Raw genomic sequence first — 71445 nt, forward strand, 5'->3', positions numbered from 1 at the left:
CGAGCATACACAGACCTCGTTTATGATTTTAAAATTTCATCCATGCCTCACCATCCTTTTAAATCAATTTTTCATGATACCTCCATGACTGAACTCCTTTTAAATCGACCATCGTTCTTTGCGCCCTTCTCTTACAAAGTTAGAGAGGAAGCGTCAGAGCTTGCTGTCTCCTTTTTAGATACCATCCAAAGTTCTGTAGCAGATTTCATAGCACCATGGCATCTCCGCCCTGTCTCATGCGACACATCATTCACACATGTAGATAAAAACCGAGCTCCCACATGTGCAATTCTGCAGCACTTCTTGTGTTTGCAGCAGAACTATCAATTTTCTGAATTTTATACGGACGCCTCTAAAACTGCCACCTCTGTGTCCTGTGCGGCGCATGGGCCCGGCCTTAATGTCACTAGAACTCTTAATAGTAATACCAGTATCTTTACGGCAGAGGCTTATGGTGTACTTCTTGTTGTTAATCATATCCTTCAAAATCACATCCCACAATCCATTACATATACAGACTCCCTCAGTGTCGTGCGGGCATTGTCGGCAACAAAGTCTTCAAGAAATCACGTTGTAAATCTAATAGTCAAGGGTATTATGTCTGTGTATGTCCACAAATTTGAACTAGTCCTTTGCTGGGTCCCTGGCCACTGTGGTATAGCCGGGAATGAAGCAGCGGATCGAATGGCTGCTGCTGCTACACTCTTGAATACACTAGACGTAACCACATTACCCTATACCGACGTGAAACCACGCATCAGACAACTGCGCAAAACATGGCAAACACACTGGAGCGAACAAACCGACAACAAGTTACACGTAATAAAACCACACTTGGGACCATACACCACCGACACACGCAATAGATACACTGAAGTCGCCTTGGCTAGATTACGGATAAGGCACACTCATGCAACACACTCGCACCTTCTCACTGGGTCTCCAAGACCTCTGTGCAGCAGGTGCGGAGAGGCCCTATCCGTGATGCACATCCTCATACAATGTAAGGCACTCGACACTACACGACGCAAACACTTCCCTCAACTACACACACGACATATTCCACCACACCCGTCATACTTCTTAGGAGACGAAGCCCGGTTTTCAATCAAACGCGTTTTCGAGTTTCTCACCGACGTAAAATTTTTACATCTCATTTCTTGTCATGCATGTTGACCACCTGGCCCTTTATACCAATCATCTTCATTACGTTGTGTTTTACTGTGTTTATTTTTACTAAAATGTTCTTTTACTTCCATGGCACTTTCATGTAATCACTTTTGTTTGGCGCTCTTTGCCCTTAGTCGGCCTTGCGCCATTAAACTCTAAACATCATCATAGTTTTACAACCTGTGGATGGAAAATGCAGAAAGTGCCTGCATACCATATCATTCTGAAAAATGTTGAGCTGCTGAAAGCCTGTAACAAATTTATTATCATAGTCCCTTTGCTGAAACATTGATGCAACCGTCATGGAAGGGCAGACAATGAGAAAAAATTACATGCCCAAAATGGCATCAATTCCTGCAGCATGGGGCGGTGGCCTTTGCACGGCAGGTTTGTGTAGTCCTTTGGCCTTTTGGCCATTTATCGAGCACGTAAGGAGGGCTTGGGGTGTAGATATTGCGGTCAAGAGCCCCCGGGCAATGCCAGGGGGGGTTTTGGCCCGTCTCAATTCTGCACAAGCCTGCTGTTCAACAAAGATGTGTGAACCAGCATGTAGTTCTACAACCTGTGGACCGAAAATGCAGAAAGTGCCTACATACCATATCATTCTGAAAAAATGTTGAGCTGCTGAAAGCCTGTAACAAATTTATTATCATAGTCCCTTTCCTGAAACCTTGATGCAACCTTCATTGAAGGGCACACAATGAGAAAAAATTACATGCCCAAAATGGCATCAATTCCTGCAGCATGGGGTGGTGACCTTTGCACGGCTAGTTTGTGTAGTCCTTTGGCCTTTTGGCCATTTATCGAGCACGTCAGGAGGGCTTAGCAGGTAGATATTGCACTCAGGAGCCCCCGGGCTATGGCAGGGGGGGGGGGGGGGTTTGGCCCCTGCCTCAGTGCTGCACAGCGCCTGCTGTTCAACAAAGATGTTTGAACCAGTATGTAGTTGTACAACCTGTACACACAAAATTCAGAAAGTGCAAAAAACATTAGACCATGAAAATATTAAAGTGCATAAAATTGGAACATATTTTTAAATCTGCAAGAAAGCAAGCGTGCACAGCTACAGTTGAAAAAAATTGTTTAAGAGAAAAACATGAAACGTATCAGCTAACAGCCAGTGGTCTTCGCAAACAAAATATTTGACCTGTTTTTAAAATACAGGCCCCATAGGCAAATAAAGGTGGTTCAAGGCCCCCATCAAACAGCTGTGGAGCACGTCAAGAATAACGAGCGGAAATGACCAAAAATTTCTTAATAGAAGAATTTGGCAAGAGTGCATGCTTGCGCCTAAGACATGCGCGGTTTTCGCATACTCAAAATGGAGTTGGTGCTCCTAACCCTTCATTAGCGTATAATTGATTAAGACTTTTCAAAAGATTTTACTCATGCGAGTAGGACCTAATTTCATGAAGCCAGATTCTCACCAATCGTGATTCTCATGAAGGCAGCAAACAGATGAATCTTTTCATGTTTGTTTTGGAAAACAAGCAAAACTGCCTACGTAAAGAGCACAACAATATGGTTTCCAGTTGAGCAAAATGAAACACTATTTTCATAATTTTTTAGACTGCTACTTCTGGAATTGCTTAAAAATTGCTTAAAAATAGGTTTATCCCGCCGGTATGGTACCTGCGTTACCTACATAAAGGGGACATTTGAATATAGTCGGAGTTCAAGGTGCTACGCCAGGGCTATGAGGAATTCCATAGTGGAGAGCTATCGATTAATTAGACCGCCTGATGACCTGCAACAGCCAACGAAATCCTGACACGAGCGTTTTCAGTTTTCGCTACCATCAGAAAAATGGCAGCAGTGACTGGGATCCAACCCCCGTCCTTGGAGTTTCAGTTTCATTTCTGCACTGTGCAATAAATATCGCTACTGCAAAGTTACAAAAATGTGAGGAAATTCCCCGCAGCACCTTTGTCGCACTTTTTATGGAAAAATTGTCCCCCTCGTAATTTTACCTCGAGCTGCACATTGAAAAAACACGCAGCCATCGGATATTTTTATTAAGGAAAGCATTCCAAACAGGTCCATAAAGCCACCGGCTGTTTGCTGACCAGTTTTGTTCTCGTGTGTACGTTTCAAAGGTCCAGTGGTGGTTCCAAGCGGTCTGATGAAATTCTGAACAGTATCGGCATCATTCTCCTTCTTTCTACCAGAGTTTACATTGCACTGCAATCTGTAGGTTATTTTTTTACTGAACAATTTTTGTTGTGTGCAATGTCCTGGGTGAAAGCAGCCTTGATTGCAGCAGGTTGCACCTCATTGCTACAACTAGGGCTCCAGCTAGGAGTCAGAATGCAAGTTCTGGGAGATGAGCCATTATAAACTGACATTTAACATTGTTAAGCGTTCGCCGCAGTGTAGTTTTCAACTACTGCTGGCAAATTTTTTGACCACACGTCAGGAAAACCTGTACTGGATCTGATCACCCAGAAGTCAATTTACAAGATTTTTACACTGCTTGGGGAGGATCTGTTTCCACCACAAGGTAAAAACCACCAAGCGTCTGCAAGAGGACCGTCTAATATCGGGCTGTCAGGAATTGACAACCTGCTTCACTGCATGGCACAGGCCCTATGAGTGCTAACAATGTTTTTGTTTTCTCTAGCAGGTGTTATTAAAATTTTACATGCCAAATTTGTGCACTGACTTTTGTTTACAACCACCATTTTTTTACAGACTGCATTTCCATAAATGTCAAATAATTTCTTGTTTGCAAATTCTTTTCAAAAAAGTAATAATAGAAACACATTAAAGACTAACATCATAAAAATACTTTTAATATCTTCAAAGTACCTTCAAGGCAAGACAAAGGGTCACTATACAAGCCCTAGCTTCGCTGAGCCCGCAAGAGGGCGGGTGAGCAAAGGTGGAAGGGGAAGAAATACAAAAAGGTCTGAACCATATAGTGACCAGGGAAACGCGCGATTCCAAAACAATCAACTTTACCTTTTATAATTGTTTTATTAACTTTGTTCTTCTTAGAGCTGTGCACAGGCTTCTTTATTTATCAAATAAAGGCTCCACCACTTGGAATTTACGGGTTTGATTCTACATCCTTGAAAATTCGTCTCAACATGCCCTAGGCCACTCTGAAAACCTTGAACGAAAGAGCTTACATTTCGGTCACTCCACGTGTACTGTAGCTGGGTGGCTGGCCCAGTCGCCAGAGAAGCCAGTTCACTGCTGGACCGAGAACTTGAGGGGCATGGCCTCGGCTTCTCGCTTGGCTGGACTGGTGGGTTGGCTGGTCTGGTTACAAAAATTCCATGCCCCCTGTTCGAAAGAGGCCGTTGAGAGCCATGGCCTTTACTGTTCTCTTCATTAGTGTTGTCTCGGTTGGTGATGGGATGCGGCCGAGCAGATCCCGAGCTGTGTGCCTGGGTTGTGGCTTGTGAAGCACTTGATGATGCAGGCACCACCCTCCTTGCAGCAGCAGCAGGCTGGTCGCGCAATTCTGCATCCGAATCAGACCATTTTTTCCCGACACCCTTCCCACAGCTTGTGCAGCTAAGTTTCACAATCTCCTCCGCGCTCTTTAAAAGACATCAAGTTCTGAATAAAACAACAAACAGACACAGTAAACATGTTGATAAAGACTATCATTGGGCCAACATAGTAAGCTCAATAATATAGACAAACAAACTTAAGGTAATGGATTATTAAACACAGACCTAATCAAATAATTCTGGCTAGTGTAGTGTGAGGTTTGACGCTCATGTTGAGAACAACGACGACGCCGTGGCAGGAACGTAACCAAAGAGTGTTCGTGGCGTCAGTGCGGCCTGCAGGAATTGCCCTGAGTGTGGTTGCGCCGAGAAGAAAGTGGCAAGCCACACGAGGGGTTTACGTGGGCCATCCGGAAGTGGCTACAACGGAAGAGCTAGGGAGGCCAGGGAGAACAGAAGAGAACGCTAGGAGGAGTGGACGGAGCAGGTTTGAGGAGCGCAACGTCCGGGTGGAAGACTCGAAGCTCGTTGGGTTTTCGGGACCCAACTGTTTGGTCATGTGACCACTACCGACGTAGTCAATGGCATTCTCGGGAGAAGCTGGCCCCAAAGTTGACGCTGAGCAGGGAGCTCGGCAACAAAAATTGAGGGTAGAGCAGCGGGTTTGCGGCTCACGTTCCTGGCATAGTAGTACGAGGCGCGTGCCAAGGACGTAAGTATTTGAAGGAAGAAAGGCGAGAAAAAAAGCTTGTGCTATGTTCGATCCTGAATACAACGAGAGGGGCGTTTTATAGGCGCAAATCAAGGGACAAAATTGACGTTGTGTTCGTGCAAATACATGAAAAAACATTGCTTTCTTTCAGTTCTAATAAACTTCTCTGTTTTTAAAGGAGCCAATGGCATCTCCCGTACAGAGAGGTTTCTAGATAATGTGCGCAACACATACCAAATCGCAAACAAGCCAATCTACATAGCTGCAGTTTGTCCTTTTGAGACTAACAAGGCACTTTCGCAGTTGGGCCTCTGACAAAAATGTGAACCAATAACTTGTGTTGGCCAATTAGTAACATTATTAGCAAGTCTGCTACACAACATGCGGAGCATTTACATGTTTCTGTACTTTATATAGCAATGGCGTTTTATAAATTTAACCAGGCCTTCCATTCCGAAATATTTCTGTCAATATTTCACATCTAGTAAAAAGCTTTCAACAGGGCGTAATTTACGTGGTGCCTGCAAAAGGCACTACAGAGGCTCACAACTCGATACGAAGCAATATCTCAAAACGCCTACAAAGAAGCCACGTAACTGAAATGCTTCACTCTTACTTTCTTGTCACCCAAATGAACTAGCCATCCTTTGGTGCTCTTTGCCCTCAGTCGGCCTTGCACCATAAAAATACAAAAATCATCATTATCTGTCATGAGGTCATGCTGCAGGGCTAAGCTTTGTTTTCAGCCACACAAAGAAAAGACCCTGTTCAATGAGGGTGCAGGCTGTTCAGATGGTTGGTGCATGTTTGCAGACGTGCTACCTTCCCTGCAACAGTTCACATTACAACCAAATAAGCATGATAGAAACTGCAGAATCTGCCACGTACCTTAGCCCATAACAGTGATAATACGCCATGCATGCAGATTGTTTACATACCTGCGAAAAAAATTTTTCGGCACAAAGTTTTCTGCAGCTTCTTATTGATGGACCACACCTGCTGCAGCTCGCTGCTGCAACAGCTCTTCTGGAGCTGCTTACTGGATGCCCTCAGCTCGCTGTTCTCAGCCTCCAATTCCAAAATCCTCGTTTTTAAGTCTGCCACAGTGCTTTCGTCCATTGCAGGAGTCTGAAAAAGGATGCTAGCTTCCGCTGTTTTTTTGTTGCTTTCTCTGCTTTTCTGTTTGTCTTTGCTGCAATGAGAGGTGAAGACAGGATAACAAATGTCACACTTGTTCCGCATCTCTTCGACCAAAAGGACTCGCCCTATTTAGAGCCACAAACATACTTCAGTGTCATTTGAAACACAAATTTAAGGGTGGTTATCAGGTCTACTTTTGCACAAATATTGGTTGGCTTCCAAAAATAAGTGTCCCTAAAAGTGGTTGCTAATTTATTGCCTTAGAGTTTACATGCGTTCTTATGGTCGATACGACCATTCACGATTGACATTACTATAGTGACTAACAGAAACAAGGCCTTCACAGACAATTCACTATTTCGAAGCTCTAACGTGAGGAGTTACTGAACGCCTTGTTAACTATTGGTTGTTGACGGAAAGTTGGACCAGGTTGATCAGTGGTATTATCCACGGTTACAACTCTAGAACAGCACCACCTCATGTAGTGTATCACTCCGCCAAAACGCCGGACCCGTGACGTCAGTGCGCGCGCGTTTTGAAAGGGGTTTGCTATGAATGCATGATATCGTCTGCCTTGTCTCACGCAGTTTGTTTGTGGTCACTGGAGTCGTTTATAAGCATATTAAGTCCAAAAAATCACGGGAACGGCTCACATCATATTCAAAATATTCCCAGTAACGCCCTACTTGTGCCGCGCAGAGAAACATCTGGCTACGGTGATAAGGCACAGCGGCAACTTCCGGTCCCGTTCTTAAGTTGTCACCGAGTATAGAGATCAGACAGCTCCTGTTCAGGTGCTAAGAGAATTTCGTCATGGCGCTGGTGTTGTAGCTTTTATCTGACCCTTTGCAAGCCCGTGCTATGCCGACATGTTGTGTAGAGGACGGGGAACTGTTACTGGCTGATTTCGCTGACGTCCCGTCACGAGCTGAGGAGAAAAGGCTTGGTGAAATTGTAACTGCATTATTTTACCTATTTGTCGATATCGTGCAACGAAGTGGCTATGCGTAGCTTGTTTATCGAAGTTCAACAGTTATGAATACCCACACAGCACCATTTTTTTGAAAATCTTTTCACGACCTCTTTAACTTCACATGACGTAGATTACATCAGGATTATTTTTGGAAGAATAATCTCACGCATGAAACTGCTTAGGCTCTCTATGTTGGTGTCCATGAATGCCTCATCTCTTACAATTCTCAGGATGGGTCCTTCTCCCTTTGGGAGGTGGGAATAAAAAAGCAGGTCGAAATTCCCATTAAGTTCAAATGGAGCTGTGCTTGAACCTGGTAGTAATACGCAATACGCATCTGTCAACTTCAAGGTCTCTTCTTTGGTAAAACAAAAGTCTGACATTTGCTTTCCCACCTTTAGGAGGTCTTTTGGCTCGCACTGTTCCAAAACATGTGAGCACTTCACTTCTACCAAGGCAGGCTCATGGCAGTCACAGTAAAACACTGCATCTGGGCTACACACAAAAAAGGGATCGTCCGGGTGAATCATCAGACAACAATTTTGCATTGGTGTGCGATGCGCTGAGATACCCTAACAAACTCCTTTTTGCCTTTAGCTCGGTCCTGATACCGTACTGCACGGAAGGGGTATTCAGTGGCCGTGGCTTCAGCATTTTGTTCACCAGTGTGGCACACTTGACCTGCTTAGACCGATATACATCTTTAAAAATGGACGCCGTATTATGGCCTTTCTTTTTCCTAAACCATGCGGGACTCCCTTGCTGGCCCCGCGTTGCAACATCTATGTGGTTTGCTTCATGGTCTGTCACTGACAAGTTACTGATAAGAAACTCCGATAGCTCTTGAACATTTTGGCTCACACAGCCTCGGGAGTTCAGCTCCTTCAGGTTGAATTCGCAGAGTGTCTGCTCCAGGGTCAATGTGAATTCCCGAGTTTTCTGCTGTGGTTGCTGAGGGTCTTCTGGCCTTGCCCGGCATCCGGTCAACGTGAACACTCTTGCAGTTGGTATCACCTGAACAAAGTAATTGCCCTTTAAACATCACCCTATTGCTTAGAAGGAAACGGTTTTTTAGGACTCTGCTCTGGACATTTTGCAAGTTTTAGCAAATTTCGTGACTAATTTCAACCGCTTGGAGTTTTCTTCATGCGCACCAAAACATTTAGGACACGGTTAGCCACAATAAACCTTCCCTGGATTGTGAGCAAACACTTCTGAATCTACCCAAGTCGGTGTCAGACTAGATCATACAAAATGCCTTCTTCAGGCAGTATTCGAACGTGAGTCGCTCACATTTGTGCTTAAAATGTGGCCTCCCACGCTTCTAGTTTAAATCGTTGCCGCATGATAAGCTCAGACAGTTTAAAGAAAGTTCAGAGACAAATCACTTCTACCCGGGTGTTATGGTGATTTGCATTTGAATCCGTCTGCAGACAGTTCTTCGTATTGTTTATACGCATAATGACTCCGGTTTTAGGTTCGCTCTTTGTGAAAGCGATGAGAACTTAGTATGATGCTTATGAATGAGCACTGATCGCTAGCAAGGTAGCACTTTCCTCACAATTTCGAGTTTTCCTAGAAACTCCTCAACGTTTGGCGTCGCATTCAGCTTTGGCAGTTCCTGCTCTCGGGAACACGCATTTTCCTGTGTATCACACCTGTGGCGCACATACACGATGCCCTTAGACACTTTCGGGACTACCTGCAAATAAATAAGTGCGGATATGACAGAACATTGAAAAAACTACTCATGTTTGCTTTTTCAGAGCCTAACGGGCATAATGATGTGTACCTTTTCAGGGTAGGCTTCACCCTTTTGCACGGGAAATCTGTCGGTGCTTCCTCCTCCAAGGCCTCTTGGGTCCAGAAGTTGATTGCGAAGCAAAGAGCAGCAGCGTGGCTACAAACTCGTCCAAGCCTGTAGACGTATAATTTACAAGGCACACTCGAATGGAAAAATATGTGCTTCAGCTGCTCTGCCTCTAGCATAAGCATGCAGCAGGCCATGGTTAATGCCTCCATGTCAGAGTTAGTGGCAACCAATCCAATAATGCGTTCAGTGTTCCTACATATGAAACATTCTTCCTGTGCTAAGAAAATAAAATGTTTGAATGAATCAATACATGAGACATTCCTTGTCATATCGCAATACTCAAGCCCCCTGACTGCATAAAAATTGTTGGTTGTTTTTTATAAGTTGGCTATGGTGTGCCGTAAGTGACCTTCACCTACTAATTAGAAGGCACTAATCTTAGGATTAAAATCATGCCAAGCTTTACTGAACCTTGAAATTGTTTGCCATATTTCAGTAGCGCTACTACAATTTTAGGTTTCACGTCAAATACTGGCGGCTCAAAATAGTGTTGGGCCATTCTATAGTGTTTTTCAACACACAACTGCAAAGTGCTCAGGTAATGCATGCAGTCTTACCCACCCATGCTGGTGCACTGGGCATCTAGGATTCACCAGATTGCCTCACGCCTATCCAGTAGGTGTACGGCTTTCCCATTCGCTAGGACGGGCTCACTTCCCCTTTCATGACAGATATGCCGCTCTCAAGTTGTGCAACCTTCATGGCACTAACTTTTCTTGCAAAACAGAAACCATGGTTCAAGCCAGAGCTGTATTTTTGCTAACCAAAGACGACTGGAATTATGGATTAAAGAGAGTGTGGCCACTCGGCGGCATGACATGAACTGGCACCTCATGCTGTTCCTTCTGGGCGACACCGTTTCGTATGAATGGCACATGCTTCGCTCACTTCACATAGAATCAGACACTTCTCAGACGGCTAGGTTTTGAGTACACAGATTATTTAGGGCAGTAGTGTAGGAAGGATTTTTTCCGCAGTGTAGGAGAGTAAGCATCTAGGTTGGCAGGAGGAGGCAAGGACAAGGAAACAATAATTTAGGCTCTGGCTAGAGGTAGGGGGAGCTTGCAAGCTCTATTAATCATCAGCTGTAGTTAATCTGTGTAAGTGGTGTAGGACTGACTGATATGGCTGTTAGTTACATTGGCAAACATTGGGACATATTTCTTTTCTGTAAACTTTTCCCCTATTAGAAGTGATATGACATCTGTACAGTATATTGTACAACCGGTGTCTCCTGTCACTATGTGAATGTATAGAGCATGTATAATGTCATCAACAACTTTTACGTCAGTTTTTTATGATACATCAATATCTCAACTTCTTGCAAATCGCCCATCAGTCTCTGCTCCCTTCGCTTTCAGAGTAAGAGAAGAAGCGTCACAACTTGATGTCATGTTCTCAGACACCATCAAAACCTCCGCTACTGAACTTCTAGTACCGTGGCAGCTTCGCCCGATATCATGTGATGTATCTTTTACAAGTGTCGAGAAAAACAGAGTGCCTAGAAGCGCGATCGTGCAACATTTCTTGTCCCTTCAGCACAAATACAAGTGTGCTGAATTTTACACAGATGCTTCTAAAACTGCCACAACTGTTTCCTGTGCTGCGCATGGTGGTGGTACCTTTAATGTCTGTAGAACTATGAATAGAAATACAAGTATCTTTACGGCAGAGGCCTATGGCATACTTCTTGTAGTTAAACATATTGTTCTAAGTCGAATTCCGAAATCTGTAATTTATACTGATTCTTTAAGTGTTGTGCGTGCATTATCCTCACAGAAGTCTAAAAACCATGTGGTCAGTGCTCTCATTAGTACTATTATGTCTGTGCATGCGTTAAACCTTGAGGTGACCGTGTGCTGGGTGCCAGGGCACTCTGGAATTCCAGGTAATGAGACCGCAGACGGAATGGCGGCCGCTGCTGCCCTTACAACAACAGTTGACATAACAACAATACCCTACACCGACCTCAAATCACACATCAGACAACACCTTCGCACAACATGGCAAGCGCACTGGAATCAACAGACTGACAACAAACTACACATTATAAAGCCACTCTTGGGAGCATACACCACTGATACTCACAACAGACACAACGAAGTTACCCTGGCTCGATTACGGATAGGCCACACGCATGCAACACACTCCCACCTGCTCACGGGATCTCCAAGACCCCTGTGTAGCAGGTGCGGGGAGGGCCTATCCGTGGTCCACATACTAATAACATGCAAGGCACTTCACACAACACGACACAAACACTTCAGAGAACTCTACAGACAACATATCCCACTACACCCATCGCTGTTTCTAGGTGACGATGCCAGTGTTTCTATGAAACGTGTGTTTGATTATTTGTCAGATGTTAAGTTTTTAAACCTTATCTCATATCACGCATAATCAAATCTGGCCCTATACACCAGCCATCACCATTACCTTTAATTGATTTTACAATGTCCGATTTACATGTTTTTATACCTACCTTTTTATGGTAATCACTTCGCTTCATTATATAACTTCTTTTCTGGCGCTCTTTGCCCTCGCTGGCCTTGCGCCATGAAACACCAACCATCATCGTGATATAAGCGCATTGATTGAAGATGAACCATACCTGGAAAGAATAACACACAAAAAGGTACAAACACAAATGTTTCTATTTTTGAAATATTTGCCTGCTTCTTTGTCTTTGCTACGTTCTCTTCGTGTTTCCTACTTTCATGGTGTGATTCATTATCAACAACTTATATTCAATTTTACTTGTCTCTGAAAAGTTGTCAACTTCCCATTTTCCCTACACAGGCGCACATTACACTTTTTTAAACTACGTATGGGGTACGGTTAGCATGCTGATTCTGTACTCTGCCTCACAAGTTGTGTGCAGCAAAGGTGTGGGAGCAAGTAGTGGCTCTCAGATCGCTTTTCTTTCACCAGCACTTGAAAATGGTAAATAAAGCTGAAAGTCATGCTTTTGTGCACGTACATTGGACCATGCTGCACACAAATCCTGCAATAAGTATTATCGTTGAGCAACATGTAGTACTTACCAGATTTAACATACTGAAAAGCCTTAGCAGACTTAAAAGCCCTCACGGTGTCGCCATCCCAGCACAGCTTGTCTACGAAGTACGCACAGATGTGCTCGTAGGTGATTGGTGGCCACAGTTCTTCCCCTTCCTCATAAATCTGGTTGCGACTTTCTTTTAAGTCGAAACCAGAACTGGATTCTCTGGAATACGAAACAAACAAAATGATATAGCAAACGAGGTTTGTCGCTTTCACTCTATAAAATGTTATTTATAAGGACATCCAACAAAATCTTGGCAAACATTCTAATCACATTAACCTTATCCTCACTCTACAATGGTACAAATAAACACAAGCAGACACACGTATCTCGTGGAAACGAAGTGGTCGTTTGTAGCATGCGTTTATGAGCGTTCTGTTATTCCCTACCATTATAAGGGCATTCGGTGTGATCGTGGTAAGCACGGGGACACGCTTAGTCCGAGTGATCGCATATGCTGGAGTCAGAGCCACTGGATTCGGCAATCGCACGCTGCTCGCACACCCTTGAGAGGGCTGGCGTCGTGATGTTAGTCTTACAATTACTATACTACACGCTCACCGTTGCGACGGGCGCGATGGCAAACGAGTATTGCGGGTATTTCAAGATGCCCAATTTTGTTCTCGACCGTCCGATTACGACACGCATATCCCTACGCCCTCTTTGCCCCGCGAGATGGTCATGACGACGAGCGAGAAGTACAGTCATTTCACGACCCCCGATTTGACGGTGAGCGACCATGTCAGCGAGTAGTACGGCGATAATATGACGCCTAAAATTGTTGTCAACCTTACGAGTACGGCAAGCATATCACGACGCCCTTTTCACGCTTTGAGACGGCCGCGACGGCGGGCGAGTACTACGGTGAGTTTATGACACCACGTTTCACGACGCCAGTTACGCCAGTGCTTTGGAGCGGGATAAATATCCCTGTCACTTGGCAGATCTAATGACATTTATAGCAAATGTCATTCGCTCGTAAAGACATTCGGTTCGGCGGCGAGGGTCTACTCGGCGAAACAAATGTCATTTGGTACTCATAGCGGTGACGATTGCCGAGCTCGCAAAACCGCTAAATTATATTTCAGTTGCATCAAAAATGTTTGTATACGTAATATTTTTTCTTCAAACATAACAGAAGACTATTATTTTATTTAAAAAGAAGAAAATCGCCGGTTTATGTGACATTGGTAGACATCACAAGCCTAGACCAGTCCGCAAGAAATCCGTATCAGGGTAGCAGTGAAAATGGCGGAGCTTCACTGAGGCCCCGTTGTTCAAGTGCGCAATGAAGAATTTAATCGTGTTCAGCAGCGCTGATGTGCTTGTGAGCAAAGCGACGAATTTAGTCACGACGATTTAAAGCTCTAACCCGACAAAGATTAACACAGGGGAGAGGCGTCGAACTGCGCCTCCAAACAAACGCGGTTGCAGTGTCAGCTGCTTTGGTGGGGCTCTCGGCTATTCAGCGAGAGCGATGTGCTTATGCCGTGACCGCCTTTCCTCAAGGTGTCGGTGCGCTGGACGGCTGCCACTTTGCCATCTCACCACCGAAGGAAAACGCAGTGGACTACTACAATTCAAAGGGTGGTAAGTTTTTTCGAGTGTTCTCCAAGTGGTGTGGGTATGACCGATGTCAACGCTGAAAACTCCTATTTGACACCTAACATTACCAAAAAGTCAGCATAGTTCATTTCACGAACTGTGAGCAATACAGTATTTCAGAAGGTGTGTGCTCTGCTGCACTGAGATTGTTAAATGAACAGTTGGTAATGCATGAGGGCTGTAGTAGCTGACAAAAAGGTTCTGCGTGAGCATTTCTCACGTATATTGGGGCAGTTTGTTATCCCATGACCAATCAGTTGATACCGCTCCTTCTGTTTCCCGCCTTGTACGCTTGTACTTGTCAAAGACAATATACAGTGTCAACATGACACCGCAAGGTCTGTGCACTCATGGGCATTTATTACCTTTTCTTTTTCTATACAGATATAGTATGATACTGCTTGCACTCGTCGACCACCGGTACCGGTTCCTCTACATCAACATTGGCAGCCCTGGGAGGTGCCACGACGCCCATGTCAACGGACGTTCCAAGCTTTGCAAAGTGGTGCAAAGTGCACACTTCAAGTCGCCCACAGCCACTATTGAGGGTGCAGTTGTGGGCCCACTGATTCTGTGTGACCAGGCGTTCCCGCTGACCCAAAACTTGGTGAAGCCTTATCCATATACAGGAAGCGGAACAAGTGAGGCAGCGTTCAACTACAACCTGTCCAAGACACGGCGTGTAGTAGAGAACGCTTTAGGCCGGTTGAAAGCCCGCTTCCTATACACAATGAAGCGGATGGAGTGTAAGCTGCCCAACGTGAGACGTGCCATCAGGGCATCATGTACACTGCACAACAACTGTGAAGGTTTAGGGGACACTGTGGACACCCAGTGGGAGCAAGACCGCAGGGCATTCGATGCTCTGTATGAGCAGCCGGTGCGCACGACCCGTGCGTCTACTCCAGGAGGTCAAGAAGCCAGAGCGGCACTGGGACAGTACTTTCTTAAGCTGGCAGCATAAACATGACCGTAGCTCCTTCAAGTATGTGCCTGACAAACATAAACATGGGTGCACACTCGTGTCGTAGAACACTTGTCTGCAAGGATATGCTTCTCCGTCAGAGGCAGTGTGCTTGTGCTGATGTAGGATTTCTGCACTGCTGAACTTTTTCTTTTTTTGCATCTACTTTTCCCTAATGATAGAATAAAAATGTGAAAAAGCACATGTGTTGTGAGTGTAGTGTAAAATATGCACACTGATCACTTTATGCAAGAAACGTTTTGCTGCATATGGGAGGGGTTAGTGGAAGAATGTGACAAGGTAATCATTTAATAAGTGCCATCGGGCATGTTTGGCAAGCTTTGCATTCTTATTTGTGCAGATATTGCACAAGGGCGGCTGTCAATGCCTTTTCCGACTATGGATTCCTTAAGCATTTCATGTTCAGCCTTTCGGAAGTCAATCTCATGCCGTCTGTGATAACGGAGTTCCAAGCGCAGTTGTCGCTGATCATCTACGAGCTGGGACGGCAGCGTCCGCTGAGTCGCCTCCTTTCTTCTTGGCGGCTACCTTGCTTCACTGGCATCTGGTAGAGCCTGGAGAAGCTGTGGGGCTGCAGGTGCTGAGCCTTCAGGGCAGGCAGCTGGAGAACCATGCGCAGGCAACAGTACATGTGGTCCGGCGTCTACGGCGCTCGCATCCTCGGCAAGATCCTCGTCCTCATCTGCCGATGCATAGCTGCACTGCATTCTGTCTATGATCTAAAGAAGCAAATCCCAGAGGGAAAAACACATGAAACTTCAGTTTGTAAGCACAAAGTGAAGTATTTTGCGCATCTAAATGTTCAGGCAGGTCAGTAATGTATGACATTTGAAATTGCCCCCAGAAATGTAAAAACTTCTATATATTTTATTTAGGCTACTGCTAAATTTTTAGTTGTACATTGAACTGCGTTGTTGCTAGGTTGTGTTTCTAGCAATAAATAGGAACAAATTTCGTGACCCATTCTGGTGACTGGAACAATTTTCTTGTCGCAGCCGTTATGTAAATTTTGCATGGAAATCAACTGCCACATTGCACACAGGGACTTTCTTATGAAAGCAAAATTGGAAGCTCGAAACGTACTCACCTCCTGTACAGTCTCGTTGCCGCAGTCACTTTCTGCTGTGAGGCTTGTGTCGTTCGTCGCTAGCGGATGCAGGAACTTGTGAATGGGCTCGTAAAATATCCATTTTATCTTGGGAGAGCCGGTGCTTAATGTGCGGTTAACGCGCCTGAAAAAAAAGAAAAACGCGGGGATAAAAACCTTTTTTCAGGAAAAAATGGTGTCGCGCTTGTAATGAGTAAAATTTTGCTGCGACGTATTTGGGGAAAACTGCAATTACTATCAGCATACATAAGCGCGTTCACATAAAATTTTACAGAGGGTGCCACACTTTCAAGCAAAAATCACCGCCACCCGTAGCTCTCTGCATTTCGAAATATTGTATTGTTAGTCACAACGCATGGCATGCGTTTGAAACGACTATTTTAGTGATAAAAGTTCGGTATTAAGACCACGGGGTTGCACATGTTTAATTACTGCTGACGATACTTGGCACAAAAGGGCAAGCTGCAAAACAGCTACTACTGGCAAATAGAAACATCACTCTTGTTTACCAAATAAAAACAGCCCTAAAGAGAAAAAATGCTGCTTACCTGTAAGTGTTTCCAAAATTCCCAATTTTTCCTTTTACAGCTTTCGATGGCTTTTTGATGCCGTAAAATTCCAACTTTGCCGTTATGGCAATATACACTTTGCGATTATGTGTCGTACGCCGCAAATCACCCAAATGGTCTTCCCACACACGAATGAGTGTGGACCTCGTCGTCGGTCCACGAAGTCCGCTGTCTTCTGCCCGTAGCCGAACCTCAGGACGAACTTGCTGCCATGGTCGCAGCAATAACACAAACACGTGTTGGCGACCACGGTTTGAAAAGCGCGTCCTTTGGGGACGAGTTTTGTTATGTAAAAATTTGAATGTATGTATTTATTTTAAAAACAATTAAAGAAGAAATAATAAGAAAACAGTTTTTACAAACCAAGATTTATTAATGAATTCTCTTGTCTAGGGATGCGCCACTGCTGTCGAGGCTACTCCTTCGGCAGCCAACTGAGGTGTAACTGAGGTCTCGCACCTCAGTTAGCCGGTAAATGTCATTTGCCTTGAATGTCATTAGGTATTCTCGTGTAGCGCCGAATTAATGACATTTAAAGTGAATGACATTTGGTGTAAATGTCATTAGATCTGCCGTGTGACAGGGGTATAAAGCGCGTGAAGGCACCGATCGAGTGTTGCAGCTAAACGAGTCCCAGAACTTTCATTTCGGCACTGATTTCAGTCCGTGATAAGGTATAAATATTTACACGTAAATAACGCTGCCTCAAACGAAAACTTAGCTAAAAGAACTGAGCCTAGAACGCTTACCTGACGGATGAGATAGGCACCAGCAAACACTCCCGCACCCCTCGTCCCGCGCTCTCTCGATATAGATGTTTCCGCGTACAGGCTCGTTTACAATGACCGTAATAGTAACCTCAGATGTATGCAAACTCATAACTCACCCAGCAGCAGATAATGACGCAGAACCAATCCCCCTGTTGAGTCTCAAAGATCGGGCTCGACAGCTACAGACCCAGTCGCAGCCGCCATGGTTCTGCTAGCGACTAACCGGAAGTGAAAGTACCCATGCTACCTTGCGGCAGCTGCAAAACGCCCGTCACCCATTTCTTCAAACACTGAGGCAAACCAAAAAACAACGACAAGCCAGCCCTCACCAACATAAACATCGGGGTATGCTTGCTGCCGTAATATTGCTGCACTGCGGGGTCTCAAACTAGGCGCCCTGCAGGTATGCTTCTGTCGGCACAAACAAATGCTTCGTGGATTTATACCTCGATTAAAACAGTCATAAAATATTCGCGATGTAATGCAAGCCGTCGCGACTATTGTCCTCCGCATCGCTTCGCTTGAGCGACGCCGCCATGTTGTTTAGCCTGAAACCTCCTGATAGCCCTGATTGGCCCGTAGGAGGTCGGTAGGAACCAATCAGGGCGTCGGATGATGGCTGGCGAAATGCGTCATCCTCGCGGACTGGCAAAAAGTTGGTTGGCCAACTTCTGGCGGAAAGCAATTTTCTGCCGGAAGGAGCCGCGTTCCGGCCGCCGGAATGATTTTGGCTGGATGCCCGAGGTCGCCTGATAGAGAAATGTCTTACATCTTCAGCAGCATGCCTTTTAAACAATAAGCAGCCTACATACCATACTATAGGACACAACACATACTCATATCTTGACTTGGCGATTGGCTCCACAGTTCTCTTTCCTCTTCTGGAGTGGGGTGTGGGCACTGACCCTTATAGCAGTGACCACTTCCCCACCTCACTAACATATATAGGTAAAGGCCCACGCAGTCCATCTTCCCAAAACAGGTTCAATGAAGCAAGAGCTAACGGAACACATTTACAGAGACATCCAAACTACACCACAAATCCATTTGACACCTACACGTTGAAGAAGCTACCCAACTCCTCACGGCGCACATCCTCGACGCCGCTGAAAAGTCCATTCCCACCGCCTCTGGTGCCCCGCGCAACCAGAGGAGGCCGTGGTGGAATGAGGCCTGTAGGCGAGCGCGAGAGGCGCAGAACAGTGCGTGGGGTATCCTACGTCGGTACTCCACGTCGGGTAACCTCATTTTGTTGAAACGGGCCAAGGCGTTCGGAAAACGTGTGCGCCGTGAGGCAAAACGAGAGAGTTGGCGTACATTCATAACATCAATAAACTCCTACACAGACACACGGAAAGTATGGACACGAATACGCAAACTCAAGGGACAACAAACACACAGCCTGCCTCTGGTCAGCACTACAGGGGACACACTCGAAGACCAGGCTGACACACTTGCACAACACTTCCAACACGTTTCTAGTTCAGCACACTACACAAACACTTTCATGAAACACAAACAAATGGCCGAAAAGAAGCCTATAGTAGATAACAATAGGTCAACATCTTCTTTTAACTCAGAGTTCTCACTGTATGAGCTGAGGGCTGCTTTGAGCACGTGTAAACCCTCAGCTCCAGGCCCAGACAACATCACATACACAATGATACACCTGCACGCAGACACTCTTCTAACACTCTTACACCTATATAACAAGATTTGGCTTTCGGGGCACATTCCAGACGCTTGGAAGGAGGCCATAGTTGTAGCTTTCCTGAAGGAGGGAAAGGACCCGTCGTCCCCCTCAAGTTACCGTCCTGTTGCCCTGACGAGCTGCCTGTGCAAGCTCTTCGAGAAGATGATAAATCGCAGGCTCGTGTACTTCCTTGAGTACAACGGTCTTCTCGAGAGCTGCCAGGCAGGCTTCAGGGCAGGGCGATCCACGAATGATCAACTCGTAGCTCTTGAATCGTATATTAAGGATGCCTTCGTGTATAAACAGTTTTGCGTAACTTTGTTTTTCGACCTCGAGAAGGCCTACGACACCGCTTCGCGCTAAGGGATCCTCAGTGCCCTGAAGTCTTTCGGTGTTTCGGGCAATATGCTCAACACACTGGCTAGTTATATGTCCCAAAGAACGTTTCGCGTGAGAGTTCGTAACGCACTGTCAAGGATTCATGTGCAAGAAAACGGCGTGCCGCAAGGTGGAGTTCTAAGCTGTACTCTTTTTATAATTAAAATGAACTCTCTTGGGAAGGCATTGCCACCTACCATTTCTTAGTATATGTATGTAGACGACATACAGATATCTTTTAAATCTTGTAATATGTCAATCTGTGAACGTCAGGTCCAGCTTGGTGTTAAAAAAATTGCCAGATGGGCAGACAAGAATGGTTTTAAACTCAATCCAGGAAAAAGTGTGGGATCAAAAAAGCGTGGGATCCATCTGGACCCAGATATTACTCTGAATGGCGTTTCAATTCCTGTTAAAAAGGAGCACAAATTTTTAGGCATAATATTCGATAACAAGCTAACATTTGTTCCACACTTGAAACATCTTAAGCAAAAATGCCTAAAAACTATGAATATTCTCAAAGTTCTCTCCCACCAGTCGTATGGTGCAGACAGGCAACTCCTTATGGGGGTTTATAGCACCTTAGTGGGATCCCGCTTGGACTACGGCAGTGTTGCATATGGGTGCGCAACAAAAACGGCACTGAAAATGCTGGACCCGGTGCTGCATTTAGGGCTACGCCTCGCATGCGGTGGTTTTCGCACTAGCCCTGTCCAGAGTCTCTATGTAGAATGCAATAAATGGTCCCTAGATCACCAGAGGGTGTACATGGACGTTTTATATGCCTCAAAAATCATGTCTATGACTAATCATCCTTTTACTCCGACCATTAATGATGCATCCTCACAGCAATTCTTTTTAAATCGTCCATCATTCTCCATGCCGTTTCCTCTAAGAGTGCGAGAAGAAGCCTCTGAGCTAGAAGTCTCGTTTTCAGGCATTCACAAGACGCCCGTCATTGATTCAATTCCACCATGGTATCTCCGCCCTGTGTCATGTGACCTCTTGTCTTTTATGCAGTTTAGCACGAACAGGTCACCAAGGATTGCTATTCTGCAGCATTTCTTGTTTGTGCAGCATAAGTACCACTGTGAAGAGTTTTACAGTGATGCGTCCAAGACTGCAACTGCTGTAGCTTGTGCTGCGCATGGGCCAAACTTTAACGTCAGTAAAACAATGAACCTTTGCTGCAGCATATTCACAGCGGAAGCATAAGGTATTTTAATGGTAATAAATCACATAGTCCAACATGAAATCCTAAAATCCATCGTGTACACTAGCTCTCTAAGCGTTGTACAAGCACTTGCATCAGGAAAGCATTCTAAAAACTTTGTCATCAATCATGTTTTTAAGGCTATCATGTATGCATATGCATCAAACCTTCAAATAACTTTCTGTTGGGTTCCAGTGCACTCTGGAATTGCCGGCAACGAAACCGCAGATCGAATGGCCACTGCAGCTACACTCTTGAATACAATGGACATAGCAACAGTGCCATACAGAGACATGACGCCACACATCAGACACCAACTTCGCAACAGATGGCAAACACACTGGAGCGAACAAACAGATAACACAGATAACAAGTTACACGTTATAAAACCACGCTTGGGACCATACACAACTGACACACACAACAGATACACAGAAGTTGCCCTTGCTAGGCTACGGATAGGGCGCACACATGTCACACACTCGTATCTCCTCACGAGGTCTTCAAGACCCCAGTGTGGCAGGGGTGGAGAGGCCTTATCAGTAGTTCACATACTCATTCAATGCAAAGCACTTCACACAACACGACGCAAACACTTCCCACAGCTATACAGACTACACGTCCCTCTACACCCAGCGTTGTTCCTCTCTGACGATCCCATGTTTTCTATCAAGTGCGTTTTTAAATATTTAGAAGAAGTTCAATTTTTAGACCTCATTTCGTACCACGCGTGATCACTCCCTGGCCCTATACACCAGCCATGCTCATATTCGTTTTGTGGTTTTACTTTTGTTTTTGCTGACTTTTCGTAGTGTTTAAGGTTTCACCCCTCATATATGACTATTGTTTTGGCGCTCTTTGCCATAGTTGGCCTTGCGCCATAAACATCCAACCATCATCATCAAGTCGCACACTTCTTACAATTCTCCTTTTTCAATTTATGAGCGGAAGCAGCCCTGAACACATTAAGCCTTCAGCGCCAGGTGCAGACAAAATCACATACACCATGATACAACACCTACACTCAGACACCCTTGAAACACTTCTACATCTATACAATAACGTATGGCTGTCGGGGCACATTACTCGCTCTTGAAGGGAGGCCATAGTAGTGGCTTTCCTGAAAGAAGGGAAGGACCCTTCCTCTCCTGCCAGTTACCAGCCCATTGCTTTGACAGGCTGTCTGTGCAAGCTCCTTGAGAAGATGATAAACCGTAGGCTCGTGTACTTTCTTGAGTACAATGGTCTTCTCGAGAGCTGCCAGGCAGGCTTCCGGGCAGGGTATCCAAAAATGATCAATTAGATGCACTGGAATCTTACATTAAGGATGACTTTATACACAAAGAGTATTGCATGACTGTGTTTTTTGATATCGACAAAGCTTATGATACGGCATGGCGTTATGGCATTCTTGCAGACCTAAAATCCTATGGTGTAACAGGTAACGTGCTGAATACTTTTTCCAGTTTCCTGTCTGAACGAATATTTCGTGTCAGAGTCGGTTCAGCACTTTCAAACGTTCACGTGCAAGAGAATGGCGTGCCTCAAGGTGGCGTATTGAGCTGCACCTTATTTATAGTTAAGATGAACTCTCTCCAACAGGCACTGCCGCCAACCATATGCTGCTTGATGTATGTAAATGACGTTCAAATATCCTTCAAATCATGTAACATATCCATTTGTGAACGTCAGGTCCAGCTTTGCGTAAACAAACTTTTCTGCTGGGCAGATGAAAATGAATTTAAACTTAATCCTTCGAAAAGTAACTGCGTTGTATTCTCAAAAACGCGGGGCATTCTGCCCGATTCCGAAGTAAAACTCTTTGGGGACTCAATTCCATTAAAGAGAACACAAGTTTTTGGGTGGGGTGTTTGACGAGAAACTCACATTCACCCCTCACAAAAAACGACCCAAACAAAAGTGCCTCAAAACAATGAATAATCTGAAAGTCTTATCTCAACAATCATGCGGTGCAGACAAACAACTTTTGCTTCGACTTTATGCCGCGTTCGTGGGGTCACGGTTGGACTACGGAGTTGTTGTGTATGGGTCAGACACAAAAACAGCACTTAAAATGCTCGACCCAGTGCTTCGCTTGGGGCTTCGCCTGTCTTTTGGGGCATACCGTACCAGTTCTGTCCACTGCAGTCTTTATGCTGAGTGCGACAAATAGTGCTTAGCGTACCAGCGAATTTATGTTGATCTTCTATATGCCTCCAAAATCTCATCAATGAATAACCATCCCTCTAAACCGGTTAATGATACGTCCACAACTAAACTCTTTTTAACCGCCCATCAATTTCTGTTCCCTTCTCGCAGAGAGTGAGGGACGAGGTGACTACCCTTGCAAAAAAATGCCAATAGGCAAAACCAATAGCCTATTGGGTTATTGACACCAATAGCTATTGGTATTCCCTATAGGTGTATTGGTTCAGGCCTATTGGTGTAATGGTGTATTGGTTCAGGCCTATTGGTCTAATAGTGTATTGGTTCAGGCCTATTGGTGTAATGGTGTATTGGTTCTGTCCTACAGGTCTATTGGTTTAGACCGGCAGCCATTTTGGTTGTCAATGGCATACAGAACATTTCCCGCTTTGTAACAATGTTGCTAGGAGGTCCAAGATGTGGTAGCCTCTACCAGCAACACTGGATGGAGTACTAAACTCTGTGTTCTTTTTTGCCACTTTATTTGGACCCCTGCCCCTTCATCACGACTGCCATCTTCATAGCAACAATTTTGCCGAGGGAACGGTGGCGCGTGACTGCTTCTTCCTCCGTGCATCGTTGCCGAAGGTAGTGCTTGAAGAAGCCTGCAAATAGGAAAAACGCGCCGATGTGAAGCCCAAAAATAGCTAGCTTGAACACTGCTACAAATATGCGAAACTTAACAGTGACAACGAACAGCATATTTGACATTTTAAGCTACGAGTGCCTCGCATCACCCCTGACAATAATTCATTGGCTGCTGTCACTGACCTTTTTCATTCTATGTCCATTTAAATGGACAACAGCTCGTAGCATTGTGCAAATATTGCCAATGCTGGAGTGCTTACCAGAGAGGGCTGCATATTTCTCCGGATCAACAGACGGCTTGGGGTCCTTCTTGGTTCGGTTGGAGGCAACCCCTGTAACACTCCTGCCCACGAGGCCTGCAGTCGAAAATATACGAACGCAGGCCTCGCGGACAAATACACTGTCTTTCGGGCGCGCCATCAGGTGATCGAAGGCAGCCTCGGGAATGGACACGCCGTGTCCAAGGTAAACCTGACAAATTAAGACAGAACATAAAACGAACATTACAACTGCTCAATACTACATTTTAAGCAGCGGCGTGCAGACTCACTTCTGGACAAAGGCCTTGAATATATATCCTGCACCATTTAGATCCATTCTTTGCTCTCAGAATTTTCCAATTTATGGCTGCACTTCACTCAGTTTCTGGTCTGCCCTTTTCAACCCGTTTTTGAACTATAAGCGTTATTCGCCAGGTCGGCACTACCCGTGCAGCCTATCTCTTAGTCTGTTCCCTAATCCATAATGCTCACTTCAGAACCATAAAGTCTCATTTCCAATTATCATCTGTTTTCTGGCCCCTTCGGCTGAACAGTTCCTCAGTAAGGCTAAGGTTGCTGTTATTAATAACATAACTCAAACCCACTTATAGAAGCACAACAAACACTTGCAGGTTACCACGCTGTTGCAAAGTTTCTGATTGCTAGTTATGATCTCAAACGTTTTTGAAATCGTAAGTCTCTTTGGGTGCAGCAATTGCGCCCACCTTGCATACGGGACACTAGAAGGAAAGCCATCAAAGTTACTTGTATGTGGGCTACAATTCTTTAAAATAAAGGAAGCGGTATAATTTAAAGTTAAAAATACACATGCAGAGTAAAAACATGCACCCGTGCAAGAACAAATTTATTTGTGGAGCAACTTTTTACTTACATTTGCAATCTACATTGTACTAAGTTCCCCGAGACAACCACTTTGAATGGGCATTGAACTGAATGTGTTGCCCGCATTTTGCTATTTAATCAATTTATTATTTGTTTCACTGTTTGGCAGTGACTGAGAGCAACAGCTTGACATTTATGACCCTCAGTGCTGTTACTGCGCGTGCCTCTCCGACTAAGAAGTCTAGATCTTTTGTGCAAGTTGAGGAAAACAGCACTTTTTCTGTGTGGAAATGTATCAGAACATGGCCTATGCATTGTGGAGTTTTACCTGGTAGGATAATTAAGCCCTTCAAGTGATGAATTAATGCAAAGTGCCTGCTTACCTCATTATCTACAGCCTCGTAGAGGGGAGTATGGGGGGGAGGGCTTAACTCCAAATCCTCCCCACCGGCTGCACCTTCCGTAGGTGTGGAAGTTGGCAGCGTAGTCCCAGGCTGCAGGACTGCGGTCTCGGGCTGCCGGGGTGCGGCCTCGAGCTGCCGGGGTGCGGCCTCGGGATGCCGAGCTGCGGTCTCGGGCTGCCGAGCTGCGGTCTCAAGCCGCTGCATTGAGGCCACAGTTGGCGGCTTCGCAGCCCCATTAGTTTTCAGAGCCCCAAATGTGGCCGCAGGTACAGGGCGGTTCGCACTGTTGGCTTTGCTCCGAAAGGGAACTGCAGCCTCTTGACCTAAATTCTTCGCCTGAAGGTCCATCAGGAAACCTTCTGCATAAAACAGTAAAGATTTGTACGTGTGAGGCCACATCGCTGCAAAACATTTTGCCAATTGAGAATGGTTTCAGTTGAGTCCTTGGTGCCTTTATAAAGCTTTCAACATGTGCATATGCAGCTTAGACCAATTTCCTCCGTGCAAATTTAAGCAACTAGTTGTTGTGTCTCCTTTAGTTCTTTATGTTAGTGCCTAAGGTTATGATAAAACATATTCGCAAAAGTACAATCGATTGCATACCAGTGTCAAAGATTTTGCTGCAAAAAGCATTCTGTAACATTTCTATCTGCGCCCACAGCTTTTTGTTCTCTGTCCTCAAAGCTTTCACCTACTCGCTCTCAGTTGGTGGCTGGACATTGTCGTGTTGTCGGGGTTTTACCGAAGACACCTAGAGAGAGAACTGTTAACACACGCGTTTATTCATGGTAGCCATGTTTTCCACTCTGCCTGCTCGGCCGTTCCCCGTCCCAGCATTCCCCGCTCTGGTACGTGGCGCCCTCTCTCTTGAGAGTGCCGTGATAGTTGTCTCGACACGACACCTTCCCCTTTTGAAAGACATGTCCTCAACTTGGTCACAGGTTCAGGCGTGGCGGTGGTCTAATGGCTCGACCACTGCGGGTGGTATGGTTGGCTGCTTCTGTGTAGCCCCTCTGCGCTTGGACCGGAGGTGGAAGTTCTGGTATCGCTTGCAGATGTGCTTTTGTGCGACGGACACTTCCTTTGGCCGTCTGCACGATGTAAGATCTCGGTGCATTGTAGGCTTCAACGATGGTTCCGTGTTGTTGGCTCCCTTGTCTAATCTGGACAACTGTACCTGGCTTTAGCGGTGGCCGGTCTTTCACTCTACGCCGCTTGTTGTAGTGTGTGGCTTCGCGCTTACGAATGACTTCGTTGTTTTGCCAGTACTGATGCTGATATTCCCAGTTCGGCTCAAGGGATCTAGGAAGAGTGGGGACATTCGTTTTGAGCTTGCGGCCCAGCAGAAGCTCGGCTGGCGAGTAACCCTCTGGACCTGGTGTGGCTCTGTGAGCAAGAAGGCCTTCCGCTACGTCCGTAGATTTTCGGAGGATGTTCTTGGCAGTCTGGACAGCTCTCTCAGCTTCGCCATTGCTTTGTGCGTAATGCGGGCTGGAGGTCACGTGTTTTACTCCCCACCTGCTTGTGAATTGCAGAAACTCAAGTGAGCTGAACTGTGGACCATTGTCAGACCTCAAGAGGTCCGGAATGCCATAATGAGCAAACAGATCGCCAAAGAAGTGGAAGACATGTTGGGTTTGTGTTCCGCTAAGCTCTTCCAGTTCGAAAAACTTTGAGTAGTAGTCAACAGCCACTATGTAGTTCCTCCCTTCATGGTAGCACAATTCTGCGCCCACCGATTGCTATGGCCGTTCTGGAAGTGGTGTCTGAAGCAAATGTTCTGGTGCCACTGGACGGTGCGCCGTGCAGGTTGGGCATCTGCCCACGTACGTTTCAACGTCCTGGCTGATTGCTGGCCACCACGAAGACTCTCGTGCCCTTGCTCGGCATCTTACAACGCCTTGGTGTCCCGTGTGAAGTCGCTGCAGAACTTCTGTGCGCAAAGAGGGGGGAAAGACTATCCTTGTGCCCCGGAGTAGAAGTCCCTGTACGACTGACAGTTAATCGGCAACACTAGCATACTTGCGCACCTCAGGAGACAGTGTTTCTGTTTTGGGCCACTTGGTGGTACAGTAGTGCATGGCCAGTGACGTTATTGCATCTTTTTGCAGTTCGGCTCTTGTCCTGTTCAACATCTCAGTCGAGGCTGGTAGCTGCTCAACTGTGAGAAGTTCGTACTCTTCTATGAACGATGCGAGGTGTTTGCCGGAGCACTGTAGTGGCTTGCGCGACAACACATCAGCTGTGTGCATGTCTTTTCCTGGTATGTGTGAAATTGTGAAGTCGTACTCCAGCACACGCATGCGGAGGCGCTGTAGACGTGGTGTCATTTCGTCAATGCGTTTTGTTGAAAACAAAGGCACCAAGGGCTTGTGATCAGTCTCTATGCTGAACTGCAGACCGAGCACGTACATCCTAAAGCGCTCACACGCCCACGTTTTGGCTAGTGCTTCCTTTTCCACCTGGGCGTACTTTTGCTCAGTCGGCGTCATTGCCCTGGGAGCGTATGCCACTGGCTGTCGCTTGCCCTTGTCATTTGTTTGGAGAAGAACTGCCCCTAAGCCATACGAGGAGGCGTCTGCTGATATCGTCAGATGTCTTTGTGGATCATAGTAGCACAACACTGGTGTCGTCGTCAGATCCTCCTTGATCTGGTCGAATGCTTCCTGTTGAGGGTGGTGCCAACACCAAGCAGCTTCATTGAGCAACAGCTCTCGCAGTGGCCTGGTCTTGTCGGCAAGTCCCGGGAGAAATTTTGCCAGCTGGTTTACCATGCCCAGGAACGACCTGAGTTCAGTTGTGTTCTCTGGCGGTGGCATCCTTCTAATGGCTTCAGTTTTCTCCGGCTCAACAGCGATGCCGTTTTCGTCAAGGAAGTGCCCCAGGAACTTGACTCTTCGTTTGCTGAATTCACACTTTTGTGGATTGATAGTCATTCCTGCATCCTTAAACCGCTGAAGCACTGCTGTCAGGTTTGCGTCGTGCTCAGCTTGGTCTCCCAAAAACTACGACGTCGTCCTGGTAGCACGCTATTCCGCGGAGTCCCTCAAGGATGCGCAGCATCTCTCTCTGAAAGAACTCTGGGGCTGTTGCAATGCCAAAGGGAAGACGCAGGAATTGAAATCTGCCAAACGGTGTGATGAATGTGGTCAAGTCATGGGACTCTGGTGCGAGGGGTGTCTGCCAGTATCCAGAATTTGCACCAAGCTTGCTGAAAACTTTAGCATTTGCCAGCTTTGCCAGGTTTTCTTCAACTGTAGGCATGATGACCCTTTCCCGGATCAGTTGCTGGTTCAACTCGGTGTAGTCAATGCAGATCCTGATCTCTCCATTCTGTTTCAACGCAATGACCATAGGCGCACATCATGGTGTCGCGTGGTAAACCTGCCGTATTGCTCCAAGATGCTGCATTCTCTGTAGTTCATGTTCGACTTTAGGCTGAAGTGGGACTGCTACTCGTCGAGGCGTTGTCACTGCGTAAGGCGTAGCATTTGCTTTGAGTGTTACCTTGACTTTAGGCTGGAGTGTTTGCTTTGAGTGTCTGGAGTTTTCATTTGGCCAAGTCCTGTGAAGAGTTGGCAGAACTCTGGCCTCGCCTCGGCAAACGATGCTCTGCGTGCTGAGCTTTGTTTGCCAGCCTCAACTGCGTCCAGGTGTGACAATACGTCAAGAGCTCGTATGGCTGGACGTCCTAACAGTGCTGTCTGCAAGCCTTCCACTACAAAAATTTGTTGCTGAACACACTTGCCTTCCCACGAGATCGTTGCATTGAACATTCCTTTCGTGTTGATGGGTGTCCTGCCAGGCCCAAAGAGTCTTTTGTCTGGAGTTTTCAGAGCTTCCATGTGGCTGCCATCGTACTGTGAAGCAGGGATTACACTCACATCTACTGTGAAGCAGGGATTACACACACATCTGCTCCTGTGTCGACTTTAAAGTGGACAGGACAACTGTTCACGAGTGCAGCGATGAACCAAGGTTCCAGGGTGTCTGCCTTGCTGACTTCTCCAAGGAACACTTCCTCTGGTTTGCTGCCCCTTTTCTCCTGGTGCTGGGTGCCCATGCTCTTTTCCCTGCCGGTTGCTGACTTCCCGACAAGCGCACTGTCGCAAAGTGACCAGTTTTCCCACAGTTGTTGCACAGCTTTCCGAAGGCTGGACACTGCCTCTTGAAATGCTGTTCTGTACTACCGCACCACTTGCACCATTTTCTGCTCGTAGTGTGGAGAGTTGGAGGCTTGCCTGGTTTACGCAGCACTCTTCCGTGGTTCCGGCGTTCGCTTGACCGTCCAAGTTCTTCGATCGCAGCACCGTGCTCTGTTCTGTCTCGTAGCTCGCTCTGTTGCTTTTTGACGATTTCAGAATTCCGTGCGATTTTCGTAGCAGACTAAAGCTTGAGTTTGGGATCTAGCTGCAGCTTTTCGCTTAGTCCAAGGTCTAAAAGTCCCACAACCAACCGGTCGCGAATGAGGTCGTCTTTCAGTGAACCGTATTCACACGTCTCGGCGAGTTTGTGTAGGTCTGTGATGAACGCTTCGACAGACTCGTTCGCTTCCTGCTTTCGACGGTTGAACTTCGCCCTCTCGAAGATTACGTTCGTGCAGGGTATAAAGTGTCCCTCGAACTTTCTTTTCACTGTTGCGTAGTCCGCGAGGTCGCCGTCTGTCAAGCTTAGTGACGCCAGTACGTCTTTGGCTTCCTTCCCCATCGCGTACACGAATGTGTTCACCTGTGTTTCCGCGTCACGGAGGTGAAGTCCTGACACAACGCGATAACATTCCCATCTTGCGATCCAACGTTTCCAATCGTTTGGGTCTCGGAAGTCCAACTTCTCTGGCAGTTCGACGGCGAACGGGTTGAAAAAGTTCGCGCCATTGTACGGGCGCACTGCCGCTGCCTTTTGAGCGTCGTTGTCTCTTCCGTCCGGCATGTTGGTCGTTTCGTGGCACTCACAAGATGCTAGGCGACTTCTTGTTCACCGCTGCCACCATGTCTTGTTGTCGGGGGTTTTCAATTTTTTCAATTCAAGTTTATTTTCCAACATTACAGTGTTGGGGGTCCACCAGGCGAAAAAGCGGTCAGTGACCACTTGAAGGGTGCCTGGCAGCCCGTAAACACAGCAGCTGTCTGGCAAAGGTAAAAAGCATACACATGCTAATATATACGTGAAATTAACAGATATATATAGATGCATAACTGTACATGCAATAACAATGCATAAGTGCACATACTCGTAGATAATATTATTCATGACATACAATAAGTAACAATAGAAAAAAATGCATAGACACAATAAACACAATTCTGAAATATAACAGAACCAGCTATGCCTTATCTAAGGCATGTCACACTTCACTGTGCGAAAGAAAAAGAAACCAGTACAAACAATAAAAGCCTATACAAGTGCACAAAGTTACACCAATAACTATCTGGCCACAAAATATTTTCGCAGATTCGTCTTCGTAAACTTTCTGTACTCGATACCATCTTTTTGAAATTTGTTAAGGATCGAGGGCAATGAATATTGCAAGGACTGTAGAAAATACCCGGTGCGCCGAAGGGGAACGAGCCACCTGTCACCGCTGCGTGTGCGAGAGTCGCTTGCTTGAGGAGTAATGCTTGAAATTGTTGTAATGAAGTTTCTGAACTTGTCATTAGAAAAAAAAAATACAAATTAAGTAGACGGAAATGATAGTAATTCTTCGCGCTAACTATTTCATGTCGGGGAAACAGCGGTGCACTAGGATTCCTGAAAGGGACATTTGAAATAAATCGAAGTGCTCTCTTTTGCAGGCGTAATATTAAGTCTAGGTTATGCATCGTAGTTGTTCCCCACACTAGGTGGCAGTAGTTAATGTGGGTAGCAAATAGGGCGTGGTAAATTTTTGGCTTAATGTGTTCTGGGAGAAAATGGCGACATCGCGATATCGCACCATCGGCGGATGACAGGGATCTAGCTAGCATTTCAACGTGCGACGTCCATGTGAGATCTGCAGAAAAGGTGATACCTAGTATTTTATGTTTGTCAACTATTTCAACAGGCGTTCCCCCTAATGTTAATATACTTTCCACCTTTGCTGCTTTGATCTTAGATTTAAATAAAACTGCCTTAGTTTTACCCGCGTTAATTTTGATTCCATTGGTGTTTGACCATTCAAAAACTTCAGTAAGTGCTTTTTGAGCTTTTAACATGATTTCCTCTATATTACTGCCCGAAACCAAAAGACTGGTGTCGTCTGCATACAACAGGAAGGTAGCATCACAAGGAACGTTAACGATGTCATTGACATATGCATTGAAACGTAAGGGCCCTAGAATGCTTCCTTGGGGAGACTGTTTTGAAAGAAGAATAAAAATCGCCTATCGCCACAAGTTGCTGTCGATCAGAAAGATAGGACGTAAAAAGGGAACTTGACACGCCGCGTATTCGGTAGTCATACAACTTATTTAGTAATATTTTATGATTTAGATAGTCGAAGGCTTTGCTAAAATCGATAGATATGCCTAACGTCATTTCGTTTTTTTTTATGTTGGCGATTATAAGCTCCTTCTGGGTTAATGGCGCCGTCTCTGTAGATTTGCCTTTCTGAAAGCCATGTTGGCATTCCGAGGGTATGTTATATCTACACAAAAAGCTGTTTACGCGTGAGTAAATTATTTTTTCTAATCCTTTTGAGAAAACCGGAAGTATGGATACTGGTCTGTAGTTATTAGGGTCATTAGCATTGCCACTTTTGAAAAAGAGAGACACTTTCGCCTTCTTCATAGCACGTGGGAAACAACCGGAACACAGAACGAGATTAAATATATGTACAAGGCACGGTAAGAGAATATCCATTACATGCTTAACGGGTTTTATTTCAATATCGTTAACATCTTTAGCCGTGCTGTTTTTTAAGCCCATAAAAGTCCAGTACACCTCAAGTTCATTCGTTGGACTGAGAAATATTGTGTCATCGTTCTGAAAATGGGCTGGGGATTAGGTAAGGTTTTGTGCTGGTCGAACCATATTTACAAAATGCTCATTAAAATGATCACACAAAGGAATGCCTTCTAAATTGCGGCCCTCTGCAACTATGTTAGAAAGAATATTTTTTTCCTTTTTACGTCCTAGAGCTTCATTAATAATTTTCCATACTTTATCAGGTCATTGCTCTGAAACGTTACCAAAAAGATTTTGGTGGTATAACGCTTTCGCCTTCTTTAGCTCAGAGGTTACTTTGTTCCGATATTTTTTGAACGTCGAAAAATCAGAAGGATTTTTTGTGCTTAGAAACGTTTTGAAAAGTTGGTTCTTGCGTTTGATCATTTTTATGTGTTGTGGTCCTACCCAAGGCTTCCTTATCTTTGTTTTAAATTTTGCATTGATGTATGGAAAACAGGCATTGTAATGTTTACAAAAGATGGACAAGAATTTACTGTAACTAGAGTCTACATCGGTCTCAGCGTAAACGGATGACCAGTCTTCATTTATCATGCATGTCCGAAATAAATTAAGGTTGTGGTTTGAGAACGATCTGAATTTTACTTTAGCTTTAAGTCTTCGAGGTTCTTCTGCTACTAGTACGCTACTTGAATAACGAATAAAAATGGGACAGTGATCGCTAAGGCCGCAGCCTATCGTACCAGCCAAATGAACCTCGGTGTCTGCACTAACGATAAAAAGATCAAGAATTGATTGACCAGATTCTGTTACACGTGTCGGCGTTGAAATAACGTTCTGGAATCCGCACGAGGAAATATGATTACAAAATGTCCGGGAACTAGCGGTATTATCTAGCAAATTGATATTAAAATCACCACCGAGCAGCATTTGGTACTGATGAAAGGAAGAAAATTCAAGCAGTTTTGCTAAGAATTCAAAAAATACAGTTACATTACCAGAAGGGGGGCGGTATAAGACAGCGTAAATGTTGCTACCATTTGTCAGGCACAATACTTCGTAGTCCGGAGTCACACGTGTGTACTGTTCTAGCACTTCGCACTGCAAACGCTTTCTAACATGTATCGCCACCCCACCACTGCGCATTCCAGTTCTGTTGATAAAGTAATGATTATATTCATCTAAAATTAACATGTCACTATGTGTGTCGTACCAGGTTTCTGATAGCATTATGATGTTGAACAGAAATTGAAATTCACTGAAAAACATGGTCAGTTCATCTTGTTTAGGCGAGGCGGAACGTGAATTAATGTGAAGAGCAGAAACAGTGCTCCGCGCTTTTGGTGCAACTGCAATTTCACATGGCAAGGAATATTCATGATAAAACATGCGACAAAGAAGATAAAGAAGGAGAATGGGAGCTACTCGCTAAATCAGCAGATTTTGCTCAGGTCACGATCTGTCTCGATGCGAACGAAGCCGCTTCCTTCTGGCTGGCGTGCAAATATTTTCCCGTTCCGCGTCCAGACAAAGCGCCACTGACACTGCCTCTTCCTTCCTATAGCCAGTGACAAAAGACGCTTCAAGGCGGGACAGAGATGCTCATTCAAAAAATTTGGGCTTCACTTGACAGACCAAGTTCGCTATTATTAACGCGATAGGTGCGTGCCTTTTCAAGGACAATGTCTCGCTTATGCCTGCTCTTAAACTGAACAACTACGTTTGTCTTTCCTGGTTCCCGAGTCGGCACTCGGTGGCACACTTCGATGTCAGCAGGCAGAATAGATTCTTCGATCGCTCCACCGATCTTGCCGACGAATTCAATGATATTTTCGTCTTGGGTTTCTACAAGCTGTTGGATTTCCAAATTCGACCTGCGCGAGTACTGCTCACAGTGTACAACTCTCCTACGAAGTTCCTGAATCACGGAGTCTTGACTGGCGCACTGCGCACGCAGCCCGTCATTTTCCTTTTTCAAAGCCTCTCGTTCATTGCGCTCAACAAGAAGTAACGCCAACACTTCGTCCATTGCTTCTTTCATTGCCTTTAACTCATTGCGCATCTCAGGCAGGTCATTTCTAATTTCCCTATCTGTTGGCGAAGCGTTCTTTGTCATTTCCACACAAAAATTTGATTGCTATACAATACTGAACAACCAGGATAAAACTAAAAACTGAAAAATAAAAACATAAAAAAACTACAAATAAAAATAAAAACACCAGCGACACAACTTTTCACAATTTGGCAGCAGCAGCAGCAAGGATCAAGTCTTGTGAGGAAAAAAAAAAGAAATGTCACCAACCAACCTGCAATGCGACCAAAACTTGATTGGACAGTGCGTCCACTGGCTGTTGCCGCTGCCAAATGCGTCGTCCGGTGTGGGTCCTCCTTTTATAGGCACTTGCGGCGGTCGCAGGACATCAACGGAGCACTTCCGGCGCTACGTCAGTTCCTGGGCAGAAGGGGGATTTCCATGCTGGAACTCGGCCACGTGCGCGGTCTGGTCAGCTGGGCTGATGACGATCTTCTCCGGCTGCAATGCGACCAAAACTTGATTAGACAGTGCGTCCACTGGCTGTTGCCGCTGCTAAATGCGTCGTCCGGTGTGGTTCCTCCTTTTATAGGCACTTGCGGCGGTCGCAAGACATCAACGGAGCACTGCCGGCGCTACGTCAGTTCCTGGGCAGAAGGGGGATTTCCATGCTGGAACTCGGCCACGTGCGCGGTCTGGTCAGCTGGGCTGATGGCGATCTTCTCCGGCTGCAATGCGACCAAAACTTGATTATACAGTGCGTCCACTGGCTGTTGCCGCTGCCAAATCGAAGACACCTAGAGAGAGAACTGTTAACACACGCGTTTATTCACGGTAGCCATGTTTTCCACACTGCCTGCTCGGCCGTTCCCCGTCCCAGCATTCCCCGCTCTGGTACGTGGCGCCCTCTCGAGAGAGAGTGCCGTGATAGTTGTCTCGACACACGGCCCGGCTGGAAGAGCGGCGGGCGCGCACTTTCATACGGCCTGCGCTTCGGGTATAGTTCCCACCTTTCACCGCCGCTAGTTCGTGGCGCTCCGGACCAACCCTCGCCGGTTGACCTACAGCACGGGCGGAATAGAGCGGCGGCGCGCGCGCATTTGCCACTGCCCTAGCCCTGCCATGGCTACACGTGATACCTGTCCGTGTAAATTTACATGTGCGCCATTAAAGGGACACTGAAGTGATTTGTAAACAATGCGGGATTACGAGCGCAAATTGTAGTCCGGAGTCCCTAGGCCCTGTTTCGACCACTCTGAGCGCGTTTACGCGAATTTATTTAGTAGAAAAATCAATTCGAAAATGCTGTCCTTCTCTCTTTACGCTCGCCCATTTTCTGTGGAGTTTTCGTGTGACGTCAGCAGGAGAGGAGCTGGCAATTGGCTGCGCTACTGCACGGCTCGCCGACCTTCCGCGACCGAGTCAGTCGGCCCAGCGTTTAGTCCGCCGGACGCCGACGGGTCGTCGCAATTCGCTCGATCAGTTGAAACTAAGCCACAACACGTTTGGGAATGGACGAATGTGCTTTTATTTACTTCGTTAGTTTGTACACTGTATCTAGCTCCAAGTCAAGGTCGCTTCACACAAGCGCTGCTCAAGCGCACATGCGACGCTTCGCTGACTGGTACGCCAGTAGGAAAATATAAGGCCTCTTGAAGGGGGAGAAGAGTCAGCGAAGTCAATATAGGTACTAAGGAAATAAAATCAACTGATATTTTTATCGTACAGCGTAAAACTAGGGTGCGGGAAGCACTTTTTTGCGCTGGGCGAACAAGCACAGCGGTCAGCAGCACGACTACGCATCTGCGAACGCTTTTCCGTCTACGAAATGCAATTGCTAGACGTGAACTATTGTGGAAACTCGGGGGACGCTTACTGCACGAGCGCGATACAACAAATAGTCACCTAAGCTGCTTGAAATACTAAAAATAAATAAAAGTGTAAACTGGTTATACATTATATAGCTTATATTTCCGTCACCGGCATCGCCCCTCCCGTAGTCTACTGGTCTGAAGCGCTAGGTATGTCACCCCAGTTGTTTTGCCAGTCACAACTTCGAATCCCCGCGGGTACATGCTTTTTTTTAAAAAGTTCACTTTTTCGTTTTTCGCCGATGTTTTCTATACTGGGTTCACCTTTTTTGGGGCCGCAACGTTCATTGCTCCACGAGCTAGTCCACAGAACTCGCGCAGGCTGGCACTGGCGCGCTAGCGAGTTCTCGTTGGCGTGTTGTTGCCATATGCACCGACTGCATGCAGGCAGTGGGCCCAGGCCAGAATCAACAGACCCTTGGACTGGTGCGAACACGCTTTTTACGATACAGGCATGAGTGAGGCAAGCTCCAAATATGGGGGAAAAGCGCATGCATTTGAGCGTCTGCGGGGACGCGGAGGGCGTTCAGGCACTGCGTAGGGCTCAGCCAATGAATGCTACGATTCCAAGCCGTCATGGGAGGCTTATCGTATGCATTTTACAGTCGACAACATGGCAGAAGCGCGGTACTACGATTACTGTGATATTGAGAATGCCCATCCAACGATGCCATCGGATGTCAAACATGTTGTTTTACAGAACCGAAACCGAAACTTCTTTGATTGCTAACCTTCGGCATCGTCCAATCACGGTGCCCCCTCCTCGCGACGTCACAGCTTAGTCGGTGCGGCCGCCGCAATCCGCGCATGGTAGTTTTTCTTCTTTCGCGCTTTGTAAAATAATTATCGATTAGTCAACCGGATAAACGGTGAAAAGTGTGCTAGTTTGAGCCAGTCTACGCAGTGCAAGCAAAAACGGGAGCTTAAAAATTCACTTCAGTGTCCCTTTAAAATAGGCGACTCCTTCCCCACTTCTGAATCTTCGGTCTAATAGGGTCAGCCTAACATTATCACTCGGAAGCGCCTAATCAAAAAATTGAAAGAAATATTTTAAATCGAGGCACATGAAGAAAAATATGAGAGGCCTTTATATCTCATCAGCGACTGTATTATGAAAATGGTGAGGCAGGCAATAAACGCGGCATTTGCCGTGACTGAAATATCAGTTGTTATTTTTCCTTCCGGATGATGCCTTGGTTTCCACGCTCACAGGGCACGACCAGTGACGCGAACGATTTCCCGCCGAGGGAGATACGGTTATCGCTTAGCTAAACGTGTTTCTGCTGCTCACGCTCCCGTCGGACTGGGCGGACCGCTGGCAGCGAGCGCACTGTCAGAAACATACAGCTAAAACTCTTAATCATGCAACCGATCGTGCACAACGAGTCTTCTTTTTGGTGAGATATAGCAGCGTAGGCATTCATTGGTACCGGTGATATTCCGCGGCAGATCCAAAACACGTGCGGCAAGCGTTGTCGGCTCGCTCGGCCAGAAGCGATGCGTCGACTAAGAAAAAAAACTCCCAAGCATTTCCCCGAGGGTGAACATGGTTAAGTGCGAATGCACGGGGTGATGCTATGAGGGGTATTTATTAATACGCACTATTATATTTATTAATCACACTATGGTGCCTTTATGGTGTAATGGTTCCTGGGAATCGCAATTTGATCACACGGGGGAGTTTACGTTAACTCACTGGCGAATGCCAACGGATTTTAACTTTACTCCCCCTCATAGCATCACCCCGTGCATTCGCACTTAACCATGTTCACCCTCGGGGAAATGCTTTGGAGTTTTATTACTGATGATGATGATTAAAGTGTAATTAATGAATTTAAGTGTTGTTTGTCATGATGCATTTGTACACAGATACATTATATACGAAGTATTATTTATTTACACTTCACGATTTTCGTACGATGCATTAAATGCACACATCGCGAGCGCGTCACACACACACACACAAACTACACTACAGATTAGCACCTATTCGTGTTATCGTTGTAGCTCACGGTTAGTACCAGCGCTTTGTGATCCGAGAAATGTACGGTGAGCGGATCCGGCAAGACGGCGCGGACCGTACAGTTCCTACTGAACGCCAAGTCTATGAAGCCACCGTTGATCGTGGTCGGAAACTCGAGAGACAGACACGTCATCGAGTAATTGTTCAGCATGTGGTCAACCAACCAGCCGTTGTCCTTTCTAACGTCCACGTTAAAGTCACCCACCGGAACCGAGGGACGCGCGCGCACAGACTCACTCTCCATCGCCGCATCCATCTGCTCCAAGACGGCATCTCTCGAGAGGTTCGGGGCCAGGTAGACGGTCACAACCAGGACGGCATCGCCGGAGTAGGCACTGGTGTAGACGGAGGCGTACGGCGAGTCGTCTCTGAGCGGCGAAGTACACACGGCATGCGAAAGGACGTTGGCGTAGACGTGTCCAACCAAGCACACGCCGCAGTACTCGCCCCGGCTTCCACTCCGGGCGAAGGAGCACGGGTCGTCAGTGGGACACGTTCGCGGCGATGCATCAGGAGCGAGGTCGGCACGCTGTAAGACCAGGAGTTGGGTCCGGTCCTGCTGTCGCCTGAGCTCTTCACTGAAGGGCCGGTAGCGCTTTAGGAAGACGTCCACTCCACCAGCCCTTCTCTCGGCGAGGGCCCGGGTCACGCGATCGTAGCCACTCAGGGAGACATCGGCAGCGCAGTCACCGGAGGAGCGGTTCCAGGTCTCCGTGAGGCAGAGGAGATCAACTCTGGAGAGTACGGGGTCTTTGGCAACGTCCAGTGCATGCGCCGAGAGAGAGCGGACGTTTAGGAGCGCGAGCGTGAACTCCCTACAGCCACCCTCGCACACCCTGCGGAAATGCTGGTCCCTCAGAGCGGAGAGGTAGCGCTGCGTGACGGTGACGAGACGGTGATTCTCGAGCCTCCGAAACTCATCGAGCATGGATTTGTCGGGGTTGTCTTGCTTGTGGTAGAAGGTGTGGTCTCCCTCGGCGTTGGTGAGGTATACGCCTCGAGATTCGCGATCGCTGCGCCGCCTGCCGCCGCTTCTCCGCGGCGTTTGTGGGATTAGCGCTGCGTTGCTGATAGGTGGTCATGCAGTGTTTTGGTTCTCTTTCGCTTCTCTTTGCCTCTCCGCGCACTAAACAACTTGTTATGGAGACGTCTGTAAGTTAACTGCACGTTTAAGGCACTTAAAAAAAACAGCTGCGTCTTGGTAGAGCGCTCTAACGCCAACAAGAGCTGCCCGGGGAGGCGGTTCTGCGCGCTTCTTGGCCGCTCTTGCGGGCGTCGGCGACGGCAGCAGCATATCACCGCTGTCACCTTCGATCACTTCAGAACAAGTGAATTCTATTTATTGTCGCCTCGTTTAGACCTGATATTGGCACTGTAAGAGGTTGGTTCGTTTTGCAGCGCAGACAACAAATGCGGCTTTGCTTCGAATATGTACGTCGTAGAAAAATATGTTTCGGGGATGTGATAACCCAATAGCTGACAAAAACTTGTGCTTTTATGGGAGTATAAGCCACGCGAAAATGTTAAGTACATTCAAAGGCTGTGCATTGTCAGATATATGCCCACTCATGCCTTATAGTAAGAACCAAGGTATATGTAAATGAAACCACGGGAAAATGAATGGTCTGCAAGTCAGGAATAAATATAATAGTCGTACGGGAATGAAAACAAAAAAACGAGTGCAGCCTCTGAACTGCTAAAGACGTTAAGACGTTTGTTTGAGCAAGGCAGTATTCACCAGACCAACTAGATGCGAAATGCACTATTTCGCTAGACATGGGGGGTGGGGGGGGTGAGGAGGAGGACGCTCAACTATCGTTGTTTCCAAATGTGGAGCGAAATCAACGAATGAACGTTTTAGTAATCACACACCCAAGCTGCGTGTTCACTTTTCGTTTGTTTTTCGCCTTCAACGAACGGCCGATCACTCGGCGGACGCATTTTTTGAAGAATACAGGGTAGGCAGTTCACAAGCGATACGAGGTGTCGTTGGAAGAGTTGATTGATTGATTGCAGGGTTTAACGCGCCGACGAAACGGAGACGATGAGGCACGCCGTAGTGGAGGGCTCCGGATTAATTTTGACCACCTGGAGATCTTTAACGTGCGCCGAAATCTCGTACTCACGGGCTCGTTGGAAGAGTGTCGTATCTGATAACAGTCTCTGATTTCGGTTTATGCTAGATTCTGCAGTCTCCCTGTGTCATATGACGATGTTTTGAAGAAGAGTTTGGTCACGGACGCGGATTACTCTATAAGCTCATCTTCGCGCTTCTGTAGAGGATAAATGTAACCCATTAATCTTTGCGAGCGCTCACCTCGGGACAAGACGACACAGCATTACATTTGTCCTCGTGTGCTGACTACGGAGTGTAATTTTGCATTATCCATCGTACTTCTTTAGTACAATGTTTGTGAAATCTATGCCGCATTGGCTTGTTCATGGTACTGATCAATATCTGATATGTGATATTGGCAGGCGTAACTTGCGTGCTGTCAGGTATGAGTGCTCCGCTGGATTTTCTAAGTGCGCAAAGTCGATTTACATCATAGTGTGTATGGCCGCTACATGACCATCGGAGGAAACACTGCTTACGGAGACACTGCCACTAAATTTCAGGGCAGCGGAATTGCAATCAGCTGCATGCAAATGCTGCCTTCGGGACGCCGGCCTGTGACACACGCTCGGCGCTCATAGACATCTCACTAAGATCGCGTCATAAACGTTTATACTCTCGTGAACACACCACGCTTGCAAACAGAGTGCCTGCTCCTCATTATTCGGTATTTCGAACGCGGACAAACGATAAATCGCTGTCTTGAACGAGCCTCAAAAGCAACGGCGACAGGGGGGAGCGGGCCGGGGACTCCCGCGCCTGCTTTCGAAACGGGCCGCTAGGGGGATTTCAGTGGCGCCCCTACAGGCCGCGCTCGAGGCGTATAGTCCGTTGAGGTTGGTACACCGAGAGAGCGCAACGTAGACGAGCTTCTGCGGGTGCGTCTTGGAGTAGTCGTACACGACCGAGGCGTAGGTTCCCCCCTGAGATTTGTGCACGGTGATGGCGCTGGCCTGGACGAGGGGGAACTGCGTCCGTTTACAAGCTATGCCGGCCTTTCGATCTACCGTGACGGTGGCCGACTGCATCTCGATGGGTATCCAGTTCTCGCTGGTCACGTCGTAGCCGTTGGAACGGGCCTCGTGAACGACCCGAGCGGCGCGCGCACGCGTGAGCTTTCCGGTACCGGGCACATCGAACTCGAGCCACAGTCGCCTCACGCGCGTCTCTTCATCCTCGTCTCCTTCTCCTTCTTCATCCACTCCATCTCCATCATCGGGCAACGGGCCGGCGAGCTCACACAGGCGCAAGACTCCAACCGCACCGTTGACCAGACCATCCACGAGATCGATGTTATGAGTCATCATGTAGGGCTTGCCAACCACGGCCATGACTTCCCCGGGCAGATTTGCAAACTCGCTGGGAACCATGCGGGCAACCCTGCGCTTGGCATTCTCGAGCAGATGCGGCGTCTTACAGCCGAGGTACCGATCACGCGCGCGAAGCACCACGAAGTCGTCCTGCGAACGGGCCACGGTCTCGTTGAAACGCGTGACATAGGCGTTCGAGTAGAAGATGCGCACGGCCGAGGGCGCGCGCTCGGCGGCTTCCTCGACCGTGACGAACCTGGACTCGAGAAGCTTTACTTGTTCGGGCTCGAGCGCGCGGCCGTCCCCGATCTTGGTGAGGACCGCGGAGAAGGTGACGTCGGACTGGCGCACGACTCTCACGAGCGGGAAGTATTCGAGATGATGCCAGGTGACAGTGCTGAATCCGAGGAGACCATCAGCACTGCGGGGCCGCTTGAAGATCTCGCTGGCACGCACGGGCGGCAACTGCAGCAGGTCCCCGCGGAGGATGACGTCCAGTCCACCGAAGGGTTCGGTGAGTCGCTGCGTAATCTGGCGCAGACGGCAATCAACCAGTTTGAGTTGGTCGGCGGACATCATACTCACTTCGTCTATGATGGCGCACTTGACTCTGCGGAAGGCACACCGGAAGGTGTTGAGGTCACTAGGTCGGAGTCCACCGTCCCCCATGACTCCGAGGCGGGCGTCCTGCCGGTTTCCACGGGCAGCCCGCACGAGTTTGAAGGCACTGTGGACGGTGGTTTCACCCACAGCAACGGCGGCCTTTCCCGTACTGGCGCAGATCACGTACGCGTTGTAGACGGAAGGGACGGATGAGGAGGAGCCGTCTTCCCAGCCAACGCCACCGCAGAAGTCCGCACAGCGGTTATACACGTCCATGGCGAGCTTGAGCACGAAGGTCTTGCCACAACCCGCGGGTCCCGTGAAGAAGACCCGCAGCGGAGGCTGCCCCGGCGTGGTCTGACGGTGCAGAATCTCGCGCAGCAACTCGTACTGCTCGGGGTTGGTGGTGCGCATCATCGAGACGTACTCTTCTCGTTCCATGATTCCGCGCCGTTTGCGTACCGCAGCACACGGCGTACTGACCTCCTTGAGCAGTCGGAGCAGGCGCTCGTTAGGCAGCACGTCCGCGTCCACACTAGCATCCGCATCTCGTCGTTCGGGGATTTGTACCCGCGCGCACCCGTCATCTTCATTACATTCTTCTTTTTCTTGCATTGTTCGTTCTTCATCCTCCTCTCTCTCTCGCCTGAGCCGCAGCACCTCGGCGTAGTGGACCTCCACCATTTCTTGGACAACTGCATCGTCATCCGCCGGGTTGTATTCTTTTCGTTTAACCTCGATCAACTGCTTGTTGTTCTCGTAGATGGACACGTACCTATTACCATCCAACACATCAACCGTTTCGCTTTGGAACGGGACGTATAGAAGGACATTTTCCCGCATATACGACTCCACATCGTTACCGGGGTTGTATCCGCGGTAGCGTATCACAGCCGGCCGTACCCTGAGCACGTAACGGCAATCACCCTTCGCCGGCCGGTACTTGCTGGCGAAGTCGGCGAGGCATACGTCGTTGAGGGTAGGCGGCCTGGCCTCGTACTTTTGCACGAGGTTCGCTTTCCAGACGTCGGTGGAGCCCGGAGGGAGCGCCTCCAACTCGGCACGCGTTTTCCGTACGCGCACCCGTTCTTCGGGGTAGCACGTGGGGAAGTACACCACCTCCCGGCTCTTGTGCGACATGTCCTGTTTGAGCAGAAACCAGGCCGCCTCCTGTGCCGACATTTCAATTCCTTTAAGGATGTCCACACGAAGCTTGCGGATCACGGCTTCGATGTCGTCGTTGGGATTCGTTTTGAGGATCTCGGCAACGGTGCGCTTGAGGTTGGACATTCCGCGGTCGGACTTATTGACATAGTCCACCACGTAGGAAGCGCACGCGTGGTGATCGAGTATTATCTGCATATCCATATTCGAATCCAAGACCCGGCCTATCCACGCGTTGAATGCATTCACAAACTTCTCCGCCGGGGTCCTTCGATGGAGGACGCAGGGTCGCGAAAGGCCGGCGCGCAGGACATCCATATACTCCTTCTCGGAGTGCACGCCGAAAGCGCGCAGGAACGAGGCGAGATCCTCAAAGTCGCCGGACTCGAGGCCCTCGTGCATTTCATCATATTTCTTCTTGAGGGCCTTGAGACGCTGGCGTTCCCGCTCACTCTCCGCATCGTCTCCCTCCGGCGCAGATGGAAACGGCACCACGATCCTCGTTTCATCACTGGGCATGAAGGGCGCCCCGAACCGGCACTTGGTGCGGCCGCGCTTGTAGCACGTGTGGGTGTGCTGATGCGTCTGCGTGCGCGGCCGCCTGAGGAGCGTAGTGTCGAGCGTGAGGAGTTGGGCCACCATCTCGAGGGTCTTGGGCATGGCACCTTCCTCACCGGTGAGCTCCTCGTCGGGCGCCTCTTCGAGCCACAGGATCACGTGCACGTGCGCGCTTCCTCTCTGCTGGAATTCCACCCGCTTGATGTAATCCCGGATCACGTACGGGCGGAACGGCGAGCAGTTTCGGTCGGCGAGCACGTTCATGATGACGTCGAAAATCCTGTTGGTGTACATCGCGCAGGCAACGGGGTCTTCGTTCACGAGCTCCACGCGCTCCCAGGCCATCATCTCGGACACGGGCCGAGGCGTGCCGTCGGGCCCAACCCGCAGCCGCTCCAGGGTCTCGAGCAGGCGCTCCCAGTGGACCTCGGACGCGGACATGGTCAGGAACGCGTGCGGCTTGCCCAACTGGCGGATCATTGCGAAGAGTTCACTCCTGCGATCCTGCCAGTACTGGACCGTATTTGGAACGCCCCGCATGAATGCGAGGTCGCGGTCCAGCACCTCCTCCAGGAACTTCTTACCGCCACTCTCGAGCTGCTCGCGCGTGATGGAACCAGTGGTCTCATTGGTGCGAAACATCATGTTGCTTTCCGCAACGTTGTACCGCATCACCTTCGCGGCCATGTACAAGACGTGCTCCGGCGTTGCTCCACGCCGGTCGGTGCGCCGTATCTCGCTGCTGGCCATGGCGAATGGCGTGGAACGCGGACCGATGATCTTGCGAGGCACGCCCATGTATATCGTGGGGAAGGCGAGCTCTTCCGCATACGCGTCCATGAAGAGCGCCAGTGGGACGCGGTTCTCACCCGGAGCGAGGTGCAGGCTATGCGACTGATCGATCGGCTTGTCAGCGGCAGCGGCATCGTCCAGTTCACCGCTTCGCTCCCCATCATCTCTCATCAAGAGAGCGCGCGGTCGTTGCTCACCCTCCTCATTAAAGAAGATCGTCTTTGACATGGCATTGAGGGCAATGGCTAGTTGCACGGGGTCGTCCAAATCTATGTTCTCGGGGACAGTCTCGATGTCATCCGCGTCGTCTCCCCCCTCGGCGCGTTCACCTTCACAAACGGCCGCATCATCGTCATCGAAGACACCCAGCCGACTCCAGTCGATGCGCACGCCGCTAGCGACATACAACGGCGCATGCTCCAGGTGCTTCAACCACGCCAAGATGTTACCGCGCTTCACCAGTCCGCGCCTGTACGTAGCCGGACTCACCAGCCTCCGCTTCACGTGCACGTCTATCGCAACGTCCTCGGGAACCAGCCGCGGAAGACACTCCACCACGCTCGGAACGTCGATGGGCACGTTCACAATCTGTCCCTTAATGCCGTACTGACCGTTGCCCCGCGTCAGCCGCCTGATGCTCATAAAGGGGAGTCGAGGCGAGATGAGGCGCTCTTCCACCGGGTTCAGATCGGGGAGGTCCGCGGGACGAGGCGGGTACGCGTAGCCGTGGCTCTTGCTCAACGGCGGAACCCGCCCGGCCAGCAGGGACTCTCGGCGAGACGCACACACCCGGAACGCACCGAAGGGAGCCAGCCGCGGGTCTTGCGCATCCATGTCGTCGCATCGGTGTTCGCCCGACCGTCTTCCGAACTCGTTCCAAAGAACCCGCAACGCGTTCAACCTGTTGGTCTCGTTCCTCACGCCGGAAATGCAGCTCAGGTTGTTATCGAACCACAGCCGGTTACACACGGCGCAGCTGTGACCGAAGCTGCGATCCACAAAGTCGCGTTTGAAACGCGCGTCCGGACGAGCAAAGTCCAGGGCTCGCACCCTCTCCCGCGCGGCACGTTCACTGGCTCGAACGGCTTCGGGAACGTCCACTCGCCGTTGACGATTGCGAGCGGCGTCTTGACGCCGGCCTTCATCGCCCTTCTCCGCCTGACGCTTGCGTTGTCGTTCCGCTTCTTGGGCCGCGTTCGCGGCTCGATGCTGACGCCTCGTCTCGGACTCGCGAGCGCGCAGTTCACCATCCGCTGCACGCTTCGCCCGCTTGTCCTCGGCCTCGCGAGGGCGAAGTTCGGCATCCGCTGCACGCTTCGCCCGCTTGTCCTCGGCCTCGCGAGCGCGCAGTTCGGCATCCGCTGCACGCTTCGCCCGCTTGTCCTCGGCCTCGCGAGCGCGAAGTTCGGCATCCGCTGCACGCTTCGCCCGCTTGTCCTCGGCCTCGCGAGCACGCAGTTCGGCATCCGCTGCACGCTTCGCCCGCTTACGTTCGGCCTCACGAGCCCTTCGCAGCGCCGCCTTGTCTTCCAACGTCGGCGAAACCACCGCGGTACCGTCACCTCCAACGACGGGTGCAGTGCTGGCATTCGGTTGTACTGTATTCGTTGTTGATGGTAGCGTTGCCTCCGGGACATCCATCGCACGACCCGCTCTCGACGGGAGACTGAGAGAGAAGGCGGGCGCGCGAGAGAGAGGGGTGCGCGCGCAGCTGCAGCCAGCGAGGAGAGCGGAAGAGCGAGCGAAGGGGGAGGGGGACGCGCGCAGCGGCGTTAAAGATATAACGCGCGTTAGTGACACCGATATCAGCGTCGCGTCCGTGGCTTATTCGGTAGAGCGTCGGGCTGCGGCCCGCAAAGTCCTCGGATCGAAACCTGGCGGCGGATGCTGTTTCTCTTTTAAATATAGAGCACTGCGGACGCCGCCGCCGCCGGCGGTGGATGGTTTGGGGTCGCTTATAAAGTGCATTCGCACTTAAAAGAGGGTTGGTTCGAAGCGCCCTCACTCTGTCAAGAATCTGCTGTATCGTTTCCTCGTTGGGTGCGCAGGCCGCATGAAAGTGCGCGTTCGCCGCTCCTCCAGTCCGGCCGTGCTCGACACGACAGACATCTTTTAGAAGCTCCAGGTGCCGCTTCCTGAACGCCTCTTGCGCCTCTTTTTTCCTTTGCCGTCTGTGCTGGCTTGTCTACCTAGATAAGGCAAATGAAACCAACGGTTAAACAGATCTCCATGTCCCAACTTCCTGAAATCATACTGAAAAAAAAAGCTTGCCAGTCTAAGTAGGCTATATTATTACAACAGAACTGCAAAGCCTCCTGCAGCACATTTTCCTGATAACGTAAATTTCGCATTTGCTGTACCTCACGTGCCAACCTGGTAGTAGTATTTAAATGAAAGTAATATAACAAGGGAACGTTTGACAAAAGGACAGGTTGCAACTAAGATCTGCTTCGCGCGCAACAGCTGGTTGTTTTCTTCTCGCGCAATGCAATTTCAAATCATCAATAAGAAACGAAGTCAACCATACCTCCTGCTTCATTTTTTAGCGCGACTGCGCAGCTTAAGATCGTCAAAAATGAGTGGTAATGATGCGATGCAGCTGTGCACAGGCAATGATAAAAGCATGCAGCCTATGCAGAAATCACGGTGTCTATGGAAAGGCTGTTAGGCAAACTACTGCCTATCACAGCATTAAAACACCACCTTTTCGCCATTACGTCAGCGCATCAAATTTCTAGTAGATTAGAGGGGAAAATTATATTAGAACGTGCACATCATAAATTCCACGCCATTTCAACCAAGAGACATGCCGCTCCGATCGCTAATCGGAGTACAAAAAACAAGAACACAGGACAAATGCTGACCGCGCCGCCTCGGCTTCGCACCACCTCGGCTTCTTCTTCAGAAGCCGAGGTGGTGCTTGCAGGCTCTTCCTCATCATCGAGAGGCCGCGGCGGCACGGGAACCCTCTTCTTGTTAAGGGCAGCTTCCTCCCTCGAGGCTGAATCAAATAATTGGGGTTGTAAGGACCACACAGGCGAAATGAAATCACTACAAAAATATGTACTCGGGACTTACCAAACAATCGCAGTATCTGTGCGAGGTAATATCCATGCAGCGTGGTGTCGTCCCCGTTTTTCCAAACACTTCATACCACACTTTCTTGTCAAAATCGCGCAAGTTCCGCGGACGATGAGCTCGAAACGACTCCACGTCGACAACCTGCTTAACATTATCTACTTTTAAGCGCACAAGTGCAAACATCGTGCACGACAAGGAAGCAGCTAAAAAAACACGTGCCTCCTGCGTCGTTACTAGGCCACAGAACAGGGAGACTCAGTGTTGCCAACCAGTGTCGACCGGATCGCCCCACAACGCACCTCAAAAAGCCCTACATCGCCCTACACAATATTCACGATAGCCCTACGCTCCGCGCTACGCCAAAAAATTGCAATTTCCTTATTTTAAACGGTTTTACTTGTATTGGTTTTTTAATTTAAGAATTTTTGTTTGTAATACTTTTAGTTATTTAGCTTCGGCCATAGAGTTTCTCAATATTAAGCTAGCGAGAAACTCTATGGCTTCGGCTACCAAATCTCTCTCTCTTTCTCTCTCTCTCTCGATATATATATATATATATATATATACATATATATATATATATAAATATATATATATATATATATATATATATATATATATATATATATATATATATATATATATATACATATATATATATATATATATATATATATATATATATATATATATATATATATATATATATATATATATATATATATATATATATATATAAACTGGAAGCTATAGAGTTTTTTAATGAGCTAGTGAGAAATTCTTATGATGGAAGCATTTCTTTCGTACTTGGCTTGGCTTGCCGCATAAACTAAGAAAAAAGCAACGCCTCCTAAAATGAGGCATGAGTTGCATGAGTCTCGTACTGGTGCAGCAAGCCCCAGCGGTAGTTCAAGCAGTCAACGCGCAGTTTTGTCTAGTCTAGCAAAGAGAAAAAGATTAAGCAGAGGCGGATATAGTTTCTCACTAGCTCTATGCGTGATAAACTCTATGGGTGCGATATCGTCAGCAAAGCGCGCGGTGGTGGCGTGTTGTGTTCGTTCTTCTATGCGTGCGACGCAAGCCGTCTGAGGAAAGTGTGATCAGTGATGGGTGATGGCACGATGACACTCTAAATTCAGGAGGTTGTGAAACTACTGTACCCGAAAAGTGATGACGAGTTCTACCGGCGCCCGGAATTATTACAAGACTGTCGTTTCCGTGTGCTACGATTTCTATTTCAAAAGGCTTTCGAATTGTCCCGAGCCAAGTGTACCGTTTTGTTTGAGTGCGTGCTTCAAGTCGTCATCTTTCCCCCCAAGGTCCGTGTGTGGGCGCCAGCAGTTATCAGCGTGTGAGGCGTGTACGCTTGTGTACATTGGGTCGCAGACCTCTGTGTACGCCATCGCCGGGAAATTCGATGTGCCGGAATAGTGAACTGACGCCTGTTGTGACCGTTTTTGTGAAATCTCTTCACTCGATCAGCGATGGCGCAATATGCGTGTCCGACAGCGTGTAAAGGGCCCGCATCACGACTGGATTCCTAGCCAAAAGCAACAGAAAGCAGGCATACCCGAACACCATTGGGCGCATCGATGGATTTCATGTTGAGATACCGAGGCCAAGCGAATCTGCGTATTCGTCCCACAAAAGGAAGAGATCAAATTTTATAAAACTACAAGGCGTCTGCATCCAAGAGAGCAAACATTTGACCGTCTCTATCGGCTTCCCGGGACTCGCTTACGACGGCCGAGTCATGCGGGAAAGCCCATTTACAGGTGCACTATCGGCAGTGGACAGGAGATACACCCTCGGAGACAGCGCCTATCCGCGGTCTCTTGTTTAGCTAATTAATGACACCCTCCAAGGACAACACAAGCAACTTCCCAAACTGGAAGAAGAAATTCAACAAGCTGCGCGACCAACAGAGAGTGGATATCAAAAATTCGGCTGGCGCCTGGTAGGTGTGAAATCCCCCCTACCCCAAGACGGCCGCCGCGAGAGCAGTCGGTCTTGATTTTGCCTAACCGGCCAAACCGCTTCCGCTCACTGACTAGCCAGAGTCACAGTTAATTATTGATAGTGACGCTGGCTAGTCAGTGAGCGGAAGCGGTTTAGCGGAATTGTTTTGGCCGGTTAGGTAAAATCAAGACAGACTGATCACTTGCAGTTGCGAAACGACACCAGTTAGGATTGCTGTACTGGATGGGAGCAGTCTGTCTTGATTTTACTTAACCGGCCAAACCGCTTCCGCTCACTGACTAGCCAGCGTCACTATCAATAATTAACAGTGACTCTGGCTAGTCAGGGAGCGGAAGCGGTTTGACTGGTTAGGTAAAATCAAGACAGACTGCTCTCGCGGCGGCCATTATCCGGTAGGGGGAGATTTCACAACACCTACGAGGCGCCAGCCGAAAATTCCTTCAGCCTTGGGCATAAAACTGCCTAAACGGACGCAACGGTGGAAAAAAGGACAGGACGAGCTCGTCCTGTCTTTTTTTTCCCGGGGAATAAACATGCGCTCTACGCAGATGATATTACGATTTGGACTACTGGTGGGTCAGAAGGCGACATCCAGGATGCGCTCCAGCAAGCCGCTGACGCAGTCCAGCAGCACGCCAGTGTGCGCGGCCTTGAATGCTCGCCGGAGAAGTCCGAGCTCATCATTTTGAGGCACAAGCCACGTGGCAAGGCCCTGGAACCCACCACAATACAAATAAAACTCCAGGGTAGCGACATCCTTGTCGTCCCAACCATCCGCATACTGGGACTTTATATCCAGCAAGACGGAGGAGGAACGCTAACCGTCCAGCGCCTCAAACACATTGCCTTACAAATCATGCGTATGGTAAGTCGAGTCACAAACCGTCAGCAGGGTTTGAAAGAGGATGACATCATCAAGTTGGTGCAAGCACTTGTTGTCAGCCGCGTGGTGTACTCTACGCCTTACCTCCCGCTGAAACCGCGGGAATTGGACCAACTTGACGTACTACTGCGGAAGGCGTACAAGCAAGCGCTAGGCCTCCCTCCTCGCACTGCCACTAGCAAGTTGGAAGCGCTCGGTGTGCACAACAAGGTGCGGGAGATCATTGATGCCCACCTTGTCAGCCAACTAGAGCGGCTCAGACTAACTTCGACCGGTCGCACGGTGCTGAGGCAGCTAGGCTACCGGATAGCGGACGCCAGCCACCCTCGTCCGGAAACTGTTCCTCAAGACATCCGCACGCTCATCAGGGTTGCTCCGCTCCCGCGAAACATGCATCCTGAGCATCACGTACAGCGCAGGCAAGCACGGGTACGATTCCTGCAAGGGAAATACTCTGACCACCCGCATGTGCGCTTCACGGACGCGGCCCACTGCGCGTCCCATCCAACCGCAGCAGTTAGTGTCATTGACGGCTCGGGCGATGTCGTTCGCACTGCGACCGTAAAAACCACAAACATTGTTGAAGCCGAAGAAACGGCCATCGCACTGGTGATGACGTCTCCAACTTCGAATAGCCCACTTCATATAATTACAGACTACCAGCAGGCATGCAGAAACTACGGCAACGGTCGGATCTCAATATGCGCTCTCCGACTTCTAAAAAAGCACAAGGACACCCTAAACCCAACTGTACTAATATGGACCCCAGGTCACGCAGGGCTTGACGGAAATGAGCGAGCACACGCTACAGCCCGAGCATGCACCCTCCGGGCACCGCACCAGTCGCTCCGTGACCCAGAGCCTGTCCAGCAGCAGTACCGTACACTTCTGCAACACCACCGTCTTGCCAGATGTGCCTACCCACCACCGCACCAGAAGCTCACCCGAGAGGAGGCTGTAGCCTGGCGGCAACTACAGACAAACACATACCCCCACCTTAGCTTCCTGCACATCATACACCCCACAATGTATCCACCCACATGCCCACACTGCAGCGAACATCCAACAGTGTACCACACCACGTGGGCTTGCCAAAACACACCAGCAGCCCCCATTATTCGCACACCCACCTTCGAGCAGTGGGAGGCCGCGCTGTGCAGTTCGGACCCCGAGGACCAGCGACAGTTGGTGGACCGCGCACGCAGAACCGCAGCCGCCGTAGGGGCCCTGAACTGAGGGCTTCTCCCGCTTTCAAGCGCGAACCTCTTTCGCTTGAATAAATGTTTCTCCACCACCACCACCACCTGTCTTTTTTTCAATGTCCAAGTATGAAGAACAAACTATCCCAACAACATGCCTTACTGTCCTGCGGCTTTCTGAAACAGCGCGTCAGGATGTTGTACCTTGTCGACGCAAAGACCGTGGCACAGTCTTCCTTTGTTGCGATGACAGCCTGTGTGCTGGAACCTGAACGTTCAAGCACTGACCGCTAACACTTCAAAAACTCTGGCCACAGGATTGGCTTTGCAGGTGCAAAGGTGATTGGCACCAAAACAAATTACTTACAGAGATGAATTCTGGCACATACAAGGAACTTTGAGAGGGCTGAATAGAGGTGCTGTTCCCCCCCATTCACGCCCACGGTGTCAGATGTACTACAGCAAGAAACGAGTACAAAAAGAAAAAAAAGAGTTACTGCATATAACTGCTTCTTTATGGTTGAAATCAGTTACCCCTCATGAAGGAGCCGAGCAGGCTCTGAAAGATTCGGACCACTTTTTATTGGCCTCTTGCTCCAGCCTGTGCACTGCACAACATGTGCAATGAGGAGGTGAACCTCCTGCAAGACCTGAAATGTTTTCCTGAAGTTGAAGTAGGGAATGACGACGTGGAATCATTTTTAAACGGAAATCAGTCCAACTATAGCAAGCCGCTGTGAACGCACATTGCAACAGAGCAGTGTCAAGGCACTGCATAGCATCACATGCGGCTATTGCAATGATTACGTGTATTTTCACTGTTTCTTTTCATGACCCTACCTATTCAACAGATAACTCCTCATTTTGTTCAGTAACAAAGATCCAGATGTCTAGGCAAGATGGTACCTCTGGTATGTGAAGAAAATAAGAGATTGCTGTGAAACTTACCATGCCACCTTATGCTTTCTTCTTGCCTTTGTTGTGGATGCTGTTATCCTGCATATTGCTGGCAAAAAAAAACAGGCATTTCTGCAACGAAACCGTAGCAGCTTTATTGCTCCTTCTGTTGCCACTTTATACAAAGCGATAAGGGGTCCAACATGCCTTCGTCTTTACGGCATTCAGCCATTGCTGGCTGCAGCCTATTAAGTGCCTGAATGACGCTGCTGTTATATATGTCTATTCTTGTCTTCTTTGCAGCACAAGCCATGAGAGGAGCATAGCTTATGACGAGCAACCTACGGCATTGTAGCGTGCTCGTGACGGCAATGCCCACAACACAGTAACGTTTTTTTCTCGTTCGTTTTACATGCAGCTTTTCATAAATTCCTGGCGAAGATCTTCACATCATAAAACAACTCGAGAAAGCGTTTCTTAAACAATTTATTTATTTTAGTTCACCAGGTCTTGACATTCTTTCAAGTCATTGGGGTGATTCAAAGCGATTCAATAAAAATACAGTTCCAAGAAATACAACTAGACTGATGAAAATAAAACACTATGCATAAAAAGTTGAAATGCAGATTACACAAAAAAATGTAGCGCAAGCGTAACACATAGCGACGAATATAACAAAAACATTGCTTTGTTGGAACAAAAATCTTGCAGCATGCCCCCGACAAATTGCTTGTTGAAGATTGCTTGTTGCAAGCTAGATTACATGATAAACCGAGGCATGTAAATTAAAAAGAGCCTTTGTACAACTTCTGATAGGCAACACAACTCACAATACAATCTTAGCCACGAACTACACCTGCGCTCATGCATTAAATACTTCGGCATGTGTACGCGGATCAAAACATCAAATATTGCAATGCAGAAAAGAAACATCACACACACGAAGGTAGATCACTACTACAAAGAAATGCTGCTTTGCTAGGCAACACTGAAAAAACAGTAGACTGCTTTGCTACACGACCTAAAAATTCAACTAACAAATGCATCGGAAGAACTACTAGTATTCATGTGAAAGACATTGAGTAAATGACAGGAATGATATCAAGTGCAGTCCCTGCTAAAAGAAACAAAATTACGTAGCGCTGTTTAGTACATCTGCTTGCTGTGGAGCTTCAGGTCCTTGTGTTCCACGGTCATATTAAGGCAAGTGAGTCCAGTAGCTGCGCATGCAGACTTGATGACCAGCATGGAGTTGAGATTCTAATTTCCAAGCCTATTGCGCTTTTTGGTTTTCACGTCGGCCATGTGAGTGAGTGAGTGAGTGAGTGAACAACTTTTTATTTGCCCAGATGTGTCGCTTAACCGTCGGTCAGGAGTCCTTGGTCCCTGGCGGCGGTCGCGGCCATCTGGACGAGCTGGGTCTGGACACCCGGGTCGGAGCTGAGTAGCGCGGTCTCCCACTGCTCCTTCGAACTTAGGTTGAGTGCAGGCTGTCCTGCCTTCCTGTTTTGCGGGTCAATTCTCCGGAGAGGGCAAGACCATACCATGTGATGTAGGTCAGCCCTGACACCGCACGCCTTGCATTTATCTGAATAGAGCCCTGGATAACATCGGCTGTAAGCCACTGGATTGGGGAAACAATCTGTCTGCAGCCGTCGCCAAGCTACTGACTGCCATTTGCTCAATGTCTTGTCTGGGGCTGGGTATTTGGCCCTTTCCAGTCTATAATGGTCAACTATATCTCTGTAGTACACTAACCTGTCCCTGCCTGACCGTTCTATTGAGTGAGCGTCTGTGTCAGGAGTTTCGACATCGGCTCGGTCAACGAAACCTCGAGCCGCGTCGTGCGCACACTCATTCCCGGCCAGGCCAGAGTGGGCCGGCGCCCATATCAGTTGTATTTTGCCCCCTCGCTCCATCGTCAAGCTGGATTTTAGAATTTGGAACGCCTCAGGTGAGATGGATCCCCTCGCGTAGTTTAGAATGGCTGATTTGGAGTCGCTTACTATAACTTTGGTCATGGAGGACGCGACCACTGCCAGGGCAATGGCCACCTCCTCGCCAACCTCCGGGTCTGTCGTTCGGACCGAGGCGGAGGTGATGCAATCACCCTGTCGATTCACTACCCCTAAGGTCATAGCGTCACGGCTGGTATATTCGGCGGCGTCCACGTACATCACGTCCTTGGATTTTGCGTATTTTGAGCAGAGCCCTGGCTCTGGCCTGTCGGCGCTCCTGGTTATGTACCGGATGCATGTTCTTAGGGAGTGGCTGGATATGTATGTGGGTCCGTATCTCCGCTGGTATTTCGACTTTCGTGCCTTGCGCACCTCTGTGGTTTATGCGAAGATAATCTAGTATTTGTCTCTCTGTCTGACTCTTGGAAAGCCATTCCTTTTGGGCGGTTAGCTGGGCTTCTATGAGCTCACTGAGCGTGTTATGGAGGCCCAGCGCTTCAAAGCGTTCGTTCGATGCAGTAACAGGTATACACAGGGCTTGTTTGTGTGCTCTCCTTATCATAGCATTTATTTTATTCTCCTCATCCCGCTTTAGGTTCAGGTAAGTGGTAACGTATATGATCCTACCTAAAACAAAAGCCTGTACCAATCTCAATTGGTTATGCTCTTTCATTCCGTGGTGCCTGTTTGCGATGCGCGAGATGAGCCGAATTGTTTGATGGACGCTTTTTTCCAGCGCACGTATGGTTTCTATGTTGTGCCCATTGGCCTGAATTCGGAGGCCCAGAACCCTGATACTTTGAACTGTCGGGATACGCTGCGTACCACCTGCAAAAAGGTGAATGTTTGGAGCGGTCGAGTCGGTTTTTCGCCCTCTGCTGGTCGGACGGTATATTAGCAGCTCCGATTTTTCTGGGGAGCAACTCAAGCCTGTCGGTCTTACGTACCCCTCTACAGCCTCGATCGCCCGTTGTAGAGTGTCTTGCACATGCCCGTCGCTACCTCCAGCCACCCAGAGCATCACATCATCGGCGTATAGGCTGTGATGTCAGGTGTCAGGTGTCAGGTCTGACCTACATCACATGGTATGGTCTTGCCCTCTCCGGAGAATTGACCCGCAAAACAGGAAGGCAGGACAGCCCTCTACGTTGTTTAGGATTTCTGGAAGGCCCATCATGACCACGTTGAAAAGGAATGGTGAGAGGACCGACCCCTGAGGGGAACCTCTGCTCCCGAGCTCGAACGTGGCCGATTGCAGCCCCCCTACGGCAAGTGTAGCCATTCGATCCGTAAGAAAGTTCCTGACATACTCATACGTCTTGTGGCCTATTCCTAGTTTGTCTAAGTTATCTAAGATAGCCGAGTGCTTTACGTTGTCGAATGCTTTGGTTAGGTCAAGCCCCAAAATTGCCCTAGTATCTAAAGGGGAACAGTTCTCCCCGTCAATGATATTGTGCTTAAGCCTGAGCATGACTTCTTGTGTCGACAATTTTGGGCGAAAGCCTATCATCGTTTCCGGAAACAGTCCTTGCTCTTCTGCGTAGTTATTAAGTCTTTTCAATATCACGTGTTCCATTAGTTTACCTACGCATGACGTAAGTGATATTGGTCTTAGGTTCTCTATCTGCAACTTTTTACCGGGCTTCGGGATCATCACAACCTTGGCTGTTTTCCACTGCCCCGGGATTTGACCTCGGTCCCAGCACACGTTCATGTACCGGGTCAAGGCCTCTATAGAGCCGTCGTCCAGGTTGCGCAGCATCTTGTTCGTTATTCCGTCTGGGCCCGGAGAAGATCTGGTCCGGAGGTGCTGAATGGCACCTCGTACTTCCGCCACCGTGATTGGACGGTCCATGAGGTCATTCTCCCTGCCCGTGTATGATTTAAGCTCCTCTTTGGGGTTCGTCCCTATATATCTATCACGAAGTGCCTCTATTAGGTCATCGTCCGACCCTTCCAATCGGTGCAGTGAAATGCTGAGGTTGTGTTTTTGAGTGGTTTTGCTATTTTCTAGGTCAATTAGGAAGCGGAGAATGCTCCAAGTTTTTGCGAGGCCAATCTGGGGTTCCATGCTGTCGCCTGTACTGTACCAATTTTGCTGTGAAAGCTGGTTTGCATAGTCATCAATCTCCACGATCCGGGCTGCCAGACGTCTGCGTAAATTACGATTTAACTTGTGTCTTTGTAGTCGCCTTTGTAGGCTTTGCTTTGCCTCCCACATGTGCAGTAGCCTAGAATCGGCCTGGCTGAGGTTTGCCTCTTCCAATATGTTTTTAGTAGCTTGGTCTACGCTACTATGTAGCTGTGCTGCCCATTCCTCGATATCTTCAATATACTTCTGTTGGGTGCTGGCGTTGTTGCTTGAGTCAAGTTCGGCTGTTGTAATCTGACGGAAAGTATCCCAGTCTTTAATTTTGAGTCATCTCCCCCCTTTGTGTTTTGCGAGCCCCGCCTCGAATGTGGTCGCAATTATGAAGTGGTCACTGCCCAAGTTTTCTTGTGTATTTAGCCACGTCGCTTCTGTTCGTGTGTTTTTCGTGAACGTGAGGTCTGGTGATGAGTCTCCACTTACACTGTTGCCTGTCCGCGTAGGGTGCGTGGGGTCTGTGATCAGGGTAAGGCACTCCTGCTGCGCGTCAAGCCAGTTTCCTTCCCTTGATCGTTTCTCTCCTGTATCCCCACTCAGGATGATGTGGGCATTGAAGTCTCGAACAATTGCAATGTGTTTCCTTTGGCAATTTCTAGGGTTTGGCGGAACAGCTTGGCAAATCTGTGGTTTTTACGAGGGGAGCTGTATACATGAAGTATGAAAACACTGCCCACCTTGTTTTTTCTCTCTGGTATTATTTTTAAGAGTACGTGATCCGCGGACGCTTTGCCGTCATCAATGTCGTGACGTGTGGCCGGCAAGTTACGCTTGACGAGGGTTACCACAATCGATTTCTTTTTTGGTTCATCATCCGAGGCGCCATTCTGCAGCTCACAGTAGGACTTATAGCCTGATAATTGCGAAGAACTTCTCTCAGTAGCAGCATTGGAGTGGGGCAAAGATAGTATCAACTGAGCCAAGGTTGCGATGTTGAGAAACTCCTGCTTGTTTCCGAACGTTCTCATTTGGTGGAGATCGGCCCAGAACAAAGCAGCTGGTTTGTCTTCCAACGTGAACTTCTCATCCTCGCTGAAGTAGGAAGGCAGCATTTTCCATTCCTCCTTGACTCGGCTGGCATCTGGCAGTAGGTGTGCGTAGCGGTTCTGTAGCGTCGGCAACGCAAGTAGCTTCCTTCTAGCTTCTGCGCTGAGGGCTGTCTTGGGGGTCACGAACTGCACTTCATGAAAAAAAGGCCTGGAAACTGGAAGCCTCTTTTTGACCTCAACGGTGGCCGTCTGATAAAACGACAGACAGCGAATACGAAGATCGCGGACCTCAGCGTCCATTCCAACTTCTGCACACTTCTTCAGCGCAGAATTGCACCCTTCGTCCAGGTATACCTCTTCAAGTGGCAGCAGAACTCTTGGGTCCATGGGATTTACGTCATCCCTCTCTAGAGCAGATGGCTGGACAAAATTCTGCAGCAGACACTGGAGGAGGCGTTGACTCTCTGCCTGGAGTTCGCCTATGAGGTTTCCGTTACTTTGAAAGAGAGCATTAAGCCTGTTAAAAAAATTTAGCACGAATTTCATAAACCTGAAATAGGCCTCTGTGGCACAGTTCATGTGGTTTAGAATGGATTCGGCGGCCACTATTCGGTCTTCCTCTGAGGCTTGCAAGAAAAGGAGTCGCAGGGTTTCCCATTCTTCAAGTACACGCTCAACACACGCATAAAGCACGAGCCATCGGGTCTCGCATGGCCGCAGAATCTTATTTTTTTCAGTGTGGAGGAACTCCTGTAGTGCCGATAGTTGAGCTTGTCTCTTGCTTCTCTGACTGAAGTAGTTGGAGATGTTTCGCAGAAGATCTTCCAGGTATCTTGGAAGCTTCATTGCGGCTTTGCTGGCAGCGATGTGGAGGGAATGGCAGATGCATCGAATCAGCACGAAACTCCTGTCTGCCTTGTGCTGAAGTTTTTGGGCCAGGGAATTATCTCACCAACCATAACGCTGGCGTTATCACATGCCAGCCCTACGATGTTTGTCATAGGAATCTTTTTTTCTGAGAGGCAGTTTTCAACAGCTGGTGTGAGAGCCTCTACGGAGCAATTTGTTGCATCCATTGGGATCACCTCTAGGAGTTGTGTTACTACATCTCGCTTCTCTTCAGAAAAATAACGTACAGCACAGCACAGAAATTTTGTACTCGAGATGTCTGTTCCCTCGTCCACAAAGAGCGAGAACACTGAACTCCTCAATGAGCTGGAAAGAGTCTCCGTTTCTGATGCGGCCAGAACATTTTGAATTATTGCAGTGCATTTTGTTCTGTGCAGCTGCACCTCCAGAGCAACGGGCAGTCGGGAAAATTTTCATGGACTCCCCGAGGTAGTTAATCACGCTGAGCGACAAGTTGTGCTCCGCCACAAATGCAGCCAGTTTGATTTCCGCGGTTTTCACCTTGTTACCATGGGAATCGACGGGGCCGGTTGCAAACATCGATGTTAGAAGGGTCTGCTTTTGGAGGCCTGCTGCGGCTTTTTCGTGGCCCGCTGTGTCGGCATGACGCAGCAAGTCACTGGATCCGGCAGTAATGTATGCGCCGCAAGCCCTGCAAAATGCGCACAAGGGGTCACCGGAGGGTGCACGGGCTAGCCATCCCTTGAATTCCGGCTGCTCCAACCATGCTTCTCGAAACTTCTGCTTTCGTGCGGAGCCTGTGTCTTTTGTCTGCTGCTGCCTTGCGCCTTTAGCTGGTGATGGGCCAGGTTCCTCGTCGGACATCTATAATAACATATAGAACAAAAAGAAGATAACTCTGAGTATTTTTCAGTAGAATTACTACATTGAGCATTTCGTCACTGCTATTTGTATATTGCATAACCAGCCATAATTTTTAAAAGTAACTCCTGGACAACTTTTACTGCGCCGCAATTAAATGGTGCGTGATTAGATTGGAGAAACGTTTATTGTGCCTGCAGTAAAGCGCGCACGCGCGCTTAGGACGTGGCCTACGTCGTCGTCTTGGCGGGTGCTCTGCGAGGATCATCGCTCGCCGTTGCCGGCTCGCGAGGTTCCTGCCTAGCAAGCGCCTCGATGGCCTGCTGGACGGCCTGGAGTTGCGTTTCTTGGTGGTCACTCCGCATTGCTTCCTCTAGCTGCGGCGGTATACGTCCTGAATTTGCTTCGCTTGGATGTTTGGAGCAGTCCCAGAGCATGTGCTCGAATGTGGCCGTCTCCTTGCGGCACACTCTGCACTTGTCGTCGGGGTGTGATTCCGGGTACATCCGATGTAGTAGCGCCGGGGTCGGAAGCGTCCTCGTTTGCAACTGCCTGAATAGCACGGCCTGTGCCCTGCTTAGCCCTTTGCAGGGTGGCGGGAGAAGTCTACGGGCCAGCCGAAAGGCCTTGGTCAACTCGTTGTAGCTGGTCATTCGGTCTTTGGCGCTGAACCACAGCGGGAGGCCGTTGCCCTGGGCGCGGTCAGTTAGTCCGCGCTCGGGCGTGTGCCGTTTCCTTGTGGTTGGCACTCTTCTCCGACGCTGCGCCTGCGTGCGCCGGGAACCACGTGATACGAATCGTCTTGTCGCGGTCTGCCTGTCGGCTCAGAATGCCTGCCGCCGTTGAGGCAATTCTTCCTTTCGCGTAGTTTCTTACCGCCTGTCTGGAATCGGTGAGGATCGTGTGGCATTCTTGGTCTACGATGGCCAGGGCGATGGCTATTTCTTCCGCTTCCTCGACTTGCTTGCTTGACGTGCTGGCGGATGCCCGCAAGTTGCCTTCGCAGTCGACCACAGCAATCGCGAAGCCGTTGCGGCCAGCATATTCGGCTGCGTCCACGTATCTGGCGCCGGGGTCTTTCGCGTGCAGGTCCGTTAGTGTTTTGGCTCTAGCGCGTCTTCTGCCTTCGTTGAAGTCCGGGTGCATGTTCCTCGGAAAGGGGTCTACCCGTACGTTCCGCCGTACGTGGTCGGGAACGGGGCGTTTTGGTCCCTGTTGTTCGTGATAACTGATGCCTAGTTTGCACAGGATCTTTCTGCCGGCCTTGGTCGACGACAGTCGTTCCAACTGAGTGGTTCTTTGCGCTTCGGCGATCTCGTCGAGCGTGTTGTGCATGCCCAGCTGGAGGAGATGCTTCGTGTTGGTAGTTTCGGGTAGGCCGAGGGCTGTCTTGTAGGCCCTCCGGATTAGGATGTCTAGCCTGTTCTTTTCGCTTTTCATCCACTTGTGGAAGGCTGCCACGTACGCTATGTGGCAAAGAACGAAGGAGTGTATGAGTCTGGTGAGGTTCTCCTCCTTCATGCCTCCCTTCTTGTTAGTAACGCGCTTGAGTAGTCTTGTCGCGTTCGCCGCCTTTCCCGTGATGCGGGTGACGGTGCCTCCGTTCCTACCGAGCGCTTCAATCGTCATCCCTAGGACTCGGATCTTGCTGACCTTCGGTATTGTGTTGCAGTCCCTGGTTCGGATTTTGATCTTTTCATGCTCCCTTTGCTGCTTGATTCTGTGCGTTTTGTTCGGTCGGCAGATCAGGAGCTCGGACTTGGTGGGGGAGCAACGCAGTCCCGTGCCTTCCAAGCTTTCTTCGATCGCGTCGACAGCCGTCTGCAGTGTGGATTCTATGTGGGCATCGCTGCCCCCGTCCACCAACAGCGTGATGTCGTCCGCGTATATCGTGTGGTTCAGTCCTTCGAGCTGGCATAGTCTTTTGGCAACTTGTATCATAACGAGGTTGAAGAGCATGGGTGAGATGACGGAGCCTTGGGGGGTTCCCTGACTACCTAATGTCCTCTCATCCATCTTCAGGTCGCCAGCTCTGAGCGCTGCCGTTCTACCGCTGAGGAAGACCTTAATATATTCGTACGACCTTTCACCTAAGTTTAGATTGGATACCTGCGAAAGGATGGCCGAGTGCGTGACTTTGTCAAAGGCACTCTGCAGGTCAAGCCCGAGGACGGCTTTGGTGTCCCTGGTTTCACCGTCGATGACTTGATGTTTGATTTGGATCATGGCGTCCTGCGTGCTCAGGTATTGGCGGAAGCCGATGATCGTCTCGGGATAGAGGTCTTCGTTTTCGAGAAACTCTTGCCACCGGTTGAGTAGGACGTGTTCCAGGACCTTGCCCACGCAGGACGTGAGCGAGATCGGGCGGAGGTTGTCCGTGCTCAGTGGCTTCGCGGGTTTTGGTATGAGAATTGTTTTGGCCCTTTTCCACTGCTTCGGCAGGGTACCGGTCCTCCAGCATTTGTTGCAATACGCCGTAAGGTTCTCGATGGAGTGGTCGTCGAGATTATTTAGGGCCTTGTTTGTGATGAGGTCCGGCCCAGGTGCCGAACGGCTGTTCAGGTCGTGAAGGGCAGTGCGTACCTCTTCAATTTCTATATCCCTGTCCAGACGCACGTTGGGTCGGCCGCGGTATGGACCGTGGTCGACCGACGGTGTCGTCGGGACGTATTTGTCTTGGAGCTTCTTTCGCAGGGTGGCAGCTCCTGTCTCCGTAGTCTCTCGATGCAGAAGTTTGGCGAGACGGTCTCTTTGGTGGGACTTGGTTTTGGTCTCGTCAAGTAGCTGTTTGAGTAAATTCCATGTCTTGCCGTTGTGTATCTGGCCGTCAGCCGCATTGCATAGCTCGTTCCACTGCTGGCTGCAGAGAGTGCGACAGTGCTCTTCGATTGTCCGTTTATTTTAAAGGAATTAGGAGGCTAGCCATGGACACCCGCCCACACTACAACTTATTTCCTATTTAGCTGTTCAAAGTGACGAATGCGTACCGCCAAACATTTTCACCAGTGGCCACACATATTTAGCTCTGCTGCCATTCAGGCTGCTTTCGTTTTTATTTTTGGTCCATTCTTTCGATGTGGATTGCTGGCAAGTCAGCTTTATTTACGCCATTCGCCATTACGAAGTAAACACAGACACTACCAATTGCATCACTGCTAAAAGGATCATTGACAGAGTGGCCACCGCGTTCCGCACAGCGGCGACTCTGAAACGTGGCGAGCATTGGATAGGGGTGGCGGCGTCACAGCACGCGACGCGGGCGCAGCCGCGTTTCGTCTGCTACAGCGCGCCGATGACGCTCATCTTGCAAGAGTTGGGAAAGCACACTTTAGAAGGACTAGTGGAAATAAATTAAAAAAAAGTTTCTGTACTATCTAGAAAATAGGATCACCTATTAGAGGCATTTCTCACTGCTTGTTCAATCGAGGGTATGCTTTTATAGTCAGTTTTTTTTTTCGCCATACAGGGCTCGCGCAACGATGTAGACACTGCTTGTAATTGGCGCTGTGTCTAACACTAATAAGATTTGTTTGCAACGTTTGTTTTTTTTAAATTGTGCACGCTATGAAACAATGCTAAACGCAGTCCATAAACGCAACGGAACATTGACAGCGTCCTTGCTGGCGTCGTGATTTTGCTTCCTGCTCGGCAAGTCTTGCAAACCTGCTTTTTTTTGCACGTTGCGTTAAACCTTGCGGCTTTTTTCAGCAGTTTTTACTTGGGTAACTCAGCGCTGCCATATTGTTTGTTTTTTAATGAACTGGTTTTGAGCTAAAACAATTCCGTGATCTGCGCTGCCACAGAACTGCCGAATCGCGCGCTGGAGCCGTGTCGCCGTGCGTAGGGTGGACGTCGCCGCAAAAACGGAAGTAGCGTCTCGAGCGGGGCCAGTTGGTTCAATCTGAAGATACAAAACAGCGCAAAAAACGAGGGCTAAGAAACAAGCCCTTCTTTCTTAGTCCCATTTTTTGCGCTGTTTTGTATATTCTGCAAAAACGGACTCCGTGAAACGACGTCGAGCACGCCGCGACCGGACGTTGCCGCGAACACGGGCGCAGTGAAACGACGTCGCACACGCCGAGACCGGACGTCGTCCGGCTGATGTCGCCGCGAACACGCGCGCCGCGAACTACCGCCGTCCGGTTGAGGTCGCCGCGAAACGAAGTCGTGCACGCCGTGACCGGACTCTGTCGCGAGTACCTCGCCGCGAACACGGACGTCGCGAAACGACGTCGTATGCGCCGTGACCGGACTCCGTCGCGAGGACCTCGCCGCAAATACGGACGTTGTGAAACGACGTCGCACACGCCGAGACCGGACGTCGTCCGGCTGATGTCGCCGCGAACACGCGCGCCACGAAACGACGTCGTACGCGCCGCGAACGACCTACCGTATAAACCGGATAATAGGTCGAGTTTTTTCCCCAAAAAATCCGCACAAAAGTCACCCCTCGTCTTATATAGCGGTCATTGGCAGAATGTAAATCGTTGTCTGGCAACAATGTGCAAGCGTAGTCTGTCGCCAATCGCCATTCGTGTCGGACTGCTCTCTCGCTCTATCAGGCCTTTATTTGATTTCGCTTTTCTCTAGTTTTTCGTCTTTTACTCGTCTATTACGCGTGCGTGCGTACATTTCTGTACGTCTCTGTTCCGAGATGAGTGGCGGCAGTCGACGCCAGTTCACCGCGGCGTTTAAGCTGACGGCGATTGAGTCACCGAGCAGAATGGGAATATGGCGGCGTAACGCCAGTCACGCGTTTCAGAGAAAAGTGTGCGGTACTGGCGGAGCCAGAAAGCTAAGCTGTGCGCGTGCAACCCCCGAAACCGATCGTTCTGTGGACGTCAAGCGGTGCACCCCGAGTTGGAGAACAAAGTGGCGGACTTCGTCCGGGAACTTCGCTCACGATCGCTCCGGAGGCCATGCGCGGACCGGCTCCGCGAACTGTACAATGCGTGGATAGCCGGCGACAACAAAAAGACCTATACGGGCCGGTTGCGACCGTGTCAAGCTGGATGTCCTTCTCTGGGCAGTCGCTGCCCGACGACATGGTTACACGAGCGTTCAGGAAGTGCGCCATCAGCAACACGCCTGATGGCATGGAAGATGACAGTGCGAAGCAGTTATCCTCGGACGACTCTGAGAGCTCGGACGAGTGACTTCGGCAGGCATAGTGAGTGGCAGTGACAGACGGGCGTCGAAAATAAATATAGACATTGCGAGTGCGCTTCTGTGCCAAATTATTTTCTTTGTCAACTATTCCCACCTCAAGGTAGGGTGTCGACCTATATACCGGGTCGACCTATAATCCGGTTTATACGGTACGTCAGGAGGACGTCGCATACGCCGCGATTGGACGCCGTCCGGCGGACGTCTCCGCGACACGCGCTCCATGACACGGTGCCCTACTCGTCCCTTGAGAACCTCACAGCGAACACCGTACCGCCGCGAACCAGCGTATCGCCTCGCGTCGACTGGCCCCGCAACGAAAGCAGGCATCGTGAAATTTTACCCCAGTCACGGGCTTAGTGCTGCGGTAACTTTTACGACGCCTAGGCAGTTTTAGCATATTGTTATGCTGTTTGCGTTACCCGTTTACCGTGTTACCGGAAGCCGCTGGCGACGGGGAAGCCTGTACCGGTAAGTTACCGTTCGCTGTAACTCTTGCACTGCGCAGTCGACTCCCGCAAACACGGTAAACAGCAATGTAAACACGGTAACGATATGCTAAAACTCTCTATTGTAGGATTAGTCGACACAAGGCGACATGCTTTGAGCGCGCGAGTTTGGGAACTGCGGAACACTACACGAAAGTGTTTTAGTTCTGAACACTTCAGAAATAAGTATACCCTTTTCTGGCAACGGAGAGGTTACTATAGGCGAGAGCAGTGGCGTAAATCATGGTAGGGTCAGGGGGGTCCTCCCCCCTGCAATGTTTATGGATTTGCGCCACTGGGTAGGAGAAATAACGTCACCAGCGAAGGCGAAAAATTTTCTTCCGAAAAACAAGCGCCAATATCATTTACCTAAGAACAGGGCTGAATGAGCGCTACAACATGCATACGAAACAAAGAAAAAATAAACATGTTCATACGTGGTTTACGAGACACCAAACAAAATTATTTTAATGACAATTCTCTGAAGGAGAACTTCGCCCTCTGCATTTTTTTTATGAGTAGAGAAATCTTCAAACCGATAAGCCTTAAAACGGAAGGCGCTCGAACAATGAAAATTAAGGTGAAATGCGGCTTGCAGCAAACATGCTGTAAAAATCTAGGGATCCAATACCGATATCTTTTTTTTGTTTTGTTTTCAGCCTACTCTTGGAAGCTGAGGAGCAACGGCGCGCCACAGCAGACGACACGCGGCTAAAGATTCTCCCGCCTCGTGCGGTCAGCGCTCATGTATCGCGCTTTCTCCGCTCTTCGCGGAGCGCGGCGGGCACGCGCTAGATTGTTCCCTTTAGCAGTGGATCCATCTATACACTGTCAGAGACTTGTACGGACCAGATAAACGATCTACTTTGTTCCAAACAAAACAAAGTCATAGTCTGGCAATCGAGCAGCATTCAGTAAAACATTTCAGCTCAAACACCTGTATTCAAAAAAAAAATCACTACAAACAAACACTATTGACAAAATACCTCTTATAAAGTAATGTTCGTTGAAATGGTATCAAGTGAAAAGCGTTCGGCAAACTGCTCGACCTCAGAATGCTGCCTTTACAAGATTTCACAGGCAACAACAACGAAAGAATAAGGACCGATTGACGAAAACACTAGGATGTATTAAATTTTAAATAATTGTGCGCCCTAACCAGCATTAAGAAAAAACTTCCAAGTACTCACGGTTGGTCGCCCCCGTCAGTTCCAGGGTTCCAGGGTGATGAGGCAAGTGGCGAGCTCGATCTTGTTGCAAACGCTTATAACCAGTGCTAACAGGATGACGGCCCACGTAATACTAGCGTCCTCAATCCGGCAGAGTACAGCTCTCGATCACTGCCAGAATCGACTGCACCCAGATGCGGTCACTAGCGCGGTTTTTATAGACGGAAATCTAACCGTCAAAATTTTGTGCACGAAACAATTTTTCGAACCAAGTAAAAATATACAAAAACTCCGAGAGACAGACAGAGAGAGAGAAACAACTTTATTAATACTCAAGGATCAGATGAGGGGGTGGGGGCGGTCCAGAGGGCCGCCGCGACTACCAGGGATGAAGTCCGTTAGAGGAGAGAAGCGGTATGCGCCAGGGGCCCGCGACGCATGCGCGCTAAAGCACTTGGTCAGGCCTCTCGCTCATTGGTGGGCGTAATACCAACTGTCATTTTGCACACAGAACGATAGATTTTGAATTCCACAAAACTCTGAAGTCCATCCGAGCCGAGCAGCGGGCCGGCGGCACGCAGCCGGCGCGCATGCGCACAAAGGCTGCGCAGAGAGGCAGTTGCGCCGCACGCAGTCAACGTCCGAATTGAGCGCGAACGCGATAACTGCAACGCGTAATACCGTATAAACCGGAATATAGGTCGAGTTTTTTTCCAAAAAAATCCGCACAAAAGTCACCCCTCGTCTTATATAACGGTCATTGGCAGAATGTAAATCGTTGTCTGGCAGCAATGTGCAAGCGTAGTCCGTCGCCATCGCCATTTGTGTCGGACTGCTCTCTCGCACTATCAGGCCTTTATTTGATTTCGCTTTTCTCTAGTTTTTCGTCTTTAACTCGTCTATTGTGCGTGCGTGCGTACATTTCTGTACGTCTCTGTTCCGAGATGAGTGGCGGTAGTCGACGCCAGTTCACCGCGGCGTCTAAGGTGACGGCGATTGAGTCACCGAGCAGAATGGGAATATGGCGGCGCAACGCCAGTTAGGCGTTTCGGAGAAAAGTGTGCGGTACTGGCGGAGCCACAAAGCTAAGCTGTGCGCGTGCAACCCCCGAAACCGATCGCTTCGTGGACGTCAAGCGGTGCACCCCGAGTTGGAGAACAAAGTGGCGGACTTCGTCCGGGAACTTTGTCCGGTAACTTCGCTCACGATCGCTCCGGAGGCCATGCGCGGACCGGCTCCGCGAACTGTACAATGAGTGGATAGCCGGCGACAACAAAAAGACCTATACGGGCCGGTTGCGACCGTGTCAAGCTGAGTGTCCTTCTCTGGGCAGTCGCTGCCCGACGACATGGTTACACGAGCGTTCAGGAAGTGCTCCATCAGCAACGCGCCTGATAGCATGGAAGATGATAGTAAAAAGCAGTCATCCTCGGACGAATCTGAGAGCTCGGACGAGTGACTTCGGCAGGCATAGAGAGTGGCAGTGACGGGCGGGCGTCGAAAATAAATATAGACATTGTGTGTGTGCTTCTGTGCCAAGTTATTTTTTTGTCAACTTTTCCCACCTCAAGGTAGGGGGTCGACCTATATTCCCACTCGACCTATAATCCGGTTTATACGGTAAATGTTTTCACAACCACCACCACGTAAATGAGGCAGATCACAGCTGATTTATGGCGCAACTAAATTGCAATATGTCGTTACTTCGAATCTCCAACTCATACGGCGCTGAAATTCTAGCGGCGGGATGCGGCTAGCTAGGCGTGCTTATACTACGGTACGGTCACCGACAGGGTCGTCAAAGATATACCCGAAGTGCGCCTCGCGGCTTGCTTCCTTCGTGCCCCCCCCCCCCAATATTTTAAGGCGAGAGTCTTGTATGTCTCACTGGAAGTTGATCTCTAATGGCCTCAGCGTCGGCCTGAATGATGCAAAAACCTAACTGAACCAAGAAAGGACGGAAGCGAACCAAAACATGCCAGCCGTGTTTGAAAGAGAAATCATGATTACTAAATCCAATAATGATCCATTAGTGATTAAAAAGTAATGATTAGTGGGGTGGGATAAATGTGGAATAAGATACATTAAGGTGGATAAAAATGATAGAGTGGAATAATGCTTCATTACGGTTGGTACTAATGATCGCTAAGGTATGATTAAAGTAGATTAAGGTGGATAAACGAAACAAACATGAATCAGGATGAATTAAGGTGGAACAAAATAAATTAAGATAGAATAATGACGTAATAGTAATTGATACCAGTGCTTACTAAGGTGGACTAAGATGAATAACGCGAATTAAGGATGACGGTAGGACAAAGAGGGTTAGCATAAATTATGGTGGATTAAAATTAGGGTAGAATAAAGTAGACTAAGAATGATTTGATTTGATTAAGTTTGATCAGGACGACAAAATAGCTTGGCTGCTGTGTCGATGTGTGGACGTCACAGTAGTACGTCATACTTTCGACTTAGAAGCTAATAAAAAGACTTGAGTGTCCGGATAATTTTTTTTCCGAGCAGCGCTTGTAAGCGCGACGGTTATATCTGCTGAACGTCTCCCTTCTCATCTTCCCCGCTTCGGTTACTAACCAAAGCAGCCTGTCAGCGGCTTGAGGAGATGAGGAGGAGGAAAAACTTTATTGTGAGCCTGGTGATGTGGGTGTCCATGGGGCGACCGTGCTGTGTCGGCCCTGGACAGATACTTATTCCTCAAGTTGCTCAGCGCGCACGCCCCAGAAGCCCAAGCAACGTGCTAAGTCGCGAAAGTGCACGACCTGTTTGTGAGCGCAAAAAGAGCACGTGATCATTTGAGCGGAAGGAAACAGAAGCAGCTGCGGAAAGCCGGGCTAGATGAATATGGTTCATGGCTGGAACTGCGCGAAAAAAAAATTTACCGGGTGTGTGTTTTCTTCCGTGGTACTTTTTTTTTCGTGAGTGTATGTGCGCAGTTCCAGTCATGAAAGAGACAGAATGACGGCTCAGGGGAGGTTTTATTTAGCACTGGCAAGATAGCGATGTGCTAGCCACTAATAGCGCATTTCTCATTTTTTGAAGAAGCCGCCATTAAGAAAACTAAGCGAATAGTGCAATAACCTAGGGAGAAAAAACGATACCCTTCCTTCCGCTATGGAGGTTTTAACCGCCTTAAGGTGCGTCCTCACTTGCAGCGCCGTGCTGCGCGCGCAGAAACGCCGCCGTTTTTCGGATGCCACACTAATAAAAGCGCGCGCGCGCGCGCGCGCGCGCAAAAGCGTCGCCGGCGGCGGTGCAAACCGGTCATCGCCCTCTCCAACCGGGGAGCAGTGAGCACTGCCAAGCAGGGAAGAACGAGTGACGGGACTTTGCGGCGCTCGCCGTGGCCCGAGGAGCGCACGTGACTGACCTCGTAGTCTCGTGACCCGGGCGCTGATTGGCTTATTGAGTTTGGCTGGCGCAAAGCGCCCTGCCGGAAGGTCGAAGACCTCCTTGCCGGGCAGAGAAATCTTGCCGTCAAAGTGCGACCCCCTCCATCTGCCAACGGTAGGGCGTTTTGCGGCGCGCGTTTTTGCGCGCGCGGCACCGCGAGTATGCTTCATAAGTTCGTAACTTATAAATGCCTCCTTGCGCGCCAGAGAAATCTTGCCGCCAAAGTGCGACCCCCCTCCATCTGCCAACGGTCGGGCGTTTATCGGCGCGCCTATCGGCGCGCGCGGCGCAGCGAGTATGCTTCATAACTGATAAATACAAAACGTCATCTTCGTTCATTTTGCGTGGTGAAGAGAAGCTGCCATTACCACGCGATGAAACGGGTCGCCAGGCGCTCTCCCACCGCGCCGCGTAAAAGTTTGAACGAGAAAGTTGTGGCTGGGGAAGGACAAAACAGCGAGTGGCGGAGTGCGCAGAAGCTGCAGGCTGCGGCCATGAAGGACAGAAATTTTCTTCCCCTATGAATGCAAGTTCAACCACGACCAGCAGCCGCGGACGGCGGAGACGGAGCAACGTCGGCTCGCATGTAGAGAGTTTTAGTATAGCGGAAAGCACCACTTTAGCGCGCCCATAGCGTTAGCGGGCACGATAACCGTAGCCCAACGAGGCGCTATCCGTTTGATTGCGGCCTGCAAAACGTTAACGCCACAGCTAAAACGCTTTACTAAAACTCTCGAGTGACTCCGACTCCGCAGCCGGCTGCTGCGCTTATGCGCCAAAACATGCGACAGCCCCTACCAATGGGTGCCGTCCGAAATAAGAAAAACATAAAGTTCAGTTGAAAATTTTGTAGCCGGCGCCCCAGAATGTGCAAGATCTCCAATCGGCGCCTTATCCGGGTGGACCACGAAACAACCCGAACGCGTTTTGCCTCAAAATTCCACCCTCAAAATAAACTGGCTATTTCCCCTCGTGTTCAAAATCCCTCTAACAAAACAGCGCGAAGCACGGGACAAAGGGAAGAGAAGACTTTGTGCCGTGCTTCGCGCTGTTTTGTTAGAGTTATGTACCAACTTGCCCAACTACAAACCCTGCTGCAAAATCCCTCCTCTCATTGCACATGTTAGCAGTCGCCCCCTCTCGTGTCCCGTCGACCTCCTCTCTCTCCTCGGCGAAAACGAAGGTTGGGTCGGCTTTTGTTGCCGCCAAGACGAACAAAAGGGCAATGGCTGCCGTGGGGCGCACGCCGCACAATGCGTGCGCGGGGACGTACAGTGAGTGCTTCCCTGCTATGAAGCGCTAGACACATGGACGACAGGTGCATGTGATTCGCATGCGACTGATCGTTACGACTGATTGTTAGGACTGGTTTTGGCGGATCAGTCGCACGCAAATCGCATGCACCCGTCGTCCATGTGTTTCGCGCTTAACTGATGAGGGGGGTATGCTCTCAGGCCTTAGCAATCAGCCCGTATTTAGGCTGCGTCTTCAACGTGTAAGTTCCATGCTACTATAGATTGACTGTAGGGTTTCACGCGCCGACGCAACGCAGATGACGAGGCGCGCCGTAGTGGAGGGCTCCGGATAAATTTTGACCTCATGAGGATATTTAACGTGGGCCGAAATCTCGTACACTCGGGCGTTTTGGTTTTCGCCTCCATAAGAACAGCGGCCGTCGCGACCTCTGCTACACCCGGGAAAACCAGTTCCGAAATGGTTTCGACGTGTTTGACTGCGGCGCTGGCTCGAACAGACGCGCTGCACCGTGGGAGTAGCCCTACGGACATGGAGAAAAGAAAAGTATTCTTTCCTCCATGCCTACGGAGGTTCCATGCTAGCCCCCATAGCAACCGTTGTAACTTGTACCGCTGCGCCGGTAGCAATTCAAATCGTGCGCACGCCTCCCGCTCCAGCACGGCCGTGCCCTCGCGCCCCCAACTATTGCTGCGCCCCCTACCAGCGGTGGAAAACAACTTTGCGGCGCA

The 71445-nt window shown here is 49.0% G+C and overlaps 3 protein-coding genes and 1 pseudogene across 3 annotated transcripts; 1 reads left to right on the top strand and 3 right to left on the bottom strand.

Annotated features, from left to right (window-relative positions):
- Positions 1-7290: 7290 nt before the first annotated feature.
- LOC144167955 (uncharacterized) lies at positions 7291-9911 on the bottom strand (annotated as a pseudogene).
- A 3157-nt stretch (positions 9912-13068) lies between these two features.
- LOC144167956 (uncharacterized) lies at positions 13069-15138 on the top strand. The gene is made up of 3 exons (XM_077697070.1): positions 13069-13122; positions 13863-14017; positions 14383-15138. Exons 1-3 carry the CDS (start codon positions 13069-13071, stop codon positions 14960-14962), a joined length of 789 nt encoding a protein of 262 aa, XP_077553196.1. The 3' UTR covers positions 14963-15138.
- Positions 15139-25957: 10819 nt separating this feature from the next.
- LOC144167957 (uncharacterized) lies at positions 25958-46009 on the bottom strand. Its single transcript, XM_077697071.1, has 5 exons — positions 45701-46009; positions 40748-45646; positions 38028-38795; positions 27451-27680; positions 25958-26105 (listed from the first exon to the last, which is right to left on the bottom strand). Exons 1-5 carry the CDS (start codon positions 46004-46006, stop codon positions 25958-25960), a joined length of 6351 nt encoding a protein of 2116 aa, XP_077553197.1. The 5' UTR covers positions 46007-46009.
- A 9499-nt stretch (positions 46010-55508) lies between these two features.
- On the bottom strand, positions 55509-58344 carry LOC144167098 (uncharacterized). Its single transcript, XM_077696481.1, has one exon. The coding sequence runs from the start codon at positions 58342-58344 to the stop codon at positions 57046-57048; it is 1299 nt and encodes a 432-aa protein (XP_077552607.1). The 3' UTR covers positions 55509-57045.
- Positions 58345-71445: the final 13101 nt, after the last annotated feature.

Source organism: Haemaphysalis longicornis, unplaced genomic scaffold (genome assembly GCF_048455015.1).
Source record: "Haemaphysalis longicornis isolate Haplotype H1 unplaced genomic scaffold, Haemaphysalis longicornis Haplotype H1 scaffold_2, whole genome shotgun sequence".
Taxonomy (NCBI): Eukaryota; Metazoa; Arthropoda; class Arachnida; order Ixodida; family Ixodidae; genus Haemaphysalis; species Haemaphysalis longicornis.

Coding starts and splice junctions, on each gene's coding strand:
- LOC144167098 (XM_077696481.1), bottom strand. CDS start 58,344: ATGAAGCTTCCAAGATACCTGGAAGATCTTCTGCGAAACATCTCCAAC.
- LOC144167957 (XM_077697071.1), bottom strand. CDS start 46,006: ATGGATGTCCCGGAGGCAACGCTACCATCAACAACGAATACAGTACAA. Junction 45,647..45,700: donor CCGAACTGCGCGCTCGCGAG/GCCGAGGACAAG, acceptor CGCCCTCGCGAG/GCCGAGGACAAGCGGGCGAA. Junction 26,106..27,450: donor AAGGAAGCACTAGCCAAAAC/GTGGGCGTGTGA, acceptor TACATCGTGCAG/ACGGCCAAAGGAAGTGTCCG.
- LOC144167956 (XM_077697070.1), top strand. CDS start 13,069: ATGGTCATGACGACGAGCGAGAAGTACAGTCATTTCACGACCCCCGAT. Junction 13,123..13,862: donor TCACGACCCCCGATTTGACG/GTGAGCGACCAT, acceptor TCGGCTATTCAG/CGAGAGCGATGTGCTTATGC. Junction 14,018..14,382: donor GTGTTCTCCAAGTGGTGTGG/GTATGACCGATG, acceptor TTTTCTATACAG/ATATAGTATGATACTGCTTG.